General features: G+C 38.8%; 4 protein-coding genes across 6 annotated transcripts; 2 read left to right on the top strand and 2 right to left on the bottom strand.

Annotated features, from left to right (window-relative positions):
- Positions 1-1,564: 1,564 nt before the first annotated feature.
- EMB2745 (Tetratricopeptide repeat (TPR)-like superfamily protein) lies at positions 1,565-8,303 on the bottom strand. The gene is made up of 5 exons (XM_089988059.1): positions 8,257-8,303; positions 8,001-8,165; positions 6,862-6,871; positions 2,447-5,292; positions 1,565-2,364 (listed from the first exon to the last, which is right to left on the bottom strand). The coding sequence occupies exons 1-4, from the start codon at positions 8,301-8,303 to the stop codon at positions 2,752-2,754; spliced, it is 2,763 nt and encodes a 920-aa protein (XP_089844185.1). The 3' UTR covers positions 1,565-2,364; positions 2,447-2,751.
- A 6,848-nt stretch (positions 8,304-15,151) lies between these two features.
- Positions 15,152-30,416, top strand: LOC149816162 (membrane magnesium transporter-like protein). Its single transcript, XM_089987130.1, has 5 exons — positions 15,152-15,353; positions 15,457-15,509; positions 15,602-15,702; positions 29,909-30,028; positions 30,168-30,416. Exons 1-4 carry the CDS (start codon positions 15,281-15,283, stop codon positions 30,000-30,002), a joined length of 321 nt encoding a protein of 106 aa, XP_089843256.1. The 5' UTR covers positions 15,152-15,280; the 3' UTR covers positions 30,003-30,028; positions 30,168-30,416.
- Positions 30,417-33,535: 3,119 nt separating this feature from the next.
- Positions 33,536-42,447, top strand: LOC149816161 (protein DJ-1 homolog C-like). 3 transcript variants are annotated; one of them, XM_089987138.1, is made up of 9 exons: positions 33,536-33,704; positions 33,812-34,012; positions 36,185-36,334; positions 36,665-36,706; positions 37,599-37,676; positions 40,342-40,542; positions 41,406-41,546; positions 41,620-42,011; positions 42,098-42,447. In XM_089987138.1, exons 1-8 carry the CDS (start codon positions 33,561-33,563, stop codon positions 41,839-41,841), a joined length of 1,179 nt encoding a protein of 392 aa, XP_089843264.1. In that variant the 5' UTR covers positions 33,536-33,560; the 3' UTR covers positions 41,842-42,011; positions 42,098-42,447. The 3 variants fall into 3 exon arrangements, with proteins under 3 accessions (XP_089843264.1, XP_089843263.1, XP_089843262.1); XM_089987137.1 differs by having other exon boundaries at positions 36,527-36,706; positions 41,620-41,950; XM_089987136.1 differs by having other exon boundaries at positions 36,527-36,706.
- Positions 42,367-45,758, bottom strand: LOC149816160 (uncharacterized). Its single transcript, XM_089987139.1, has 4 exons — positions 45,060-45,758; positions 44,111-44,480; positions 43,674-43,755; positions 42,367-43,030 (listed from the first exon to the last, which is right to left on the bottom strand). The coding sequence occupies exons 1-4, from the start codon at positions 45,580-45,582 to the stop codon at positions 42,824-42,826; spliced, it is 1,182 nt and encodes a 393-aa protein (XP_089843265.1). The 5' UTR covers positions 45,583-45,758; the 3' UTR covers positions 42,367-42,823.
- Positions 45,759-72,089: the final 26,331 nt, after the last annotated feature.

Below are 72,089 nucleotides of genomic sequence, written 5' to 3'. Positions count from 1 at the left end.
ATAAAAGACAATTACTATAGATATTTAAAGGTTGTAATTGTGCACCCTTTTAGGAGCCATTTGATTCTTGGGACAAATCCATAGCGGGGACACCATGGTCTCTGCGGGGTTGTCCTGCATTTGGACCGTGGGGATAGGGTATGGATTCAAATGTGCCAGATCCGAAACAGCCAAATACATGGAGTCGGATCCTGATGCATCTGAAACAGCCAAAAAGTGCAAAACCTCATCATGGATCCGACCCATTTGCATCCCTAAGATAGGGACACCAGAGGATCAATGCGCACACCCACTGGCGTGTTTTCCATTGAAAGCATGGGGTGTCTGGATCTTGCATTCTAGACAGACACTGGTGCGTTGGGGCGGTGTTTGTCCTGCTAATCAAAGAATGCTCCTATTCTCTGTGTGGCTTGAAAGAATGTAGCCATCATATTGGGTTAATAGGAACCCAAGTGCTTATGATTGCAGACTTCACTAGGGATAGCACTCGGTGTGATTCAAACCCGAGACCCTTTGGTTATGATAGTTCAACCTAACCATCAAGCTATCTCGTTCCACCCTGGAGTAGGGATGTCAGTGGACCAGGGCGGGTTACAAGGTCTCCACCCCCGCCCTGTCTCAAAATCCAGACCTTCATCCCCGCACAGGTTTTGATTTTAACCTCAACCATCCCCGGTCCAAACAGGGCGAGGCGTGGCGGGACTCTGTTTCCACTCAGGTCCATTACCATCCCCAAAGAAGGATTGGGGACGGGACGGAGCGGAGCAAGGCGGGAATCAGTACAGGGACGGGGCGGGTGGGGGAAAACGTAAGTCCATCCCCACCTCCATCCCCGTTTCATGTCCTTCATCCCCGATCCAAATGGAGTGAGGCGGAGCGGGGCCCATTTTTCCCCTATCGACTGCCATCCTTACCCTGGAGAGTTGAGTGCAATTTCTTGTTCTCTACAATCTTGTAAAGGCATACAATTAATAAGCATGAGATAAGGTTCATTTGAAGGTTGGTTCAAGCATTGGCTCATATCAGTCTCCTTCAACAGCATGATGGCCCAGTCAAATTTACAAGTTACACTGTATACAAAGCCTTTCTCATCAACAACCTCAATTCAAGGGAACTTTAAGGGCGCATTTTGCTCCACCCGTAGAAACAGGATTTGCATGAAATAGAAGTCCCATGAAAGTCTCTCTCACAAGAAAGTGATTTCCAAAAGGGGGGGAGGTGTGACGCGAGTTTCGTGTGAAACCCTTTGTTTAGAGTAAAAAATGGTGCATGTTCCACCCACTCTTCCCCGCTTGGCGTTTGTTTTAGGCCAGGCAAAAAAGAGCACCCCTTTCATGGCGTTTGTCCTGGACTGGCCTGCCGCACCCCTGGCACGTCCTGTGCAGATGCGTTGCAAAGCATCACACAGGACACACTGGACGCCATGCACCACACATGTCAAGGATATTTATCAGCAGAACTAACTACTAGTAAATGTGATGCCCATTCACCAGCAGAATTGACACGGAAAATTCTGGGCCCTACGCCGTTACTTGCATGACTGATCAAATAACTAAATCTTACAACATCACTCTAAACATTATCATATCAAGAATTAAATTAAATTGTCACAACATTACTCAACCAAACTTTCGTTTTTTAGTATAAGGTTTCCATGCATGTGTAATGAAAGTCATAATAAGTGCTTGTGCATCACAGTGTTTTACAATTTCTAACATTTTTCACAAAGGAGTGGCTCCTTCCCAAGATTTCTTGTTGGATTCAGCTTTAATCAGGGCTACAAGTTCAAGATAAGGCCGCTCGAGGATGAGCGCGATTGATTCTCAGCAACCAGCATCTGTGATCCAATCACTGAGACTCCCTATTTTTATGTTCTGGCACATCTTGCCCATTATCCTCCAATGTTGACTGCATATTTGCATGCAGGCACATCTCTGCCTCAACCTGCAAAGGAAATTGGCAATACATGCTCCACCTATTATCTGGGCACAAGATCACATATTATACACTTGATAAAAGGGTCTATTCCTCAAGTTCTTGCTTTTGTAATAGCTCCGTAGAACAGGCCTTGCCATTAAACCAGAGGGATTTTTGGTTTCTGGTTGGATGAACAATAGCTACGTCTTGGGATAGTTCAGAAATGTATTTAAACAAAGAAATTGAATTTCAGAATGCTTCAAACTGTTGCATTCACATAAAAAACAATGTTATGCACAAAGAAAAATAGCAGAGAGAGAGAGAGAGGAGCTGCTTAGTGGCTGGTTATTGGCCCAAGTAAGCCATACAAAAAGGTTTTTCTGTCCAAATAATCGGGCAGTTGATGGCATCATGTTTAGCCATTCGCCAGAAGTTCCAGAGCTAAACCTAGATGCAACAAAATTTAGATATTAGTGACTACTAACTTCAGTAAACTCAAAAATGATGCCAAAAATCAGTTATTCGGTACCTTGTCAGGAGTTTAAATGGTATGGATGATGTTCCTCCAGACAGCATTCATAAGATTGATCAGGATGAGAGCAGCATTACAAGAGCATATAGTTGCTCATGGTGCATTTGATGCATTTCAGATCTGAGATCCGAGGATCTCTAGTCCAACCTCCACCACCTCAACCGTCCTGCAGCTAGATTCTTTTCCTTGTAATGAACCTCAAAGGATGCATCTGTCATTTTCTGCAACATCCGTTCTTTATACAGTAACTAAAACCAGCAAGAGGTTGACAGTGCAAATGCCCCCAAGCTAGTTAAACCAAGTCATCTTATTGATTTAAATCTCTCCCCAGTACTTGGAACAAGTCCATCATTCATCATCTCCATGAGTACATTGACAACCGCTTGCATGTTTCCGTCTTTATGGTTTACTTCCACCAGAACTTTAGATATTTCAGCCTCAGGGAGCATAGAACCGATCAATATGTCATGAATGAGCTCACCACATTCTTTGCTCTTTCCCTCGTTGTAAAGGCCCATGATTAGAGCAATAATGCTTCTCGTATCGGGAATAAAACCATCATTTATTAATTCTCTGTATAAATCAAGAGCCTTTTGTATATTGCCTCCTCTGCAGTGACCATGGATCAGCACATTGTACGCAGTTTCAGTAGGCTGCCAATTTTTTTCAAGCATCTTCTTGAAGAGGCTGTCAGCCTCTTCAATTAATCCCTTCATGCAAAATCCTTTGATCAGTGCAACAACATTCTGTAGATCTGCATCAATACAATGACCAATCAATGTATCATATGTAACTTCATTCTGAACGGGGACATCATATAGCATTTTGAACAGGAGCCTCTTTGCCTCCTTTGTCCTGGCTTGCTTGTTAAGCCCATTGATAATTGTGCTGTAAGTAACAACATCAGGCAGTATTCCTTTCTGAAGCATCTCATCATGAAGATGTAGAGCGCGCATTACATCGCCCTCCTTACAGTAGCCATCAATTAACATCGTGAAGGTAACATGATCAGGAAACAGACCTTCACCCAGCATCTTATCAAAAAGATCATGAGCTTCATTCATTCTCAATTGTTCGCACAGACCCTGGATAAGTGCTGAATATGTAATTGCATCAGGCATGATACCCTTCTCTATAATCTCATTATGCAAGTGAAAAGCTTGTTCCAGCTGACCATTTTTGCAGTAACAACCGATGATTGTACCATATGTCACCACATCCGGCTTCAAACCTTTGTTCGGCAAATCCTGAACAACTTGCAGGGCATCATCCATTCTTCCCTGAAGGCAAAGGCCATTGATAAGAGAATTGTAAGCCACAAGAGAATGTGGGAAGCCATTGTCCTCCATTTCCTTGAGAATAATGTAAGCATCCTCCACATAACCTCGCTTGCAGCAACCATGGATCAGTGTTGCATATGTCATCTCATTTGGTTTAAGTCTTCTTTCCCTCATCTTATCAAAGAAATCCATTGCTTTCTCCAAATTTCCCTTTTTACACATATTATTCATAAGTGCAGTATATGTCACAACATTTGGAAACAAGCCTTTTTGAACCATTTCAGCATGCAAGACAAGAGCTTGGTGAGTATTTCCTTGCCTGCAGTAACCATTAATAAGTGTATTATACGTAACACCATCAGGCGTCAGACCCTTTTCTTTAATTTCATCCAACAATCTCCCAACCTCCTGCATTCTACCATCTCTGCACAAGCCATTGATAAGTGCGTTATATGTAATCAAATTTGGCCTCAGTTCAGTTCCCAACATAAACTCTCGCAACTCAAAAGCCTTACCCACCTTGCCCATTTTACAGTAAGCATCTATAAGAGTATTGAAAGTGACGACAGTTGGTGAACATCCTTTTCTCATCATCTGTTCAAACAAACCTAGAGCTTTGTCCAGCTTCCCATTTAGACAAAATCCTTTGATCAAAATGTTGTATGAATAAACATTTAAGGAGACAGAGTTCCTAATCATGTCATTGTAAATCTTCTCAGCCATAAAAGAATCACCAGAGTTAAACAGTGCATTTAGAATATAGTTGTAAGAGAGAGCCCCAGGCATGAAACCACTTGATTCTGCTAAATTGAGCACCGAAACAGCTTTGGATGCCATGTTACAGCACGCATAGGCCTTGACCAACATGTCAAAAACAGCTGAACTGGAACTGCACATGCTGTAAGTTGATTTCAAAGACTCAAAAACATCGAATCTACTACTATCTTCTCCAGATATGAGTCCTCTCATGATTTGTTCAGCCGATTTATATAGTCTCGATCTGCACAGGATATGGATGACCAAAGCTCTGCAATCGATCACCCTATTGAAGAACTCATGGTCGGTCGCCCATTCGAAGAAACTGAGAGTCAAGCGAGAATCGAACTGGGTCTTCATCAGAAGGTCCATAGCAGCTTGGGGAGTAAAGAAATGAGATAATTGGTGAAGTTGGTGCGGAAATCCTCGGTTACTGAGGAGTATCTTGTGAGCCTTATCGACAACCACGTCCTCCGGAAGCGAGTGAAACGACAAAGAGCAATAGTTTGCGAGGGGATGGACGAGTGCCCTCTGGTAAATATGCTTGGTAGACAAATGGGTTATAGCCATGTTGGTGCTGCACCTAAGGCTGATCGGGGAAGTAAAATATCTTTGAGTAATTTGATCGAACAATTGGTGTGCATTAACAATGATTAGACACCGACACCGGAGATCGACAGAATGATAGATTTTCAGTGAATACAACAGACAAATAGATAATAAACAAACAGAAATTAATGACATAGGAAGAAGGAACAGGCAGAAGGCCACCAATAACGCCAACCATGAAACCAGCAAGCATGGCTTCTGCAAAAATCAGCAAAGAGAAAAGGAAGGGAAAAAAATCACTTGGGGGCGGACCGTTTCCCGCTAATTCCAAAAATGAGCGTCATGTTTCTGAATTTCCTGATGTGCGCCACGGGTTTCTTGGAAACTGCTACATAGGGAAGCAGATCAGGTCATGATGAAAATGAGCGTTTTCGCTCATGCTGACATCGTGGCCATCCGATTTGCATTTTAAAAAGCTCAAAAGTCAAAAAATCCACGTGGCATTCATCCAAAATGCAAACAGACGGCCACGATGTCCGCATGAGCAAAAACGCTCATTTTCAGCATGACCTGATCTGCTTAGAAGCTCAGGTATAACTGGGTCAGATTCGGGTCGGTTTCAGTCGGGTATTGTCAAACCCGATTCTAAATCGAGACTAAAAAGTTAGACCCAAACCCAACCCGATCTTATCAAGTTCGGGTCTGGATTCAGGTAACACTGAAAGTTGTAGACCAATGTAAGTTTATCGGTTCAGGTAGATTACATGTCACATAGGTACGCCCAGGAAGCCCCGTACCCGTGTAGACACAGATGGGTACTGCACGCCTCTCCTCTCCACCACTGCTGGCGGCAGTGATACAGAGAAGACAGAAGAAGAAAGAAAGGAGAGAATGAGTGAAGAAAGAGAAGAGAAGGGGGAGAGACTGTGCCCCCAAGCCCCTTCCCTTTTCTTTTTTGTTAAGAGAGAGACTCTAAGACACCCTTTCACCTTTTATGTAAATGATATAGGATTGGGTTTGGATTATAATCCAATCCAAACTCTTATATTATATAAAATATAACATAGGTTTAGATTGGGATAATTCAAACCCAAACCCATGTGCTACATTTTATATAATATATGGGTTTAGATCTTGGTTCAACCGACACTATATATATATATATATATATATATATATATATATATATATATGAAGGGTGACGGTCCAACAAAAAGGTCAAAAATCTGCAACCGATGATAATCGACGGTGTTCATTCTTTAACTATCGAGTTTTTCATTGATCAGATTTTATATATTGGATTTTTATCATTCATTTAGTGAGCGGCATGTTTTGGATTATGATTTTTTTATGTTTATATATGCCTTTTAAAGCGCTAAAATTAACAGCCCACAATACTTATTACTGTAAAGTTTTAAATGTTGGTGTGTGTGGTTGCACGTTGTGCTTATCCATGAGTAGGCCTGCTCATGAATAAGCTAAGTTCATTTTACAAATCAACCTTTTTATTTAAATTTCAAACTTTAGCTTATCAAATACATTGGACTCATCGATATTCTCTCAACTGTCTGCTGAGCCGAGAGAGATAATCTGAATGCTATATAAACACAAGACTCAGCCCCTATGGTGATATGCAATACAGCATACCGTGAAGCCTTCGAAGTAAACCTTCAAGCTTCAAACTATCCTCTGCTCTTTCTTTTCTCTCTTCACTCTCTGTTGCCGCACCTCAACCTCTCAGTTGTCGCCACCAATTGAGGACATTCCGATGTGCCACCTCAACACTAGTATTAGAGCTAAGGTTCGAGGATGCTCATCAATACCTACGGCCTTCAACCTGCAAAGAAGAAACAAATATACAAAAAAAAAGAAGGGAAAGGTAAGAGCTAGTGCTCTTCTTACTGGTCTTTAAGCTTCCTGTTTTTTTTTTCTCTAAAACTAAGACCTCTATTTATTTTTGTCTGCCTCTGAAAACTCTAATCGAAAAAACAGAGACCTTTGTTTATTTTTGCCTGCCTCTGAAAACCTCAACCAGGAAAACAGAGACCTCTGTTTATTTTGCCTGCCTCTGAAAACCCCAACTAGGAAAATAGAGACCTGTTTGTTTTTATATACTCTCCATCTCTGAAAATCAAACTAGAAAACAAAGTCGATACTTACCTGTTCGTCTTTGTACACCAAAAGAAAACAAAAAGGAGGGAAAACAGAGAGACAGACCGGAAAAAAAAAAAAATAATAATATATAGTTTTTGTCGCCGGAAAGACATTGATCGCCTGTCATTCTTTCCGACAACACCAATCTATTAGAGGTAAAAGGCCTCCTGCCTATTTTACTATTGTTCCCTGACTGGAAAAAAAATCACAAACACAGAATCAAAAAAACAGAAAACAGAGAAAGAGAAAAACCCCAAACCACCAGAAAAATCTGTGTCAAGGAAAACAAACCCAAATAGGAAGTCGGCCCATTGCCGCTGGAGAACGGCCAAAAAATTTTCTGGTTGTTTCATCTTCCAAGGAAGCTCCATCATAGAAAGAGGCCTCAGACCTGTGTCAGAGGGAGCTTGCAACGAAAACATCAAACCCAACCATAGAGTCGGGCTATCGCCGTCGGAGATCGGCCGAAAAAATTGGTTTTCCATTTTTCTGAAGCTTCGGCAAAGAAGAGAGAGAGAAAACTCGACGCCCTTTTGAGTCAGTTTCAACATGTTCGGGGCTTAAATAGCTTAAGGGGTAAAAAGACCCCTTTGTCCCTGGATGTTTTACGTATTTTAAAAAGAGGGTTAAAATAAAATATTCTATAACATGTATACATTTTCAAAAGTATTTGCTAAAAAGGGTCTGCGACTTTGAAATTTCTGAAAAATTAACAAAAATAGTTATATTTCTCATCCAAAGTTCACATTCAATTGTTACTCGAACAATACAACTCATATAAGATGAAAGAGAGTGACAGTGTGGTAGATCACGTTAATAGGATGTTGGTCATGGCTAAAGACCTAGCCATTGCTGAAAATATAATTCCAGATAGAATGCAGGCGTCCACCATACTGAATAGCCTCTCATATTCGTGGAAAATGGTGACCACTGCGTTAAGATTAAATTCAAAGAATTTAAACTTGACTGAGTTGCCTCTGCAATTAGCCATAGAACAAGAACACATGGCTAAGGAAAAGAAGTTCGAATTCATGGTGGTTCAAGACACACCATCTCATAGCTAAGTACCTGTTAAGCAAAGTAACTTTAAAAAGAAGGGTAATGGCAAGTTCCATAAAGGACAAAGTGCAGGTTTAAAACCTCAAGGCCACAAAGGCTCACAAGTCAAGTGCTTCAAGTGCTTCAAGTGCTTCAAGTGCGGTAAGATGGGACACATCCAGAAGAACTGCAGGACAAAATTTCCCAATAACAGGAGCAACTGGAATGGTGGAAGATACAACAATAATTCAAGCAAAAAACATGACGGAAAAGAAGTCATCTGTGTTGTATCTGAATGTAACTTTGTAAATGAAGAACTCTCAGAGTGGTGGGTGGACTCTAGGGCTACTCGACATATAACCAAATCCACCGATGGAGCTGTGGATCTCAAAGAGTTAGGACTAGGCGAGCACAAGGTCTACATGGGCAACAACTCTTATAGTGATGTTCTAGGAGTTAGGTCCTACAGACTAAATGTGGGAGGGACTAGTGTGTTACTAAAAGATGTACTTTATGTCCCTTCAATGAGGAGAAACCTGGTGTCTGTACCAGCTTTGACTGTAAAAAGTTTTGAGGTCTAGTTTGTCCCTGAGAAGGTCACTATGGAAAAACATGGTAGAATCCTATTTGATGGTAAATTTGACAAAGAATGTGGAATGTTTAAATTATCAGAAAATAAAGAGAACTTTTCCTTATATATTGATTGTGCCTTAGTGATTGATGTAAATGCATGACATAAAAGACTTGGGCATATAAGCCTAAAGAAAATGAAAAAATCTGGCACAATAAGGACTAATCTCTAACTTCAATGAATCTCACTTTGAAAAATGTGAATCTTGTATTTTTGGAAAGTTGGCAAGAAAATCGTGTCCACATAATGTTATTCGAGCCACTGAGCTATTAGAAATAATCCATACGAACATTTGTGGACCTTTAAGAGTCCAAACTCACGGTGGCATATTATATTTTATAACATTTATTGATGATTTCTCGAGATATGGATACTTGTATCTCATCAAAAATAAATCAGAAGCACTTGAGAAATTCAAAGAATACAAAAATAAAGTTGAAAGACAACTTGGTAGAAACATTAAAATTATGAGATCTGATAGAGGTGGTGAATACACCTCAAATGAGTTCAACAATTATTGCAAAGATATTGGTATTAATAGGAAAAGAACTGTACCAAGGACACCGCAACAAAATGGTGTTGCTGAAAGGTGTAACAGAACTCTCCTGAATATGGTAAGATCCATGTTATCAAGTGCTCATCTACCCAAAGTTTTTTGAGGTGAAGCTCTAAATACAGCTATGTATACATTAAATAAAGTACCTTGTAAGGCTGTCCCAAAGACTCCATATGAAAGATGGACTGGTATGAAACCAGACTTAAATCGTCTAAGGAGATGAAGATCTGTAGCTCATATGAAAACTTAGATCCAACTATGGATAAATTGGATAACAGATCAGCTAGATGTATCTTTATTGGTTATCCAAAAGGGTCAAAAGGCTAGAGATTGTATCACCAGAGTCTGGGACTGATAGATGATAGAGATGTTGAGTTTCTGGAAAATCTCAATAATGAATTCAGTGATCCAACTGAGGATCCCTTTGATTTGCTAGATGATCATGATGATCAAAATGAACAGTTAGGTAATTAACCAACTGTAGAACAGTTAGGTAATGAACCAGCTGTGAAACAGTCAGGCAATGAACCAACTGATTCTGAACCCTCTATCTCTCAAGGACTAAGTGGTCGTAAAAGATCTAGAGCTCCTCCATCTTACTTGGATGACTACTATGTGTATTTATGTGAGGAACTCTGCTATTCTGTAGATCTTGATGAGTTGACCAATAATCTCTCATATGTTGATGCAATTAATTCAAAAGAGGCATTAGAATGGAAAAGAGCTATGGATGAAGAAATTGAATCCATTGAAAAGAACCAAGTCTTAGACTTAACTGATCTTTCTGAGAGAAGAAAACCAGTTGGTTGTAAATGGGTTCTTAAGAAAAAATATAAAGTTGTTGGATCTATAGATAAATTTAAAACAATACTAGTAGCGAAAGATTTTTTTCAAAAGGAGGGAATCGATTATATGGAAACCTATTCATCAGTTGCTAAATTTATGTCCATCAAAATAATATTATCCATAGCTGCTCATCATGACCTGGACATATGGCAAATGAATGCACAGTTTGTCTTCCTAAACGGTGACCTAAAAGAAGACATATATATGACTCAGCCAGAAGTTTATGCGATAAATGATGATAAAGTACATAAGTTAAAAAAATCCTTGTACAGATTAAAGCAATTGTCAAGATAGTGGTATTTGGCTTTTCACAAAGCCATAACAAAGATTGAATATAAACCAAATTAGTTAGACCACTATGTATATGTATGAAAAAGTGAGTTTTTTCTGTATCTTGTCATTATATATTGATGACATTCTGTTGACTGAGAATGATAATGAAAATATAGTCAATACAAAGAAATTGTTATATACCAACTTTGAAATGAAAAGTATGGGTGAAGCTTCCTATATTTTGAGAATTAAAATCGCTCGAAACAGAGATTCAAAGACTCCCTGTTTAAGCCAAAAAAGGTACATTGACTATATTCTTAAGAGATGCATAATGCATGACTCCAAACCTATTGGAACTCCTGTTGCAAAAGGAGTAAACTTAAGCAAAAGCAATTGTCTTAGTGAGGGCCAACCAAATCTTGAAATTCCTTATACTCACCTAATGTATGTGATGCTATGCACAAGACCTGACATAAGTTTCACCGCAGGTCTTGTTAGCAGTTATCAAAGTAATTCAGGATGGCCTCACTAGCAAGCCATAAAGAGAATTTTTTGATACCTTTTCCAAAGGCTTGCAACTGAGCTTTCAAGCTGACAACCTTGATTTGATTGGATACTCAGATCCTGACTTTGCAAGGTGCAAAGATGACAACAAATCTACTTTTGGCTACATCTTCCTCTTTGGAGGAGCTATTGCGTGATCCTATAAGAAACAGGGTTGTATGGCTCAACATACTCAAGAGGCTGAGTATATCGTGTGTAATGCAACCGCAACATTTGCAATATGGATCAATAGGTTCATTAAAGATTTAAAAATAGAAATATTATATAAGCCTGTACAGATATACTGTGATAATCAAGCTGCTATTTTTCTAATGAAAAGTGGAGTTGATAGCTCCAAAAGCAAGCATATAATGGTGAAATACCACTGCATATATGATATGATTGAAAACAATGAAATAACTGTAGACTATCTTCCTACATTGGATATGGTAGTGAATCCCTTAACTAAGGGTATTGCAGAAGACTTGTTTACCAAGCATGTTGCCCAAATGAGATTAATATATATATATGATTACGAAAGAAATCCTTAACGGAAAATCCGTAATCAATTCAAGGAAGCCTACAATAGTGGGAGCAAACTGAGCAGTCTCATGTCCAAGTGGGAGATGTTGGTGCGTGTGGCCATGCACTGCATGTTGTGCTTATCCATGAGTAGGCTTGCTCATGGATAAACTAAGTTCGTTTTACAAATCAACATTTTTATTTAAATTTCAAACTCTAGTTTATCAAATACATTGGACTCACTGATATTCTCTCAACCGTCTGCTGAGCCGAGAGAGTGAATCCAAAGGCTATACAAACACGGGACTTGGCCCCTATGGTGATATGCAATATAGCACATCGTGAAACCTTCAAAGCAAACCTCCAAGCTTCAAACTATCCTCTGCACTTTCTTTTCCCTCTTCACTCTCTACTGCCGCACCTCAACCTCTCTGCTGCCGCCGCTACCTGAGGACCTTCCGCTGCGCCACCTCAACATTAAATGCATTGTAAGATGTTGATTTTTCACATTTTGAAAAACATATCTATATATAGTATAGTCTTTGTGTAAAATATATTTTTTATTAAATAAATTATAAAAAATAAATATATGTGGTCCGATCAATGAGATTCTCAAGCAGTGGAGAAGAGAAGCCGTTTGATGAGCAATGGTTGTAGATTTGTTGGATTATCTCTCTCTCTCTCTCTCTCTATATATATATATATATATATATATAGAGAGAGAGAGAGAGAGAGAGAGAGGGTTGTGCTGCCCTTTTTTCTTCTTAGGACTCTCCAAAAATCATAGATGTGTTTATCATTGCTTATTTTAAGAAGTAAGCTTTGTTTGGAATTGATTTGATGTAAAAATATGAATTGATTTTAAAATAGGAAACCCAGTAGCAAAATAGGTGCGGATTGATTTTGACTTTGAACTGGTTCTAATGGTAGGTTGGATATCAATGGGTTCAGGTTCCGGCCAGCTCAAGTACAAAACAGGTTTTGAATACATAATGGGTCTGAGATTTAATCGAATTGGATACGAGGCATAATTAAGGAACGTGATTTTTTATTTCTGCAGCTCTCCATTGCCGTCTATCTGAACAAGAGAGATGGTCACCTGCAGAAAGGTTGGTAGACGGCAATGGACTGCCAGAGAGATAATCACCTGCATCTCTCCACTACTATTCTCAATCTACAAAATCGTGTTCGAGTTTCTTGCCAGTCATCTAAGGCATGTCATTTCTAAGGTTGTGGGAGAATCTCAAAGAGCCTTTAACCCCCAGCAGGTGAATCCATGATTGTGTGGCCCTTGCTAATGAGAACTGCTTCACAGTTTGTCACGCTTGACTAAACTTTTCTTCATGTTAAAGGTTGATTTCTGCAAAGCTTTTTATTAGGTTTCATGGGGCATTGTTTATTACTCATTGGAATCTACGAGACTCGAGACTAGATGGATAAATTGGATCAAAGAACTGGTTTCTTCGGCCTTTGTTGCGGTCCAAATTATTAATGGTGAAACTGAAGATTTCTTCTCCTTGAATCGTGGATTGGGCTAAGGTTGTTGTTCTTTGTCTCCTTTTCTCTTTGATATAGCCGTTATAATTCTATGAATGAAATGTTTTTGTTCTTCTCTGAAAAAAAGGGATTCAACTTAGGACATGTTTGGAAGAGAGAAAAACTCTCATAAGAAAAGAAAGTTTTGCCTATTAGAGCTTTTGATATGAGAAGTTCTCTAAAAGAAAGTTTTTCCCTTGTTTGTGTAACATGAGAAAACCAGAGTGTGAAAATGTAAAAATATGAGAGATGAGGTGGAGGGTGGTGAGATGGGTGGTGGAGAGTTTTAAAATAAATTTTCCCTTGGTAGGAAACATTCTTCCAAGACCGGTCATGGAGGAATGTTTATTATCAAAAAATGTATTTTTTATAAAAACTCTTTAAGTGAAAAGTCTCTTACATTTAGAAGGGTCAGAAAATCTGTAAGAATTTTTTATTTTGCATCACTTATAATAGGTAAAAAAAAAATATTCTGATGACTGTTTTAAGAAATTCAGAATTTCATAGGCTTATGTCATGAAATTCGAAAATGTTAGGCCTTTTTTGAAATTAGTCCTCAAAGATTTTTTTTTTCATCCCTCGTGTCAAAGATAAGATTCGGAACGAGGAGATACGTAAGAAGGTAGGCGTTGCACCCATTGAAAATAAGATGAGAGAGAATTGTTTACGATGGTTTAGACATATTCGACGAAGGCCTAATGATGCTCCAGTTAGAAGGATGGAGAAACGAGAAAATATATTAGTTAAAAGAGGTCGGGTAGGCCTAGGAAGACATGGATGGAGGTGATAGGAAAGGATATGAATGCTTTGAACCTCACCGAGGACATGGCATTGGATAGAAATGAATGGAGGAGAAGGATTCATGTGAAAGACCCAGAATGATTTTCTTTGTTGGTTCATATCGCCGACCCTAATTGTTTTGGGATGAAGGCGTAGTTGTTGTTTGTTGTTGTTGTATGTCAAAAATGGATCTGCCATGACACAGTGACAACTGAGAATCTTTTTCTACAGTTAAATTCTCAAGATAAATTGAAAACAAAAAAATCAGAAAAAATAAGTTAAAAACAAAACACACTTTTTTTACAAACAATTTTTTTTTGTTAAATAAAAAACAAAAAAAAAATAAATTCTGACATTTTATAACAAAATGACCAATTTCTCATGTTTTTCACGTTTTTTTATCACTAAGGTCAGGCCAGAGGTATTTGAGTTGTCAAATGGGAGGTCGCAAATCAATTTTTGAGACCCGAAGCTCTCAAATGGCCCAAACCAGATGCAAGGACTAAGGAGCAGTCAGGTTACATGAGTCAACCCTAACTGCAAATGGGTAGGATCCAGGATAGAGGCTTTGTAATTTTTGGCCGTTTCAGAATCGATTCTGATCTGAATCCTCATGTATTAAAATGTTTTAGATACGGACTGTTTGAATCCCTAGCCCAATATTAAGGTATGGTCCTAAAAATGATGGACCAAGTATTATTTGGGTAGACCCAAACCCAGACCAAGTAGTATGTGGGTTAGGACCCTATAAATCCTGATCCATGTTTTTTGTATGCATTTTAAAGTAAAATGTACGTTTCGGATGCACTAATTATTTGGTTCGAGTTCTGATACACTTTTATGGATCGGATACCCGGCGCTGTCAACTATGCCACAATGATTCGTAGACGCAGGATTTGGATTCGACTAGAAACTTCGTTTTTTTTTTAATGCAACATGAGGACATGGAATTTTTAATTTTTAATCAATAAAAAACTAGATTTTATCGAAATAAAATTAAAATATAATAAAACATTATTTAAAACGTGTCCACTCGTGTCATGGATGATCAAGCTTTGGAAAGGCAAGGGCCAAACCCCAAAGGGATCTGATCGGTACGGATCCTGGACCCATTTTGTCAAGATCCGGGCCCGCGAGCAGAAAGATCCGAATCGTAACCTACACCGATCCAACCAACCGATTCCGAGTCGAAGTCTTCGGCCTTTTTGGCTTCACAGCCTTTCGAACCCCCAACACGATCGATTCGCTCTGGAGGCCAAGGAGAGAGGATCCATCTTTGGGGATCCCAATCTCCATCCTTCTCTCTCTTCTTCCCGGAAGTATTTCTTCCTCGATTCAGTTTGTGTTTGCAGAAGAAAGAAGAAAAGATGGGCGCAAATTTCGTTGTCGGTGTTATTGGGGGCATTCTTCTTCTTCATGCTGCCTACTCCACAATCCAATGTAATTCCTGCTTATTTATTCGTTTAATTTTTGTTGGTTTGATTAAATTTTTGGGTATGTTGAATCTTTGTCGTTTGATTGTGATTTTTTGTTGTTGGGTCAGATAGAGCAGTTCTGAAGATTATAGAGGAGGAATTTTCTGCACTTCCCATCAATGTAAGTCATGCTTCTTCTTTTTTGTGTTTTTAAGTGTTGATTTGATTTTGGTTTGTGGGTGTTGTTGATTACTGCTTGTATTGTTCACTTAGGTGTTTCTGGAGGTGATGATAGGATTAAGTCTGTGCTTATGGGCGGGTCTTACGGTTCCTGGGAAGTTCCGTTCCATATTGACTGATTCTGAAGAGAACAGGTTGGGTTTTCCCTTTTCTTTTTTCTTTTTGTGGGTTAATGGATTTCACTTCTTAGTCTGTTGGTTGAACTAGTTATTTTGATGCTTCTTCTTTTTGTAAAAAAAAAGTCTTTGGTTTATTCTGCAGTGTGTATAATCATATCTTAAATTTCATAAACTGTAGGTCATGTTTTTTCATTGAATTGTTTGTCCCAATTCATGTTATTTCAGTTGCTTTCTTAGTTTGGGCGAGTCATGTGTAGTCAACCAACTCGGCTAGGGAGTGAGTAGATGCTACGCCTTTGTTTTGGATAATTTCTTTTTTTTCTTCAATAGAGGATTTGTAATCAGGCCGTGGTAGCATCTGATATAGACAAACAATCGACAAAGTCTGATGCTATTTGATCACGGTTGTAGTTAGTTTCTTCATTGTTAGAGAGGAGAGAATGGAGTGTGAATTTTTGGCACACTGTCATTCTCGCTTAAGATGGGAAGGTCATATGTCATGATTTGATTTGATTTAATGGAGACTTCGAGCTTGTTCGATGTCGGATTGCCTTATAGTGTTGAAGAGAAGCATAATTATTGTGGGTTGCCTGTTGACTTTGTATGGGCTCAACAGAATGCCTTTTGGAGCTTTAAGTTGCATAAATCCCAATGAGAAGGAAATCATATTAAAACTTTGCGAGGAGGACCTTTGAACTGTGTGAGCTTTTTCTTTTTTCATCTGAATAGGAACCTCAACTAAATTGACAAGTTATTAATCTCAGCACTAGATGACAAATAGTCAAGTATTTGTGGTCTATTAGTGCAATGCTCTACGTGGATAAATGGTACATTTTATTATACAGAAAAGTGGGAGTTGATACAACTTAAGAATTGCCACTTTGATGATACAGAGATTTTTGGCTTAACTTCTGATAAATTTTGGCCAATTGCCTGAGCTTCTCTCTTGAGGAATTGACTTAACATGTGGAAACGGGGAATTTTAGTTAGTAGCCTTCCAATTGCATGAGACAATCAAGAGATTAGAAAATGTTATAATATGGGGGTCAAGTTGTGTCTATGAGCACAAAAAGAAGCAGACAAAGGACTAGACTGAATTTGAGGAAGTGTCTCTTGTGAAAAGACTTTGTTTCTATACCAGAATGCATGTGAGTGGGGATTATTTCCGCTAGGGTTTGAATTTTGCCTCCTTTTCAGGTTATCGACCTACTGATGGAGGGAAATATTAAAGATGGAATTTTTTGAAAGTTTATAATCTGAGAAGTATTCTTATGTAGTTATTCCCTTGGGGCATGTTTGGAAGCAAGAAAATTTCTCATAGGAAAAGAAAATTTTGCCTATGAGAAGTTTTGATATGATAATTGTTCTAAATGAAAATTTTTCACTTGTTTGTGTAGCATGGAAAATATTAGAAAAATGGATTCGCTCAAAATTGACACAAAACTAACACTAAAAATTTGATTGTCTCCTTCTCAAAAGTGCATAAAAATAAAAGGCTAACCACTTTTCCAGCTTATAGGTATTCCAAATCTTACGAAATAGTTGAAGATGCCAAAGTCCAAGCCTGAAGATAGTCATCACACTCACGAAGAACCATTTCACGATGAAAACTAGCATCTGAAAACCCATTATAAAAACTTCATGGGGAGTTGAACTAATAAAAACTGTGACAAAGATTAATCTGTTTGATATCATCTAATTCATCCAAAATCGCATTTCACTACCAACTTCCATTATAAAAAAAAAAACAGTCAGATAAAAATAAAAACAAGGGAAACGAGTGAAGCCTTCCAAAAACCCAGTTGTCATAAGTTGTTCTGTGATCTTTATTTGCCAATCCTTGTCACTGATTACATATTTGACTGAAACGATACAAAGATAGCAAAACAACTCAATGTAGATGCCTAATGCATTTTTCAATTGGTAATGAACTCAAGAAGATTCCTAAACAAAACCCTTCTCAAGAGTTTACAGAAAAAGTGGAGAAGACTAAAAAAACTTCACACTCAAGGCATCAGAAACAGAAAAAATGAGGACCGAAATGGATTTTTTGTTACCTGATCCATTGAGGGCGAAGAGACGAAGGAAGTGTTAAAATATAAAGTCCATATATATATATATATAGATATAGATATTTTTGTAATACCTGATAAGGGTAAATATGTCATTTCCAGTTTTTACGCATATTCACTTTAAGAATATGATTGTATTTATTTATTTTTTCTTTATTTTTTCCCTTTTTCTTTTTTTTTGTTTTTATTCTTTTTAACCATTGGGGGCCCACACAATAGACGTTGGGCCCCTCCAACGGTCACAATTGTGACCGTTGGAAGGGCTCCAATGTCTATATGTGGAGCCCCTTCCAAGGTCTCCATGTGTATTATAAATAAGGGTTCAACCCCATTGTAATATTCAATGCTTGGAGTTAAAGCTCCTCCATTATTCAATAAAAATTTGTTATTTTTATGCCTTTGTGCATTTGTGTTTGCTTATGTGCCTTTGAGCACATTTATTCAAGTGTTCTTGATTGTGCCTTTGTGCACATCACTCTTTGAGGAGTTTGCACCTTTTGTGCACATCACTCTTTGAAGACATTTTCACATGCTATCAAAGCTTGGTCTCTAGAAGAAGAAGCTCCGGTATTGCGTCATCTTGGTGGTCTCCTCGAAGAATGTGTCCATTCTTCTTTATCATTCTTTTGGCACAAGAAGCTCTTGTAGATCATTTCAAGTAAAGCGCAATACATCAAGTAAGCTCAAAGAAGACCCGTCCTGGTAGGATTTCAACTCTTGAAGACTCTTTCCTTCTCATTAAAGGCACTTTCGTGGGGGAAAAGGATTCTCACTTTTCCTTAGGATTTAAACTCAATGGGTCCAACTATCATGTTTGGGCCGCCAATATGGAAGACCATATTAAGGGAAAAGGTCTTTGGGGCTATGTCAAAGGCACAATTCCCGAACCCAAACAAAAAATCACCATTATTGAAAAAGGTGAAATTAAGGTTCTTGATGAAAAAGAAAGGGAAAAGGTTTTTGAAGAATATAATAAGAAGCATGAAGAGTGGGAAATGAAGAATTATAAAAAAAAATCATGAATTATTTTCACGGTGGAAACAAGAATAAATGCCAATATTTTGAAATTTAAAAAGGCATTTCAAGTTTGAGATTATCTTGAGAGGATGTACACCTCAAGAGATTTATCCCATAAATACTATCTTCAAAAAAAGACATTGACCCTCCAACAAGGGAAAATGTCCGTTAGAGAGTTCTTTGTTAATTATCATCCATTTGGGATGAACTTGTTGTTCAAGAATCCAAATGGAGTGGAGAAGCTATTAAAGTAAGGCATAAGCAATTGGAAGATGATCACTTCTTTATTTTTTTGAATGGGCTTAGACCCGAATTTGAATAAACTAGATCCTCGTTTTTATCTTCTTTTACATCTCTACCTCTAGAAGATGTTCTTACTAAATTGAGTGGAGAAGAGACTAGATCAAAGTGTGTTGGCCGCTCCTTCACAAGATGAAAATGAAGGAGCCTATGCCATTTCTAGACCGGGGAATAATGTGAAAGCATATAAACTCCCTCATTTTAACAAATTCCAAAATCAAAATCAAGGAACAAGAGAGAATGATGGTCAAAATGGGAGAAGAGACTATAGTAAAATTATGTCATTTTTGCAAGGAACCGGGACATATTAAACCGGTGTGTCCTAAGTGGAAGAAGATGATGGCCATGTCAATTACATTTCAACCATATAAGGAGGAGGGTTCGTCTACTTCAAACAATGGAGCATTGTATCTAAGTCAAATCATGGAAGCTCTCTAACCTCTTCTCAAGAGGTCCGTCTCCGGAGCCACTATGTCAACCTTCTTGCCTCCTGGTAAGATTCCTTGGCTTTTAGATTTGGGTGCCTCATTTCATATGACTCCAAATATTTTTATTCATTCCGAATACACAAAAAATCTATCTCCCTCTTTTGTCTCAACCGCGGATGGTGCTTCTCTTGAAATTAAAGGAATTGGAAATTTCGAAAAACAAAGCTTTTTTATTCCTAAAGTTAGATTTATTCCTAAATTAAATTTAAATTTGCTTTCGGTTTCTCAATTATCGGACCATGAGTGTGATATCAAATTTTCATCAAATAAATGTTGGATACATGATCGTCGGTCCGGAAAGTTGATTGAGGAAGGTTCTAGGAAAGAAAATCTATACTACATGGAATTTCTTCAAATTTTAAAACACTTTTTTTGTAACATGGCCCAACATAAAGATATAAATGTTTGGCATAAGCGCATTGGCCATCTCAATATCATCAAGCTTTCTTATTTACATTTTGTCAAAGATCTATATAAAGAGAACTTCACTTGTAATGATTGCATTTTTGGAAAAATGAGAAGCTTACCTTCTGGACAAAGAACCATGTTTACAACTAAACCTTTTGAAATTGTGCATTTGGACGTATGGGGATCAACATCCATTATATCTAAAGAAGGATTTTTTTACTGTCATTTTTGTGGATGATTATTCTAAATTTTGTTGGATATACTTTCTCAAACATAAACATGAGTTTTTTTTAACATTCAAGACATATCACATGATGATAAGAAATCAATTTATGAACAACAACAACTACGCCTTCATCCCAAAACAATTGGTGTCGGCGATATGAACCAAAAAAGAAAATCATTCTGGGTCTTCCACATGAATCCTTCTCCTCCAATGATTTCTATCCAATGCCATGTCCTCGGTGAGGTTCAAAGCATTCATATCCTTTCCTATCACCTCCATCCATGTCTTCCTAGGCCTACCCCGACCTCTTTTAACTAATATATTTTCCCATTTTTCCATCCTTCTAACTGGAGCATCATTAGGCCTTCACTGAATATGTCCAAACCACCGTAAACGATTCTCTCTCATCTTATTTTCAATGGGTGCAACGCGTACCTTCTTACATATCTCCTCATTCTGAATCTTATCTTTTATTGTATTTCCACACATCCATCTCAGCATACGCATCTCAGCTACACTTATTTTTTGAATATGATGTCTCTTGGCAACCCAACATTCCGTACCATGTAGTAAAGCGGGCTTGATAGTCGTCCTATAAAACTTTCCCTTCAACCGCAATGGCATTCTACGATCGCACAACACTCCAGTTGCACTCTTCCATTTCATCCACCCAACCTTTATCCTATGATTTACATATCCATCAATTTCTCCATACTTTTGAATGATAGATCCCAAATATTTGAAACAATCATCCACTGTTTTTTCTTGCTCACCAAGCTTCACTACACTCCCATCACTACTTCGTTGCTTACTAAACCGATATTCCATGTATTTTGTCTTACTCTTACTCAACTTAAAACCTCTTGCTTCCAATATCTGTCTCCATAATTCTAACTTAGCATTAACCCCAGCTCTAGACTCATCAATCAAAACAATATTATCAGCAAACAACATACACCACTGCACATTTTCTTGAATTGATCTCGTAAGCTCATCCATCACTATAGCAAATAGGAAAGGGCTTAAAGCAGATCCTTGATGTAACCCAACCGTTATAGGAAAATTGGTTGTCACCCCTCCACAAGTGCGGACATTGGTTACTACTCCTTCATACATATCTTTAATTATACTAATGTACTTGAGAGAAACACCTTTCCGGAGGAGAATATCTCTCAAATGATTTTAAGAATTATCTTGAAACTAATGGAATTATTCATAAAAAATCATATCCCAAAATACCCCAACAAAATGGCTTAGCCGAAAGAAAACATAAACATATAGTTGAGACCACTGGGACTTTGCTTATCTCTCAAAAGATACCTAAAAGATTTTGGGCCAATGCGGCTCTTGCATCTGTCTATCTTATAAATCGTCTTGCTTTAAAAAAACTTGAATAAAATATCACCTTTTAAAATTTTATATAGAAAAAAACTTGATTATAATAGTCTAAGAATTTTTGGATGCAAATGTTTTGTTCTTACCGATAAAAATGATAAACTATCACCCAAAGCCATTCCTTGTGCATTTCTTGGTTATTCAGAAACTCAAAAGGGATTTAGGTGTTATGATGTTAAAAATGACAAACTATATGTTTATAGAAATGTAACTTTCTTAGAAAATTCAAGTGGTTTTGAATAATATAAACCTAATAAGGATAATGTCGATTATTCCTTCTTGTTTGAATTATTATCTAGAAATGAAGATATTTCTAGTGATGATGAAATGATATATGATGCCCCTAATAGTGATTCTCAAGAAAATGAGAGTTCTCCACTTCTTGAACAAGCTATCGAAGGAGGAATATCTAATGAATCAATCACGTATTCACATAGAGATAGAAACACCTTTAGAAGTGCAATTGAAAAATATAGTGAATGTAATGAACCTTTTTCAATAAATAATTCTCGTAGAACCGAGAGAACTAGGAGAAACCCTTCTAAATTTATATCCTATGAATCCTTCTCACCTAAACATAGAGCATGCCCGAGTGCTATTCATTCTTATATGAAACCTACGAATTTTGAAGAAGCTAAGAAAATGATAGAATGGATGAATGCAATGGATAATGAACTTGAAGCTCTTAGGAAAGACAATAAGATGTAAATGGGTTTTTAAGGTAAAAACCAAGAGTGATTAATCACTTGAAAGATATAAGGTTCGTCTCGTTGCCAAGGGATATAGTCAAGAGTATAGTATAGATTACGATGAAACATTTGCTCATGTTGCAAGAATAATTACTATTAAGTACTTAATTACCATTGCCCCTATTAAAAAATAGAACATATATCAAATGGATGTCAAAAATGCATTCTTAAATGGAGATTGAAAAGAAGAAGTCTATATGGATGCTCCTCCGTGTATGGATGTCCCCAAGGGTAAAGTTCTTCGCCTTCGAAGAGCCCTCTATGATTTAAAATAAGCCCCCAAGGCTTGGTATGATCGATTTAACAACTTAATGATAGAAAATGGTTTTATTTCATGTTATACTGTTTGTCAAGAAATCAGATGCAAGAATTATAATTTTGTTATTGCATGTTGATGACATGTTGATTACAAAATGATACCAAAGGAATCAAGGTTATCAAGTCTGCATTAACAAAAAAAATTGAAATGTCAGAATTAGGTTTTCTGATATATTTTTTAGGCATTGAAATTGCTTATTCTCAGAGGGGTTATTTTTTGTCTCAAACTAAACTTGCTTGTGAGGTCATTGACAGGTTAGGAATTACAGATGATAAAATCTGTGAAACTCCTGAAGTAATAAGAACAAGAATGAAGATTGATGATGGGATTCCTCTGGAAGATCCTATTCCTTACAGGCAACTCATTAGATCTTTGATGTATCTTAGCATTACGAGGCCAAATATCTCTCATGCAATACATTTTGCAAGTCAATTTCAGCATGCCCCTAGATCAGTCCATATGAATGTCATTCTTCGAATTATCAGATACACAAAGGGGACCATAAATAAGAAAGTATTTCTATCTTCATCATTTTATTTAAATTTAATTGCATATATTGACTCTGATTGGGGAGGTGACCCAAATAACCGTCACTCCACTACTAGCTTTTTTTTATCTTTTTAGGTAAATCGTTGGTTTATTGGAGATGAAAGAAACAACAAAAGGTGTTTCTGTCTTCTACTGAGGCTGAGTACCGAGTCATGACAACTATACAACAACAACAACAACAACAACAACTACGCCTTCATCCCAAAACAATTGGGGTCAGCGATATGAACCAAAAAAGAAATTCATTTTGGGTCTTCCACATGAATCCTTTTCCTCCAATCATTTCTATCCAACGCCATGTCCTCGGTGAGGTTCAAAGCATTCATATCCTTTCCTATCATCTCCATCCAAGTCTTCCTAGGCCTACCCCGACCTCTTTTAACTAATATATTTTCCCATTTCTCCAACCTTCTAACTGGAGCATCATTAGGCCTTCGCCGAATATGTCCAAACCACCGTAAACGATTCTCTCGCATCTTATTTTCAATGGGTGCAACACCTACCTTCTTACGTATCTCTTCGTTCCGAATCTTATCTTTTATTGTATTTCCACACATCCATCTAAGCATCCGCATCTCAGCTACACTCATTTTTTGAATATGATGTCTCTTGGCAGCCCAACATTCCGTACCATATAGTAAAGCGGGTCTAATAGTCGTCCTATAAAACTTTCCCTTCAACCGCAATGGCATTCTACGATCGCACAGCACTCCAGTAGCACTTTTCCATTTCATCCACCCAACCTTTATCCTATGATTTACATCTCCATTAATTTCTCCATACTTTTGAATGATGGATCCCAAATATTTGAAATAATCATTCACCGGTATATCTTGCTCACCAAGCTTCACTACACTCCCATCCCTACTTCGTTGCTTACTAAACCGACATTCCATATATTCAGTCTTACTCTTACTCAACTTAAAACCTCTAGCTTCCAATGTCTGTCTCCATAATTCTAACTTAGCATTAACCCCAGCTCTAGACTCATCAATCAAAACAATATCATCAGCAAACAACATACACCACGGTACATTTTCTTGAATTGATCTCGTAAGCTCATCCATCACTATCGCAAATAGGAAAGGGCTTAAGGCAGATCCTTGATGTAACCCAACCGTTATCGGAAAATTGGTTGTCACCCCTCCACAAGTGCGGACATTGGTTACTACTCCTTCATACATATCTTTAATTATACTAATGTACTTGAGAGAAACACCTTTCTTCATCATTGTCCACCAGAGAACGTCCCTAGGTACTCTATCGTATGCCTTCTCTAAATCAATAAAAACCATATGCAAATCTTTGTTCCTCTCTCTATATCTTTCAATAAGTTGTCTAAGAAGATGTATAGCTTCCATAGTTGATCTTCCAGGCATAAAACCAAATTGATTCTCCGATATCATGACAACCTTCCTCAACCTAAACTCAATCACCCTCTCCCAAAGTTTCATAGTATGACTCATGAGTTTTATACCACGATAGTTTGTGCAATCTTGTATATCACCCTTATTCTTATATAAAGGCACCAAAGTACTCTTCCTCCACTCATTAGGCATCTTATTTGTTCGTCAAATCAAGTTAAAAAGATTTGTCAACCATTCTAAACCTTTCTCTCCCAAGCATTTCCAAGCCTCGATAGGTATACCATCTGGGCCAACTGCCCTTCTTGATTTCATTTTCTTCAAAGCCTCTGCAATTTCTTTCTTTTGAATCTTGCGCATGAAGTCACGATTTATCTCATGAAAAGGAATGGAGAAGTCTCCAAGATCTTGAGCATGACTATCATTAAATAGCTTATCAAAATAATCTTTCCATCTCTCCTTAATCTCCTCATCTTTGACTAAAACCCTTTGCGTTTCATCTTTGATACATCTAACCATACCCAAATCCTTCGATTTCCTATCTCTCATCTTTGCAAGCCTATAAATATCTTTCTCGCCTTCTTTGGTATCCAACTTGTCATAAACCTCCTTATATACCTTAGCCCTCGCGTTTCGAACAACTTTTTTAGCTTCCTTCTTTGCTATCATATACTTCTCCAAATTCTCATTATCACGACTCTTACTTAGATTTCTATAACACTCTCTTTTAACCTTAATAGCTAATTTGACATCCTCGTTCCACCATGATGTATCCTTACCTAGTGGTGCACCGCCTTTAGACTCACCCAATACCTCCTTAGCTACTTTTCTCATACCACCCGCTATCTTATTCCACATTGATTCTGAATCCTCCTCGAGACACCAATCAACTTCCTTAACTACCTGCTCTATAAACATTCCTTGTTTAGCTCCTTTCAGTGCCCACCACTTAATTCTAGGATCTATCCTATGTCTATCCCTTTTGCGGCATTGTCTAATTCTAAGATCTAAAATTAAGACTCTATGTTGTGTAGCTACACTTTCTCCTGGTATAACCTTACAATCGATGCAACAACCCCTATCTCTCTTTCTAAGTAGGAAAAAATCTATCTGACTCGTATTAACCCCACTTTTAAATGTTACTAGGTGAGACTCCCTCTTCCTAAACCAAGTGTTTGCTAAGATCATATCATAGGACAAACAAAAATCTAAAATCCTTTCTCCACTTTCATTTCTTTCTCCTATACCATAGCCTCCATGGATATTCTCAAATCCATCCCTACTAATGCCTACATGTCCATTAAGGTCACCGCCGATGAAAAGCTTTTCTCCATAGGATGTCTCTTGTACTACTCCATCTAAATCTTCCCAAAATTGATGCTTAATGGAATCATCTAAACCTACTTGAGGTGCATAAACACTAATAATATTAATAATATCCGTACCTAATACTAATTTAATAAGTAAAATTCTATCACCCTTCCTACGGACCTCAACTACATTATCTATAAACTGACGACTCATAACAATCCCTACTCCATTCCTATTCCTATTTATTCCTGTATACCAAATCTTATATCCCCAAGGTTCTATCACTTTAGCTTTCTCACCTACCCATTTGGTCTCTTGAAGAAATAAAATATCAATCTTTCTCCTACACATAACATCTACTAACTCTACCAACTTACCAGTTAAAGACCCTATGTTCCAAGTGGCTAACCATAATTTTATGGTCTTGGACTAACTTCTTTACCCCCACCCGTCCAACAAAGTGAGGGAACCCTTGCCTATTTGACACCACACCCGGGCGCCGGTGTGACGCGTCGCTTCTGGGCGACGACCTAGCAACCCTTGCACATTTATCACTGCCTCCGAGCCTAGAGAGTACAGCGCGTCGCTCAGTAGGGAACGCCCCAACGAAATTCTCATATTGGTTCATTTTCATAGGATATGACAAAGTTTTTATGCTGGCTGTCACAGGCCTACCGCAACCCTCCTTCTTTATCCGGGCTTGGGACCGGCAGTGTATAACTACACAGGCGGAGTTCGAGTCATGACAACTATAATCATGAAAATTGTTTGGCTTCGGCAGTTGCTGGAAGATATGGCAGTTCATGTTCAAGGGCCTACAAAGTTGTACTGTGACAACAAAAGTGCAATATATATTGTCAAGAATCATACATTTGATGAGCGAACAAAGCATATCGAAATGGACTGCCATTATGTTAGAGAAGAATATCTGAAGAAAGTCATTGATCTCTCCTATATAACATCAGAATATCAACCGGTTGACTTCTTTACTAAGATACTACCCTAGATTCAATTTTCTTCTTGGCAAACTTTCGGTCATCACACCGTAAGTTTGAGGGGATGTTAAAATATAAAGTCCATATATATATATATATATATATAAAATACCTGATAAGGGTAAATATGTTATTTCTAGTTTTTACACATATTCACTTTAAGAATATGATTGTATTTATTTTCTTTTTCTTTCTTTATTTTTTTCCTTTTTCTTTTTTTTTTTATTCTTATTCTTTTTAACCATTGAGGGGGGCACACAATAGACGTTGGGCCCCTCCAACGGTCACAATTGTGACCGTTGGAGGGGCTCCAACGTCTATATGTGGATCCCCTTCCAAGGTCTCAATGTGTTATAAATAGGGGTTCAACCCCATTGTAATCTTCAATGCTTGGAGTTAAAGCTCCTCCATTATTCAATAAAGATTCGTTATTTTTATGCCTTTGTGAATTTGTGTTTGCTTATGTGCCTTTGAGCACATTTATTCAAGTGTTCTTGATTGTGCCTTTGTGCACATCACTCTTTGAGGAGTTTGCACCTTTTGTGCACATTGTCTCTTTGAAGACATTTTCACAGGAAGGAGGTCTCTCTCTCTCTCTCTCTCTCTCTCTCTAGAGAGAGAGAGAGAGAGAGAGAGAGAGAGAGACCTGAAAATGGTGGGTGGTGGGAGGAAGATGAAGATGAGAGAGAGAGAGATCCCCAAATGCAAAATTCTTTTAGAGAAAAATTCTCTCTTGTTTGGAACGGTCAGAAAATCCATACTTTTTTCTCTTCCAAACGTGCCCTTGATGTATGTGAATTGGTATTGATGCGGGGAATAAAGTTAGAGGTGCATACAAATATTATATTGCAGATGATCATAAGATTTGTATGTTGTGACAATATAAATTTTTTCTCTTCCTCCTATTATCCCGTTCTCTTTCCCCTAGTCCATTTCTTTTTTTTCACATCGCTAATCAGACCTTTTGTATGCTTCTTAATAGATCAGTTTTCTTTTCCTGAGACAAAGGACAGTACCCACAGAGGCTGAATATAGGGCCATGGCTATTGTCATGGCTGAATTTTTTTGGATTCATCACCTTTTGGCCTGAAGGCAGCGGATAGATAAATCTCTCATATATTGCGATAATCTAAGTGCAGTGGCAATCTCAACCAATCCTGTCCAGCATGGGAAGATAAAGGTTCAGTTGAACCAACATTTTGTTCGCAAGCGAGTGGAAGATAAGGAAGTTCCGACACTTTTTTATTTCTATAGAAAATCAAGTGGCTAATCTTTTCACCAAACCGTTGCCCTTCTTTCGTCATTGGATACTTAAATACAAACTATCCATGGTCTTGACTCATGCACAGTTTGAGGGGGTGTTAAGAATAGAGGTGGCATCCTGGCTGAGGCTATTTTGGTCATTTGTGCTATGTCAGTCTTATTACCATTCAGATTTTAGGTGACGTCCTGGATGCGGGTATTTTGGTCATTTATTCAGTCCTATTGTTTTTTTTAAATAAAACAGTAATCATTGGCACTAAAATAGAATGAAACATTACATTATCAGTCCTATTGTAATACAGATTATTTATAAGGGTATTTTGTACATATTAATATTATATATTTGGATTCATAGGGGCACCCTCTAAGATTGAAAAAAGAGGAGTGACTCTCTCTCTCTCTTCATTGTACACGATTCCCAATAACCACCTTCACAAAATTTGATGGGAGAACCAGTTTATTGGAGACCTTAGATCTAAAATATTATGGCAAGCTATGTCAGATGGATTCGCCAAATAGGCTGCTGCACCCTCGTCACGTTAATGCGGGTATGGCAAAATTCACGTTTTGCTGCACCAGGTGCAGTCAACCCATACCTAGGGTTATCTTTGTCCAAAATGAACTCAATCAACTTTAACCGAGTCCATTTTGATCCTTTTAAAAAAAAAATTGTGGTGGGTGGGTAAGGGTTCGGGGGGTGTTTAAGGCAGAACCCTTCCCTCCTCTTTTCCCCTCCTCTCCTTCTCTTCCGACGGCGGCGACGGCCTCTCCTCTTTCGACGGTGGTGACGGCCTCTCCTCCTTTTCTGATGGTGACGACGGTAAGTCTCTCTCTCTCTCTCTCCTTCTTCCTTCTCCGCCTCCTCCTCCTCTCTTTCTTCTTTCTCCTTTTCTCTTTCTTCTTCTTCTTCCCTTTTGTTCTCTTCCTCCTCTCTTTCTTCCTCCCTTTTGTCCTCTTCCTCCTCTCTTTCTTCTTTTTCTTCTTCCTTCTTGTCCTCCTCTTCCTCTCTTTCTTCTTTTTCCTTCTCCTCCTCCTCTCTTTCTTCTTTTTCCTTCTGCTCCTCCTCTCTTTCTTCTTCTTCCTTCTCCTCCCTCATCCTTCTCCTCTCTTTCTTCTTCTTCCTTCTCCTCATTTTGTTGGCGCAAGCGCCGAACCCAGGCCTGGGTTCAAAAGAACCCTGCGAACCAAACCCAGGCCTAATGGGTTTGGTTAAAATTTATATATACCCTCCCCGCACCCAAATTTTTTTAAAGTGCCGCATCACCGCACCCGCACATATGTGACATAATTGGCAAGTTCGCTTATTACACATCCGAAAATCTATTAGGAATGTTTCAATTTCCATGAAGCAGGGATGTCAATTTGCTTTCACAATGGATGTCAAGTGGCTTGGAGGAGATCAATTTGGTGGATGAATCGGGCAAAAACCGGCATCCCCTTGGCTTCTGTTATTTCTAAGCAAGGATCCCCAATTCCCCATTATGTTTCTCAGCTTCATCTCTGCATATTTTTTTCTTGGTTTTGTTATCACCAGCTGCTATGACTAGCTTCTTTCTATATCTGTCATGACAATGTTCTATCCATCCATTGAGTATGCGGTGGTTGCAGTTTCAAACATGCTAACGAGCTGTATGTTGGGACTGAAATTGAGATTCTGTTTTTCAGCTAGTGATGATTGTCTGTTGTAAATCTCCATTGTCAGCAATGATATCTTTTTGCTATTGTCAGTTTCTAATGATGAATTTTTTGTTATATCAATATGCAGGTTAGCTTCTCTACCGGAAAATCTGGACTTCATGATTTTTAACCATCGCGGCAAGGTGTTCCCCTCCAAAATGGGCTTGAAACTCAAGTCCTGAGTTCCTAGAATTTATCTAAATCCAGAGTTAGTATTCTCCATTTCCTTCAGGATGATTCTTGGATAGATTTTAATTTTTGTTATATAAGGTTTACTAGTTTTTACATCATTGAACTCCCTTCGCAAACTTGTAGTTTTGATGCCCATTGTGGTCCTCAATATGCAGGTCTGAATGCTGAGCACGTACGGTATGGGCAATCGCCTTGGTGTTGAATGCTATCCATCTTTGACATTGGACATGGCTGGCTTCTTGATTCTTGTTCTTTTTAGTGAAACTCTACAGGATTATTAAAAAAATGAAACTAATCGATGGTTTTGAGACAATGATGATTTGCTTGTTTTAAAAGTTGTTGGGGACTGACATAGTTGACATTTTTATTTCTTTCCTTTAGGTTTATTAAAAGAAAGTTCTTTATCATGGACTCAAGTTGTATTTTTCATGGTGTGCGGCTTTTAGCCATTTCCACTGGCGAATGAAGTAGTTATTGCAAGTTTTAGCTCATTGTCATGATGGCATTTTCTTTTCAATGATTAGTTTGTGAAGCACATGCGCAAACTGCAAGTATTAAAGTACAATTGGAGGTTTTAAATCTTTTAGTCCTTGTTGGCTGTAGCATGTTAATAAGCTTTGTTTTGATGTTGCCTTCCTTTATATTTGCTTGTTGAAAGTTGGAACACTAAGATACTACTGTTTCACCATGAAGAATCCTTATCCTGACATTAATCTTTTGTGATCGGACTACAAATCCGAGGGTTCACATACAAGTGCACACCTTGATAAGCCAACTGCATATAGGTAGTCTTGAAAGACAGTAGTCAAACATCTTCTGCTGGTTAGGTTGAGACAGGTTCTCAAATATCTAGGGAGAAGGGAAGCTAAAGCATCTGTATCTTTTGCTCCCTCTTACATCAGGGTAGATGGAATAAATGAGATTCCACTCTTATAGACACATGGAAAATGGTCTGTCAAACAGATCTTGAAAATGGTCCCTTGCTGCAAGGACGAAGCTGGATGTACTTCCCGGTGGGCAGGGAGGACTTCAAGGGTTTTATTGACTGGAGGCCTGCTAATGTGCGGTCGGTGATGGTGGGTTCTTCCCTTGGCCTACCCAAAAAAAAGAGTGGTAGGTCTTGCATATGCATAGTGGTTGGTTTTGTATGATCAAATGTGACTAATATCGCTTTCATTACTTGATCCTCATTCATGAACATGTTTACCATCAAAACTACTACATCCATAACAAAATTGAGTGGCTTGGTTATTCCATTGTAACAAAAAATGTACTAAGCCGAAGATTGTCTTCTGCTTTTGCATGGATGACCACATCAGGCATTTATTTGAAGACCATAGTTTGAATGGTTGGAGACTTGACCTGAAGTCCCTTGAAATCATAGCATTGACTCATCCTCAACTCCTTTATGACCAAGCCGCTACAAACTAAGCGCCGAAGCATGTACTCATAGAGGTACACTGAACTCAGTTCTAGCTTTTGAAGATTTGGAAATCCTGCAAACGTTGCAGGCCAAAACTCCCACATCACACAATTAGTCAATTCTAAAACATAGAGTATGGCATCTGGAAACAAACAGGCATGTGATACCTCCTACCAATAGAATCCAAGCCTAACTGGTGGATCACTTGGTTCACAAGTAGTCCAATCACTTGTATCACTGTGTTCTCCGAGCTCGTCACAGATCTGAAAACTGAGAGCCTTGCTTTTGCGGTATGTAACACATTTATCAATGGTGTACAACCATTCTCCAAATCTTTCACCTTTGAGCATCATAAGGTCACTACCAAAATCAATGGTGGGGATCCAAGTCCATAAGCTCCTCCATGTCCTTAAGAGAATGGATGTTGTGACAGCTTCTTTGGTGGACAAGAAGGAGAGGATCAAGATAAAAATAGGTTGGGGTAGGTCTGATATCTCTTTGGCTCTTTGCTGCTGCTTAGCTTTGTGGGTAGAAGATCTTGTTGGGGCTTCCATGGATCTCATTTGTAAGTTGCAGCTTGCAAAGGCCTCCCTTTCAATGGAAACATATATATACACGATTTCTTTTCATACTGTAGACCATTGTGGCTCTTGGTTATGGTTTTGTTGTTTATAGGCCCAAATTGATTTTGAAAGTACTCAAATCTTGGGTGCAATTTCTTTACTAACAAAAAAGAAAGAGCGGATCTTTAAAAAAATAAATGTAAAGGGTCTGGTTGTTAGGTGGATAAAGAGGGGTATGTAAATGGGTGGGACTCGGGTTGGATATAATTGGACACAATTTAGACTCGGATGAACAATTTAGCCAAGCCCAATGGTGAGCTGCTCATCTAGTTTCTCAGCCCTAGTGTCAGACGTCCAACCCATTGATTATGATTACTAAGGTTCAGTGAGCCTCTGGGTTGCCTAAATTATTTAATCTAGTTGAAAATCCAATTAAGAACCAAGTATATTTACATGTGAAACACACCAGTTAAAGTAAACTAAAATAATGTCAAACTATACCGGCATCTAGGGCTGGTAAACAAGCTGGACGAATTGAATAGGGCATGTTCAGGCTGGGCTCATTTACCAGTGGACCAAGCTTGTGACTGGGTTCGTGTTCATGTTTAGTCAAGCTAAGTTCAGGCTCGGCTTATCCTTGAACGAGTTGGGTCGAACACAAGCTGACTCATGTAGAAAACATTTCATGTTTTTTACATATGAAATATAGATATATTCTATATATTTTATATAATAAACTTAATAGTTAATATTTTATATGTATGTTTTTCATGCATTCTTCTCTTTATATATATATAGGGAAGGGGGACCATCCAACCAAAAGAAGGTCCAAAATTTACAATCGCTGATAATCGGCAACATTTTTTCTCTAAAGATCAAGTTTTTCATTGATCGGACTTTACATATTATATTTTTATCATTCATTTAGTAAGCTACATATTTTATATTATGAACTTTTGATATTTAGATGCATTTTTTAAAGTGCTAAAAATCAACATCTCATAATACTTTATATAGTTTTCAATGCATTGTAAACCCTCAATTTTTAATGGTTTCAAAAACATGTTGTAAAGTATGTTTCTTACTAAATAAATTATAAAAACAAATATATAAGGTTCAACCGATTAAACACTTCAACATTTGCGAAGGATAGCTTCCCGATCGTCATGGGTGGTAGATTTTGGACTTTTTGGTTGGACTTTGCTCTCTCTCTCTCTCTCTCTCTCTCTCTCTCTATATATATATATATATATATATATATATATATATATATATATATATATATAAGGGTTGGATGGGAGGGGGCACAACGTTCGGGCCATTATGCAGCTCCACCATTGGTCACTAGGACATGGCAAAATGCATAAGAGGCACATTTTTTTAAAATTTTCATTAAGAATAATATATAAGAGGACACGACACGACACAACTGCAAATTTAAGTATTCCTGTGACATTACTTGCGGGAAAAAAATCTCTCTCCCCTTCTGTTATCCCCCCCAAGCGCTTACATCAAAGCCCTCTCTCTATCTCTATCTCTCTCTCTGCGACCGCCTTTGCAGGATGGCGATGGTGGCGCTCCGCCCCTTCTCCGTCCCATCTTCCTCTCTGAGACGGACACCCGCCTCGGTCCGACTGGCGGCAGCATCGTCGGTGGCGGTGAAACCATCGGCACCCTCCTCCCCTCTCACCACTGTCCCTAAGAAGGTCTCTGTGTGTGTGTGCGCGCGTGTGTAATAATTTCTGGGCGTCTTTCGTGCAGAGGTCTCCTGTGTCGCCTCTCACCATGTAAAATTTTAGGGGTTTTGCTCCAGGTTTTGGTCCCAATCGGGCTAGGCACAGAAGAGATGGAAGCGGTGATCTTGGTCGATGTTCTGCGGCGAGCGGGGGCGGAGATTACCCTTGCATCGGTGGAGCCGCAGCTGGAGATCAAGACGTCTTCAGGGGTGAGGCTTGTCGCCGATGCATTCATATCGGCGTGCGAACGGGAGGTTTTCGATCTGGTGGTTCTGCCGGTAAATCTCTTCCCCCCCCCCCCCCCACCACCACACACACACACACTAACCTTAGCAGTTTTTTTTTTCTAAGTTGATGATTCTATGATCGGGTATACCGCCTCTTTGTCAAATTTCTAGTGAATTTATATTGCTTCTATCACCTTCATTTACAGAATTAACAATGTAGAACATGTAGAGAACGTATTGGGAACTCGGTTGGCAATTTGGGGTTGAATAAACAAACAGGGGGAAGGTTGAGGAAAGAACATGATGTCGAATTTATGGGTCTACACAGTAAAAAAAAATGAAAATTTTATGGGTCTACATGATAACCAGGAGAAATGGTTAGTTAATTACTAATGTGGTCTTCTGCGCTAGCACCACCGGCAGCATTGGTGTGTTGATTTTTTAACTGGGGATAAAAGTTATATGGAGAGCAGGAAGGCGGATTTGCGTAATTTGAGGTATCACGAGAAAGTAGCAGAAGACTCATTAAGCCAAAGAAGCTATGTTTTGGTTTATATGGAGGGAAATGATTGCTTTCAAAAGCTAGGTATTAATCTACACGAGTTGCTCCCCGCTTGCTTGAATCAATTAGCAGGACAGTGAGCTTGCACCTTCTCCATTTTTACTGATAACTAACATCTATGAATGATTCAACAACCATCGGCTTTAGAAGATAGCTGTCCCATTGTCCTACGTTACGAAACAGGATCATGTGATCGAGGCGATCACCCTGGTGACCTAAAGAACCAAACTGCGGAAGAGTGTTGGGCCCCACAGCAGACAATCTTCTTAAGAGATAGGTAGTATTTCCGCTGAAGAGTGTTTAGGTTGACGTGTATTCTTGCAAATTTAATTTGAGTTGTATTCAAGGTATACTTTAGGTATACCTTTTATATATTTTAGGATGAATATACTCTAGGTATACCTATTAGTTTAGTAAGTATACTTATGGTATACTTTAGGTTAGATTAGGTTTTTGGTCATTATTAAAATGACTAATTTTTTTTTGTATTTTGTATTTTCTTTTTTGGTAATTTTTTGAATGACCAACTAGCCGGGTTTGTAACGGTCAAACTAGCCATTAAGATTTGCTTTAATGACTAGTTTGAATAGTCAAACTAGCTGTTGAGATTTGCTCTAACAGCTAGTTTGACTAGTCGTCCTTTTGTTGTATAGGTGAGAGAGGATGGATATACACTTGGTGTGTGTTTGAGTGTTTTGTAGTGAGGTTCATTTGTAATTTTTGTTTATTTTGTTATTAATAAAAATTATTTATTTTATTTCTTGGTGTCTTGTGAACATATAAATATGTTATTTCTTTTTTTGGTTAAATAAATTATGTTTATTCTTTAGTTCCTTTTTTGGTTGTGTTTTGGGTTTAGTGCCACTTCGTGACAAATCTTGGGGCACACAAGGATACTTTCCAACTGGATTGGTTGAAAAGGTGATGGGGTGATCAGCCCAGTCACTTGTCCCCTTTCCTACTTTATGTAGGAAGCCTCCACTGGTTCTGGGGTTAGGTCATGACATCCTAAATAGCAACTGACAATGAAAGGTTCTTGCAATAGGATTGGAAATATGATAGATGAACACTTTTTATCTTAAGCACATCAATTATTGGCTTGCCATGGCCATCCCATATGTCTGAAGCTTCTCGTAAATTGGTAAGCAAGACGAAGGCCTACCCAGAAAGGAAAAGGTGCTGGTTCTGGTGGAAAAATCAGGACCCCTATGTGGAAAAATAGAATACAACAGTGATGGGATCTCATTGTCTCGTGTGCTATCCTGAGAAATGGACCATTTATGCTAGCAGTTAGGCCAGTCAAATTCTGCCTCTCTTATGTCTCATATATGGTCAGGTTCTGTTTGAAGCAGTCTTGATTTCGTCCAAGTGTTGATTCATCAAACAACCAGAGTATGACCACACTAAGAATAAGTTAATCTAAGTCTGTCTTTTTTCTGCTCGGCCAAACTTGTCCCATGACCCATCATCTTTGATGGCAAGCAGATCCATATTAATGGTTCCCACTGACTTGGTAAACCTGAAACTTAAGGCAGGAAAAATGAATCATAATCTTGTCCTTAAGAATATGTTTGTGATGGCTGTTTTTAAGGATTTCAAATTTGTGCAATTGTGTAAATTGAAATACCAATTGTAAATTGTGGTTTTCTTATGGAATCCAGGGAGGAATGCCAGGTTCTGCAAGACTGAGGGATTGCCAAATTCTAGAGAAGATTACAAGAAAACATGCTGAAGAGAAGAGGCTGTATGGTGCTATATGTGCTGCTCCTGCTATTGCTCTTGAGCCATGGGGTCTTTTGAAGAAAAAGAAGGTGCTTAATAAGTGCTTGTGTAATTTTCTGCTGTTATATTGGTAGAATGTAAAAGGCTTCAATCTATGGTGGTATTGTGGTGGTTTTATCTCATTTGACGATATGCTCTCTTCCCAATAATGTCTCTTCTCATGTATATTATATTCATTCTGCTATTTAGTATTCACTCGGATATACTCAAACTATTGCTAGATGACTGGCCATCCTGCATTTATGGACCAACTTCCTACATTTTGGGCAGTTAAATCAAATGTCCAAGTGTCTGGTGAGGTTACCACAAGCCGTGGCCCAGGGACTGCCATTGAGTTTGCTTTGTCTTTTGTTGAACAGCTTTTTGGGAAGGACATTGCTGAGGAGGTTGGCGGGCCACTAGTAAGTCTCTCTCTCTCTCTCTCTCTCTCATCTATTGTTGTAGGCAATATGCATTTTCTTGAGTTGTTTTATCATGACTTCTATTCACAATTCAAGCTCCCTTTAGTTGTGGTTTCCCACAGGTATATGTTTTGCATAATCAATTAGAACAATATTAATTGTGTTTGATGTCCACAATATCACGCAAAGTACTGTGAAAGTGATCATATTTTAGCTATCAAACTGTCTGAAGAGTAAACTTGAACAAGGGGAACTATGTAAACTAGTAATTTTATTATTGTAACTGTGATGTCAACTTTTGGACCTTTTGCCTCTCCATATCTATTAATAGAGGCAGCATAACATTTGTTTGTTATTCAGTTTGTTTCACTGCTAAGTTTCTGCCCAAGGTCATTTTTGAAGCTATTCAACTTGTGGCTGTGTTTTTGGTGCTCCTGTAGATTTTCTTGTCATTAACATGATAAAAAAAATGATAAGTAATTATGGTGACCAGGTGATGGATAAGCCTGGAGATTTTCATAAAGTTAAACACCAGCCTGTAATTTCTAACTGAATGTCATCCCTTTGAGAAAATGATAGATTTATGTTTATTGGCCACCAGCAGTTTTTGCCCTCAGCATTCCCTACAAACTAAGCTCCAGAACACTATATCCAGTTGCCTGTTTTTCAGAGGATGTTATTTTCAATTAATTTAAAACATTTCTGGAAAGCTGATGTTACTCGTTTGTCATTTAATTTATTTTTCAGGAACTGCTTCCCTTCACACTAAATGCCTTTCTCCTTTTGTATACAACTGGCTATGATCATTCACTTATCCTTTGTCTATTGGTAAATGCTTATCATTCTCTGAAGTATCTTTTCTCAATCATCTTTTTTCTTTTGTGTAATTTAGGTAGTTCATGGGGATGATTTTCAGCAAAGAAAAGAAGAATACAATTCCATGGAGTGGCCTTTTAACCATATTCCTCGCGTATGCATCATTCCTTTTTTCCCTCCCCTCTTGGCAGCTATAGAAATTAGAACATGATATTGTGACTGCTTGATGATTGTGATGCACACTCTATGGGACTGCCATATCAGCTCTGGCATGATGGCATCTATTTATAGGTCAAGTATTTATGTGAATTTTGCAGTCATTTGAGTTTGTTGACTGGAATGGTTGCTCTAATGTTACAGATTGACTCACTCTGTTGCTCTAATGTTCGGTTGCTCTAATGTTATAGATTGACTCACTCCATTTCTTTTTCATATTCCATGAATAATGTTCATCATGTTTGTCTTTTGGTTCTATTGTCATGGCAATCATTTTTTCTATTAATATTCTGAGACCTAGCAATATATCAGTTTGGTTTTATCTATCTACATGTCCTAGCTTTGTTTTTTATTTTAAAAGTAATTGTCAATAATGTACAACAAATTTGGGACAAAATTAAACAAATGGATTTTTTGGCATAAACTTAGAGTAATTGTCAATGCCGAGGTTTAAAACATGTTTTTGTTCATTTGCTGTAAACTATTTGTATTTGTTTTCTAAATCCAAGTCGCTTCTTGGCAAACACTGGCCGATGGATAGCTTTTTTATCTGACGAGAGACCATTGCCTATTAGCCATTTGTGGTTGGCCTGCTAAATGGACATACCAGATTAATATATTTGTTGGTAGCCTGATCCTGCTCATTGGATAAACAAACTCTTCCCTTTTTTTCATAAGGGATTTCAGTTTAAATTGCTAGTATGGGACACTTCCAGCGACTCTATAGGTCCATCATGAACTATGGAGGCATACAGCTGATGTTAATTTGGCAGAACTTCCCACTTTTTCTTAAACGTGTTTCCTTAAGCTAATGTGTTTAAGATATCAAGATAGTTCTAAGCCAATAAAAGAAAACTTTCTAGGTCAAGGATATCTGGAAAACATCTTTCTTGAAGAAATCTATTCAATTCATTATGTTGGTCAGCCCATCCAGCATTCTTACTTCTCAGCCAGACAGAAATTATTATTGAGCTCTAAATGGTTGACAAGCTTGAGTTTTTACCATAACATACTTTAGTTAAACAAGTACTTCTAGACGAAGATGCTAACTCTAGGCCAAGATCATATTTCCAAGACTCCAGTTTCCAGCTCAATAAAAGTTGAGTTTTTCTCTAAATAGTGATTTATTTCAATGTCTAAAAGATCCATGTTGTTAAAAGATGGATCTGATTTGTGATATGTCCAAGTTAAATATTTTAGATTTGGGATTACCACATCCATCATTAGTATTCCTGCAATTAAATTTTTCCTGTTTTATGGTTGATGTTTTGTCCTTGAGCACCTACGCGACTTGCATTTTTCATTAGCCAGATTTTATGCTTGTTGATGCTGAGCTATGTCACACGGACTCTTCAAAAGGGTTGCCGCACCCGCATCAACACGATGTGACGCGGGTGCGGGTGCGTCTAATACAAAAATATGATGCACCAGGTGTGGTCAACCACACCAGGGTTATATTTGTCAAAAAATGGACTCGGCCAACTTTGTCTGAGTCCATTTTGGTCCATGTCTTAAAAAATGAAGAGAGAGAGAGAGAGAGAGAGAGAGAGAGAGAGAGAGAGAGAGACGGTGGTGGGGTTACAAAGGGGGAGGGATGGGGGCTATGAAGAGAGAAGAGAGGGGCGGTGTGGGTGAGGTTTACGAAAAGAGAGAGGAGAGAGGGAGAGAGGCGGTGGGGTGAGGTAAGGTGAGGGTTACGAAGAGAGAGGGAGAGGGGTGGTGGGTGAGGGTTACAAAGAGAGAGATGTAGGGTGGGGGTTACAAAGAGAAAAAGAAGGGGAGAAGGAGAGAGAGAGGCAGTGGGTGAGGTGGGGTGAGGATTATGAAGAGAGAGGGAGGGGCGGTGGGTGAGGGTTACGAAGAGAGAGAGAGAGGTTTGTGTCCCAACTTTTTATTAAAAAAGGTGAATCTAGACCTAAACTCTCATTCTTTCTTTTTAATGAAAATTTTATTTTATTTTATATTATACCCTCTCTGCACCCCTGCACCCAAGTTTTTTTAAAGTGTTGCATCGCCGCACCCGCATCTGCACCCACACCTATGTGACATAGATGCTGAGTTTTAATAATATCCAGTGTTGTTCTCCTTAAAATATCATGAATCCCAAGCACATCATGGCACATGATTATTTGTAGTACAAGATCAAGCCAGGTCTTAGAACAGGACATGACAAGTAATGTTCAACATATTGAACTCCAGTTATCAACTGATTCTTATCTTTAATTTGAAGTTATTTCTATAATCCTTTTACTTTCCTTAGTGGGTCCAATTGCTATGGCTCACCAGGAATAGATGCTCAGAACTAGAAATGACAAACCAAACAAAATACTGCGAATAAGGTCTTCCTCTCTATGATTGTTTGGTCCAACTGAAATTGAAATATTGTTCATGAAACATTTAGAATTTGTTGTTAGTTCAATGTCTGATTCTAATGTCTTTTCTGGATTTGACATGGTTTGATAATCCATTTGCTGACCGCTCATTTTAACCTTGGTTTTTAGTATGTAAAAGGCCTGAAGTCTGAATCATATCAATTTGCAAATTAAAAAATACTGTATAAATCATATCACCATATTCATTTTGGAGATTGAATTGGTGTGCAGGCTCTTGTTCCAATTGCTAATGGTTCAGAGGAGATGGAAACAGTTGTGGTGGTGGATATTTTGAGGAGAGCTAATGTGGATGTTGTAGTTGCTTCAGTGGAGAAGTCCAGGCAAATTATAGCATCTAGAAACACCAAAATTGTTGCTGACAAGTTTATTGGAGATGCTGCAGAATCAACATATGACGTGATCATTCTTCCTGTGAGTTGATAAGATGATATTTTTTATGTTTTGCTATTTATCTGGTTTTTTTTTACTCAGGTCACTAGTGTTCTTTATCACATAGCAATGGGCACAGGGTATGTGCACAGCATGGACACGCTTAGTATGGTAGGGGAGTTTTGTGGAACTAGAATATGAGGACATGACCACACACACACACACACACACACACACACACACACACACACACACACACACACACCTGTGTTAGATATATCTTGGCAAAGGAAATCTGAGGATGTTACAAGTTTTATGTTAAAAATCTTGGAAAAACCTTGGCATTTTAAAATTAAAAAATATATATAAAAAGGAAATATAAAACCAATTAAAGAATCGGTTTTAGCAATATTTTTCATAAAAATGTAAAGAAAAGGCAGAAAATCTTTTAAAAACTAAAAGTATGAAGAATAAGCAGCAGTCATGTTTAAAATGTAGAAAAAGTGAGAAAAAGGGAAAAGGTTTTGAAAATATAGTAATAGTATCACAATGATATTGATATATTGTTCCTTTTTAATGATTTTTCCGTTATATGGGGAAACATCATAATATTTTCTAAATATTATCCTTATTTTTGTACAGTTATTTACATTCAAATTTATTAATCTGAAGTGATAAGGCAAGAATCTTTGAGACTGTTGAATCGACATCTATTTCAAACTTTCTCCCATTCCAACTGAAAGGTTTTTCTGAAGCTTCTTTCAGAGATGTTCTTTGATATGCAGAAATCATGTTCCTGTTATGATTACTTCAAAGCTTGCATGGGATTTGCATGAACTGCAATATTTTGCTGGCTGTGGAGCATCTTGTTTGTATGTCTAAACAGTGGCTTTTGAATTCATTAGGGAGGTTGTAGTAGAGCAGAGCGGTTGCACAAGTCAAGAATTTTGAAAAAATTGCTCAAAGAACAGCAATCAGCTGGAAGGGTGTATGGGGAAATCTGTTCCTCTGCAGTGACCGTGTTACAGAAGCAAGGCCTACTCAAGGTATTGATGGTTTACTGGCATATATTGTTATTTATCTCTGGTATGGTTTTATTATAGCTTTTCCAGCTAACAGGATAAGAAGGTCACATTGCATCCCAGTATGATGGGCAAGTTCACTGGCCAAGTTGCTGAAGGTGCTGGAGTTGTTATCGATGGGAATGTAATTACAAGTAGTGGCCCTGGAAATGCTATAGATTTTTCGCTGGCAATCGTGGGTAAGCTGTTTGGTCATCCAAGAGCGAGAAGTGTAGCAGAAGGCATTGTTTTCAAATATTCACAATGCCAAGTGCTGTGAGAGAAGGAAAGGGAGTTTAACTACGAAGTGTTGTGAGCATTTCAACTAAAAAGTGAAGTATAGGTGACAGGCAGTGGATGCAGCAATTGCCATGTTTCTGATTTCTGAGGTAGCGAAGCCTATTCTTGGACCTCCAACATATGACAATCCTTCTTTCTATACCATGTTAGGTTAGCTATGGCCCCGATAATTTCTCTTCTTGCACCTTATTATAGGAAGATATGCTTGATTTATGGATGCTTCATTGGGCCTGCAGGTTGGAATTGTAGCTGGAGCGGCTAACAAAGATGATTGCCCGACTGAGTAAAGTGACTTTGATATGGCCATGAGCCAATTTTATAATTATCAAGATGGTGCCTTGATGATGAAGGTTAAAGCAAATTCCACTATATTTGTTAATATGCGCCCACGAACCCAATATATTTATGGGCACTGCCTTCGTAGAATGGACATTAATGATATTACCAATGCTTACTTGCTCATATTCCTTGTTATTGTAATCTGTATATTTGTGAGGATTCATCGTAGCTATGTGTAATCTTCAATTATCAGAGCAAAGAGTAACTGTGAAAGAGAAATTTCATAAATCTAACTAATGCGCTTCCATACATCATTTGCATCTGTTCTAGTCAACAAAGCGACAATGATGTGGATCAAGTTGACTACGATTCTACTTATGTATTCTTCAAGACAAACATGGAATTTGAACGTAAATTCCCTCGTAAATCCCCTCTTGTCCATCAAACTTAACCCATCATGCATCTCTTAATGCCATGTAGGTGATCATCATTTCACTGTACATGCTTTCGATAGGGCCTTGAATCCTTCTAACCAGACTCTCGGAATACCATCTATAGATGACACAGGATGAGGGGTATGAATTACTCAAGGATCCAACAGAGGGGATCAGCATCCGAATTGCAGACCAAGGATCTAATCTAGTAGAGATTACCATCTTCTTTCATGAGACTGCTCGTAAGAGTCAGGAAGCATGGCAAGTGAAGCACCCACTCAAAGAACCCATATGTCCATTGCGACGGAAGCTCGCGGCCTTTGCAGCTGTCTTGGCAACCTGTTGTGCCTGCATTGCTGACACAGAGATCCTCATCTCCTGAGCTTTCCTCTGTGCTGATCTCAACTTATTCATGATCTTATCCATCGACGAGGATCTCATCTTCTCCAGTTTCATCTGCAAAGTTTTGCTGAAAAATGTTAGCAGTGGCTCAGGGAAACGTATTCCAATTTTACTAGAGTAACCAATTTTTCAATACGCAAAATTCAAGTGGAACAAGACATCTGGACTGGTTAGAGTCTCACCATCCTAGCTGAGGGGTCTGGGGTTTCGAATCCCATTAGAAGCTATATTTTGGTTTGGCTATCAATATATAATCAAGACTTAATGATGGCATCCAAGTCTGTTTGATACCAAAGATGGAATCATGGAAATTGGTCTTCCCTCAAAAAAAAATTGGAAATTGACTGTGGGTGTGTGGACCATCCTGGTGCATTTAGACCGTTGAGGCCCTGAATGCCCTGATATGCATCGCAACCAGGGAGCCTTAGAGCAACTACCTTACAAGGCGCTTATTATATGATACTTCATGTTTTCCGAAGCCTACGATGGTTGGGCCCTTGGTGGGACCCGTCATACTGATGTCAGGACCAGTAGCAGGTTCCACCAAGAAAAGGATGTGAATTATGAAGGCAACCACCATCGACTTCTTTTCGGGAAGCTCCCCACGCCACCACAGCTATCTAGGAAGGTAGTCATGGGAGTGGAAAACAGTGATTCCTTTTTCTGAAGGACAACTTGAAGAGTGGCGAGACCCCACCTCGAGTTTCCGTATCTCAGCCTCAGCTTTTGCTTTCTGTAGGTTCTCCCACGCTGTGATCTTTGTTTCCTCTCTTTTAGACCTGTTAAAAGCAAAAAGAGACAGCAAGTCATTATGCATTTTTCGGGGGCAGAGGTCCTAGCCTCGGAGTTTTACCCTGCCGGCACGATGACCGTAGGTATGGCAGGCTGAGGTCTTAGTGCTGGGTGCGGTTTCTTCAGGTTATAAATTTAAAAAAAAAATCATTATGCATTTAAATTTTGAAATTGCAGAACAGCATTATACGAAGTCTCCAAGCCTCTTGTGAGCAGCAAATGGCAAGACAAAACAGTGGCTGCTTTCATATTCAGGCAAAATTACTTGGAAGGAATCGGCGAAACAGAGAGGGTGTGTATGTAAAGTGTGTGACATGAGCAGGCCCGGTAAGTGATGCTTACTTTGAAACGCATTTGGCGGTCTCCGCAACCTCCCATGCCGACGCCCGAGCATCCACGGTTTTCTTCTGCCAATCGCCAACGTCGAGCGAGATGTTGTCCACAAATTTCCTCGACCGCCTGGTCATGGTTATGCGGTCGTCTACCTCCACATCTCTTATCTCCAGCTTGGAGAGATGGCGGATCTGTTGCAGCTCCGTGATGGACAGAACGGGAGGATGTAGGGAAGATGATGATGAGTCCCTCCCTCCAAGAGACGAGAGGGTACTGCTACCTTCTGGACTCATCTGGGTAGCCATATCTCTTCTGGATGCGGCCGGAGAAATCATGGTGGCCGCATCCTTCGTGCTATCCGGCTTTGCCTCCGAGCACACTGAGATAATATGCAAGGAACCACCATTTGTCCGCTTTTAAAAATGATGAAGAAAGAAAGGAAAATCATTACATTTTCCTCCGTTAACAATCTAAAATTTAATACGGATTACAAGCTCAAATCCTACGACCCCAGGGTATGCATGAAATGCGAGCCCGTTTTTTAGATAAACAAAGTTTATGCATGCACGAAACGCGAGCCCACAACAGATTTGGACCGTCATTATCGAGTTGACAGTTAAGATGGTTAATGCAAGCTGCATAACTAAGGTCGTCAAAAACTCTGAAGTTAGGACCTCTGCCCCCAAGGGCCAATGCTGGGCATCAGAGGAGTGACCTGTGTTGGGCATCTTTGCACATAGGATGTGATGCACATGAGAATCGAACCTTGACCGCTGGTCTAGCAGCCAAGGCCCCCCCACCAAAACCGCCGGGGCTCACTGCTTGAACTAAATGATGGACAACAATAGCAATAAACCATAGGCCCACATATTAAATAAGCATGGCTCGCCTTGTCACTCAGTCACTGCATGAACTAAAATATAAAGAAATCAAGAAAGGAAATGAAAATGAACCATACCCTGAGGAGACTCCGGCGACTCGGGGGCTTGTATCACAAGATCCGACCAGCCATGAACGCTAGCCGAGCGAAGCACGCAGGGGTCCGTATCCGAAGACTCCGCTCGACTCGGACTAACCTCCACGATCACATCTTCGCCGGAGAACTGAAACGGCGTCGACAAGACGACCCTTCCTGTGCAAGGGACGGGAACCGCCGGTGAAGACCCAGAACCGATCACGTCAAGGGGCCCGCTCTTGGACTTGGGCCTGCGAGGAGGTAGGGAGGGCCGGTTCTGGACTTCGCCGCTGAGCGGGCTGAAGATCCACTTCTCGGCGTCCTCCCATTTGGAGGGAAGGCTCTTGCCGTAGTAGATCTGGCCGGATAGGACGTTGCCGTAGCCCCTGGTGCAGGTAGAGGGCAAAGGGACGCGCTCGGAGCTCCAGCCCTTGGGCTGGACGAAGCCGGGTCTGAGGGAAGGCGTACCCGGGCTGGCGAAGGTCCCCAGCTTGCGCGACGCGGAGCTCCTCTGCTGTGGCGTCATCGTGCCGAGCCCCGGAGACCCGTAGACATCACCCGCGATGTTCAGATCTAGAGAGGCTGTCCACTTCCTCTCGGGACGCAGGCGTCTCTTCTGGCACTCTTTGTCAAATTTTGGAACCAAGCAGACAAGACAAAAGAACGAGAGAGGCGTGTGAGGAGAAAAAGGAAGAGTAAAAAGAAAGGGATTTTCAGAGAAAAGAGAACCATGAGTGGAATGGATTGTAGAGTGTAGACCAAGTGACCAACGTGACCGAGTTGGCGAAACGCAAAAAGCAAACCGGCTCTTTGGATGGACTCGGGACTTATTGCTTTGCTGGTGACTCGATTGGATCGAGGGAATACAGTCTAAAATTCATCTGCGACCAAAGGAGCCACAGATACTAGAAGGATGTCAATATCTGCACTCTAATATTGGAGTACGGGATTCTGTCCTGTCTAGTTAAACCACCATTTTTTTTGTCCCAATTTTGTACGTTTTTGTAGTTCAAACCCTACAGAGATGATCTACGTGGTTTATTTATTGAGAAACATGTTTTGGATCATGTAAGCGTGATGTGTGGCAGATTTTTCAAGGGCTACAAAAATCAGCAGTACATGATAGAGTCCCTTTTATCCGGTAGGGGCAAGGGTTTTACCAACCGAAGGCCTGCCAAGTGATGGGAGTTTTCCCTTAGCTTAGCCCAAAAATTCCAAACGGACCAAAAGTTTGCGATTCAAAAGATCATGTTTTTATGCAAAAACATAATACAAAGTATGATCCCTGTCGAACAAACCATGCTGAACAGATCATCGAGGTCAGGTTAAGTAGATGAAACTTGCACCTATGATTTCCAACTAGATAGGACAGTCGAGTTGACTTAACCAAATATTTACGTTCTCATAAGTGCTACTTAATGAAAAAAAACAGCGCCCATCGGCTTGTCTAGGAGATGTTAAATCTAGGAACTTGGGTGCATCCAGTCTGGTATCCGGACTCGTTTGACTGGATGGAGGATCCCATGGTTTGGTGGGGTAAGTGATTGGGCTGCCAGTGAGAGACTACGAGTTTGAGTCCTGAGGCAACCACTTCTTGCAAAAGGCAGAAGTCCCTAGTCCACCGCTCTCCAACATTCCAAAATATGGGTATGGCCTTTTTTTAAACGTTGATTGGGTCCACATAGGTTGACCCAGGAAGCCTGAAACAAAACAAGTGTGAGACGAGTCATCTCGGCTATAACCACCGCGGTGGTTACTCATGTGGTCAGCAGGGTCTTGTGTCAAGCTGAAGACCCAAGTTGGGATCCCGCCCGCATATGAGGGCTGCTGTTGCTTTATCACGGTTGGAACACATAAGGCTGGGTGCTCGGGTCTTCAACCCGGAGTTTTACCTAGAAGGCGGGCTCATTAAATGACCCGGTTTTCAGTAAGGGTTTACCTTCGTCATACAAAAAAAGACAAATCGGAGAAAGTAGTAACCAGCAAACCAGTTATCCGAGCCTCCATTCGATTCGAATCCATCGGACTCGTACTTTTCGACTCCTTCGTTTGCCATAAAAAGACGAAACAAGGGATCTCGAGAGGGGATTACCTTTGAGAGCGGTGGAGAACGAATACTTGGTTGGATCTACCTCCTCTACTGAGAAAATTTCAGGGGAAAAGTTAAAATAAAGAAGACAACAAGAAGGGAAATGAAGAATTGATTACTATTATAAAAAATGATGGCATTAAATAGTTTACAAACAAGTAGGGAGAAAAAGAAGGGAGAAGAAACGCCCCCAAACACCACACAATGGTCATGTTTTGGTTGCTAGGTGGCGATACATACCTCTTCTCGGGTCCGCCTTGTTACGGGCATCATCGGGGCTGCTTTTTTGTACTGAATCTCTGTTCAACTCCAGATCTGGAGCACGTGAAGGGTCTCTATAATCACGTCCTGCCAAATGCTGGATCAAAACAAAGGCCTCTCTGATTTTTCGTCTCTATGTGACGCCACAACCAAGAACGAAAAGAAGGAGCTCTCATAAATACAAAACACTGTACAAGGAGCTACAGTGACAAAGATCCTCTCTTTCCCTCGTTTACCCGCTCTCTGTGTCTTTGATTTCTTTCTACTTTACTCCTTTCTCTCCTGCCACATAAATTTTATCTTCGTTGCTTCTTTTCCCTCACGCCCTTCAGTTTCACCCTTGTACTCATTGAGTTTGTTAGTTAATGAAAATACCGTCTCTTTGAGTTCGGTGCACCAATGGTTTTATTGACTCCACTGAGGGAATCGATCGTATTGTACTCGTTGATAAAAGGGAAATGGGAGATAAAAAAGGACGACTTGACCAAGCAAACACGTTTCTGAAGGCATAAATGCTTTGTAAGGACCTCTGTCATAGAGAAGCACTGAGGCACGGTTTTACGGATACACACATCAGAAACATGGAGAAACTTAAGGCATTGTGGTCAAATGAGCAAATTAATGGTGAAAGAATAATCGTGAAATTGACACTAAAAGGAACTATGTAGCATCATCATATTTCTTTTTATTTCTTTTTTTAGGTATTTAATAAAAAAATTATTTTGGCGTAAGAGACTAAAAGTTTTTAGAATAAAAAACACAGAGATTCTCTTCCCGAAAGAAAAGGAAAGGATTTTTCGCTAATACCAGAAAAATACAAAATGAATTTTCTGGGCTTCAAATCCGAATAATCACAAAAAATGAACTATCTTAAGATCTTTTTGCTCTTTTGGACCACATGAACAGAAATTAACCATTTGAGGGAAAAAAGGCTAAATATTTACGTTAAGTAAAAAAAAAAGGTTAATTTTTTTTCTAAAAGAAAAGGAAAATAAGTGAAAAAACGATGAGTCCATTGTGATTTGAAAATGCAATGATATTTGGGATTTTCACCATCTTCTCAAGTAACTAATGTGAGTAAAAGAAAAAAAAACTATTCTTCTCCGAAGACTCCAAAAAAGACGAAAGATTAAAAACAACAGAATCGTTTTTTTTTTTCTGAAAAAGAGCTTTTTTTTGTTTACCGGATGCTAAATAAAAGACGATTCCGATAAACTACTTTAAAGTTCTAGCAAGGAGAAAAGGAAATCACAACTCTTTTCACGAACATTTGCTATTTTGGCCTAGAAAAATGAAGGAAATTTAATATTCAAGAGCAAAATATCACATATGATCCATTTTCCCAGAGAAAAGAATTCTAAACCATAGAAAATTACAGTAATCAACGATTCTGATTCCAAACGTAGAAAAAAATCGCCTCGTTTTCACGTTCTTTAGCTTTCTAGGATACAAAACCGAAGAATCAACGTAATAAAAGCGAGATGTGTCACATGCGCAACATTCCCTCACTGTAATCTCTACTCTTTATGAAGAAACCGAAGAAAATCACTAAAGATCAAAATCCGCATCTCTTCTTTCCGCTACAAATGCAAAACTTGAAGATCCCGCCTTAAAAGCACATTATTCGCACGAAAATCAGGGAAGAAAGCGACAGAGGATCTCGAAATCAGCATTTTAGAAGAAGAAAAAGGGCGAACCGGAAGAATGTACCTTGGAGGTATCTGAAACCGGGGACTCGTGATCCTGACTGTTGGATTCGAAGGATGCGCGGCCCATGCTTGCCGATGCCGACGAGAAGACGCTGAAGCTGGCTCCCTGCGTGATGACCGAGTCGGGGCTATCATCCCGGCACTTCGTATCGGATCCGATCGACGACGAGTCGAGCATCAAGAGGAAGGAATCAAGGGGTTTATACTTTATAGGAAGAAGATGGCACAGGCTGAGGATGAAGGGACACACCTGAGGCTTTATACCCCTATCTTTTCCCAAAATGATAACTATGTTCCAAGAAATTAAAAAATGACGGAAAAGTCGCTGAGAAATAAGGATAATCCCATGGTTTTTAAAAAAAACAATGACATGTATGATGTATGACTCATGAGATTACTTAGTGAAGGTGTTGAGTTGAAGACACGGGATCAAACCCTGCTGGTACACGAGTGTGTCCGTAGCTTTCAGAGGTGGGTTATGTTTTTTTTAGCTTATGCTTTGAACCTCACGGAGGACATGGCATTGGATAGAAATGAATGGAGGAGAAGGATTCATGTGGAAGACCCATAATGATTTTCTTTGTTGGTTCATATCGCCGACCCCAATTGTTTTGGGATGAAGGCGTAGTTGTTGTTGTTGTATGCTCGGGGGGCTCGCTTCTGATTGACTAAGCCTTTGGGCCTGGGGCTTTTTTGTTAATTGAGATCGGCTCTGTAGTCGCCTCTAAGGATACAGGATCTCGAGCAGGGTGAACGTGGAGCCCCCATCCAGGGTATTCCCTTGCTTTGGCAAGAGTTTCTCATCATGAAAAAAAAAAAACTTTGCTAAACTAGGGATGCAAACGGTTCAGATCCTGAACAGTTAAATAGATTGAGGAGTCGGATCCGAAGCAGACAAAATTTGCAAAACCTTACTCCTGGATCTGACCCATTTGCATCCCTAAGTTAAACTCTACACAGGGGAGTCTATGACAGTTCGGTTAGTATCATAAGGATAGGTTCGATCGGGTTCAAGTCCATACAAAGCCTATCAATGCTTGTGAAGGAGCATCTAATGCTAATCGATGGTCAGTTGATCACTAAAAGGCTTATTTGATTAGCAGGACACAACCATTTCCCAAAGTCCTCATCAAACGCAGGACATGGGTGTCCTGACAACTGGGACGGAAAGAGTCTTTTTATATAGATCCCACTTTGGTGGATCGTTTTTGTTGCGTTGGTTTTTTTTTTTTTTTTTGTGAAGGCAAGCTAGGGTTTGGCAGACCCCACCAGTTACACAACATATCATTGGGTTTTGAACTTGCAACGTCCCAACACATGGTGGAGGGAACTAACAGCTCCTACTAAACAAGTAGAGCCCCCGTTGTTACTTTTGTTGCATTGTTGTACCCTTAGAGATGCAACAAAAGTGTCCTGAATGCAATGGCTCAAGACGAGTTGCCTTGCACCGTTGTGTTCAAAGTGGCAAACACATCCTCAGTAGGGATGTTCGTCGAGCCGGATTTTATCCTACTGAATTCAATTCCATTAAATTAGTTGTGTTTGGTAAACCAAAATCATATATGATTATAAATAAATGTGGATATGGTTTTTATTTTTTTGCTATAGAATCTAAAAAATAACTGAATTTGATGGATATTCGAATCTGTTTACATGTAAAAAAGCAGATCTAATAGGAGCATTATTTAACCATCCCAATCAGAATTCAAGTTTAAGTCGTTTAGTCAATATTTGATTAATTTAATATGGATTTAGCCACATCCTATCTCAATCCGAACCATTTATATCCCTAATCCTAAGGCTGGAATTTTATACCCTAGACCACGTATTGAATCTGAAGAAATTATTTTGTCCTTTGCTTTATAATGACATTTATTAGCAAGAAAGATATAGGAAAAGTTATGCAAAATGGGAAATTTTTACGGATTCTTCGATCTAAGTAATTTTTTTTTATAAGAAACATTCTTTTAGGGGGTGGAGGAATGTTTCCTACCAAGAAAAAATGGTGATTTACATTCCCCACCACCACCGTCTCACCATTACCATCACCATCACCATCACCACACCCATCGATTATTCTAACAAAATTTTCTCATGCTACACCATTTAGAAAAGTTATCATATAGGCAAAAAAAAATAAATTCTAAGAGAGTTTCTCTCTCTAACATGCCCTTAGAAACCATGAATAAGTTCTTGCTTGGATGCTTCTGTTATTGGTCAATTTCCACAATTTAAAGGATGGATTTATCATTTTGGAAATCATTGGGAGGTTATTGTACTTTTTGAAAAACAGAAGGACATAAAAAGGATATGGGATGAAAGATATGGAGCAAGGAAGAATGACAGAGAGAGGGAGCAAGAAAGAAATGCTTCTGCTATTGTCTCCGTATAGAAAGGCCAGGTAGTGGGCCCCACTGCATTTGCTATATTTTTTTTTTCCGCAGTTCCAGCTGTGCGAGTTCCTTCGGCTTTTTTTTAAAGGAAAATTTACACAAAGGCGCTCAACTTTTAACCAACTTACAAATCTACGCTCAACCTTTCGAAAATTATGATTGAACACCTAACTTTTGGTATAATTCTCAAATAGCCGCTCCAAATGACCACCATTAAAGTAACCTTCGTTAAACGTGAGTTACTGAGGAAAAAGACCCATTTACCCCTTAAATTACCCACTGTCTCCATTCACTTTTCCCTCTTTTTACTCTCCCTATCAAAATCAGTGGTTGGAGAGAGAGAGATTAACGGACACACAGCGACGACATCTGATCGGGTGGTGGTCGAGGCAAATCTGACGGTCAGCAGAGTGAATGTGACAATGGTAGAGTGGAGAGAAACTGTAGAAATGTATAAAGGTACAGGTCAAAACAGGTGACAAATGGTAAAGTTAAATTGCAAGGGTAAAAAGGTAACTTTATATGTCGACTGTTTTTCCATCGCTCACCGTCGGGTGGAGCGGTTATTCGATAGATATTTTCTTAACTCAGGCCGTCAAATGTAATTTTTGAAAGATTGACGAGCGTTTCTAAATAGATCAAAAGTTGAGCGCCTTTTTGTAAAGTTTTCTTTTTTTAATTACCAAATTCAAAGTAATTTGCACCACCACCCCTTGCTGCCTTTACGGTTTCCAAAAACCCACTTTCAAATGACCTCAAATTAATTAATTAATTAATTAATCTTAGCATCACCACGTACATTAGCTTTCGTTTTCTTCTTCCCTTTTTTTTTTGTGTGCTTAGGACTTAATTAATACTTAATACGAGATGACCATATTTTATTTTGTACTCATCATTGATTGTGGGCTCATATTTATTTTTGCTTATTTGAGAACCATTTTTCAGCAAACCTTGACTATCATTTCACAGTCTTTTTAACCATTCCATCAATGTGTTGGTTCCAAACATATATTTATATCCATTTTATTGATCCCTATTTAGGAAATAGTGACAATGTCGTCTTGCATATCTCCATGATAATTTCCCACTTCTCCCTTCATTCACGAGGTCAATTATGCAGATGCCAACATAAAACAACACTGTTTCTTCAAATATAAAATAACTGATCCTTTTCAAATATAAAATAACTGGTCCTCATAATTTAGGAAGACACACAAGGTCATCTTATGTCACCAACCAACCACAACCAATATTTGATCCATCCTCATTCTACATCACTGACTAAAATCAGGTTTTTGTCAAACCTGGTTAAAACTCAAAACACAACTTTAAAAGCTGTTTGGAAAACCCGGTTTCTGGTCACCCAAAATTTTAAAAATAAGGTCAGCCAGCCATTTTCCGACAAGCCATCTGCCAGGAAATAGCCAACCACCCACCCACCGGCCGGGATGCCATCCCGGCCATTTGTATGGTTGAACCATTTTTTCAAAAAAAAAAAAACTCATTTCCGGCCAGCTACCGGCTCGAAAGTGGTCGAACGATACTAACCTGGTTAGGCAGTATCAGTCCAACCACTTTCCGACCGGAAATGGGTGTGGCTGAAGAAGGGGGTGGTGGACAACGTCCCCGCTAATCTAGGTTTGCAACCAGGGGGCTTCACTTGGCTAGGTTTTAATGAAAACCTAGCTAAGTGAAACCAACTTTTTGACATCCAGACATGCCAAAAACTTGGTTTTTGCATGTTAACTAGGTTTTCACCAAAAACCTGGTTTTGCACGAGTCTCGTGCAAGTGTGCCAACTTGCAACGAGTTTTACTTATGAGAGTTGCAATACATTTCATGGAAAACTTGGATTTTTCCTATTATAACAAGGGTTTCACAAACTTTGATCTTAGGTGTGGTAGTACAACATCCTGTTGGTAAATTGAAAAATTGGTGTTTGGTACTAGCCATTTTAAGGAGTAGGGCCACATACTGGTTCATCTTGTCTTACACCTCATCACCTACAGTTTTTGGCCCTACCCATGTTGGTTTTGTCTCCATAAATAAACAAGGGCCCAGTTGGGATCCAATAAATATCACCATATATCAAGGGCGAATTTAAGCTACGGTGGGCACAAATGCACAGTAAAAAAATTAATAATTTTTATTATAATAAATTATTCTAACAAGTACGAAAAAAATTGAGAAACTAAAAAATATCATATTTATAATTAAGAATCTTGGTTGAAACTAAACATGTTTTTAGTGATAAAAAAATTTATTTAAGAATTACAAAGTATCATAATAACACGTTTGTATACTCCAAAATTTAACTTTGTTTGATATAAAGATCAAATAAAGTATATTAAATAAATAATACAATGTGACTAAGCTTAAGTTTCGATTTTGAAATACATTCAACAACATGTGACAAAGGAATAAAAACATCTCACAAATAAATAGCCAATTAATTAGTTAATCTTTCAAAATTTTTATAAAAGATATCATAAATGATTTATAAATAATTAAAAAAAGTACAAGTAACTCAAAACAAAGAGAAACATCATGCACATTTAATAAATTTTATATCTTTCACTAATTTAATATGTATTTTTATATTAACATAGTTAAATGAAACATATTTATTATTGCTCTAATCAAATCACTAACAAACTAAAGTTTTTTAAATAACTTCTAAAAAAATCATATACTAATGATTACTAACAAGTAATAAATATTTAATAAGTGAATAAGTGTAACACCCCAACTTTTTATAGTGAAAATTTTGGAGTAAATTTTTTTTTTTTGAAATATAGCGGAAGTGCGAAAAATACAAGTCGGGCGCATTACAGGGTAAAACAGAGAAGTACTAAACATACCATTCATTAATTGAAACATCAATGTCATTAATTACATCCCATAACAGAAATGTAAATCTACTAATCAGAGTTCAAACATAAAATATTGAATAAATAAGATCTCTTGGCCTCATCCAAAACGACACCCCGATGCTCCAATTAGTTGCTACCTGAAAAACATTTAAAGCAGAAGGGTCAGACTCCCCTGTCTGCGTAAGAAGCATTATATTTATATGTAGTGCTCAGTGACTTGTGTACAAATATGTGCAAGTACTGCAGATATAACTAGCATGGAAGTTTATAACATTCTAAGAAGATAATTATGATTTCTAATTCATGATACAGTGCAAAAGATGACTGAACTAGGTATATTTATCCACATTAGTACAAGCTATAGATTCCACAAGTTTTACTAAAGTCAACTCAACAGGATATAATTCTTCAGAGATAAGTTTCTAGTCAACTTAAATTATTTAATGTTTATCTTACTCTTACCCTGTGGGTACGCACAAACATAAACCTCGTAGCGGATCGAGACCATACGGGGGTCTATTATTTAATAACCCGTATGACTAGCCGTACGGATATCCAAAGGGGACGGTCAGTGACCGAGAGAGAACTCCCCAGTGGCTAGAACAACAATTAGGATGCACCCTGTACTTCTGCAGAAGACTTGGATCTACCACCTAGGACATACTGGTAGTCCTGGTCCCCTAACTTCGTGGACTGGGGACCGGGTGAGACGCCTAGCTCTCACAAGAACAAGAATGTCCACGAAGCTTGTACCACCTACCCTCTCCAAGGTAGACCATGGGTCCAGTAACATACACCATCTTTCAAGTGTACCCAGAGCCTTGGGAAACCAGTAACATATACCATCTTTCAGGTATACCTAGAATCCCACATATTTAATTTATGTGTATAAATCTTCATTCTTGTTCGTTTGGATCCAGTAACATACATCTTCTTTCAGATGTACCCAGAACCTTAGAAAACCAGTAACATATACCATCTTTCAGGTATACCCAAAATCCCATATTTAGGTTATATGTGTATAAATTTTCATTCTTGTTTGTTTGGATCCAGTAACATACATCTTCTTTCAGATGTACCCAGAACCCTAGGAAGCCAGTAACATATACCATCTTTCAGGTATACCCAGAATCCCATATTTAGGTTATGTGTGCATATTTTTAATTTTATTTATTCTTATATGCAAGTCATTGCACCACAGAGGACTTTCAAAACCCCAATTCATACTTAAGTTGATCTTAGTATATGCACATTACCCATCGAATGCCTCAAAGGCACCGACCACAATTTTTCATAATTCTTGTTCAACTTTGTGTCGAGTACTTAAACATTCGGCATTTTCAGTTTTGTTTATGAGCTCGAGTGTACGTTTCGTACCCCCACTGGTTATGCCGCAACATGACAATATTCAACTTTATCATGTGTGTTTCATGTATTGGACATAATCCTAAAGTCCATAGGTGAATCACATAACTAGTTTACCATCAAAACTATTTTTTTCATAGATATTTCAGTTGCATTTCACTTAAAAAGTCTTTAGAAAACTTTTCTAAAAGAACCCTTCATGAAAATCATTTTAGAAAACTCTTTACTCAAATTTTCATGTTTATTAGTCGACCAATAGGCTCACCGGTCGACCAACCCTTTTGGCTTCAAATCTTCTAAGCAAAACGTTATTTTTTTGTAAAATTAGTCGACCGAAGAATTTATCAGTCGACCGTACAGAATGTTTGTTTTCTGGAAAAGTTTAGCAGCAGTCGACTGAAGGGTTTATCAGTCGACTGATCATAAAATTAGTCGACCGAAAGTTTTATCAGTCGACCGGACAGAATGTTCATTTTCTGGAAACATTTAGCAGTAGTCGACTGAAGGGTTTATCAGTCGACTGAACAGAATATCAATTTTCTGAAATCTTAGCATTAGTCGACTGAAGGTTTTATCAGTCGACTGATCAGAATATCTGTTTTCTGGAAAAAATTTAGCATCAGTCGATTGAAGGTTTTATCAGTCGACTGATCAGAATGCCTGTTTTCTGGACAAATTTTAGCATCAGTCGACTGAAGGTTTTATCAGTCGACTGAACATATTATCAGTCGACTAACTATTGTCTCAGTCGACTAATTTTGTCGTTTTTCTGTAATCTTTAAAAGGGCGTATTTTTTTTTTCAAACATTTTGATCATTCTAAATGGACTGTTTTGCCACCCCTTTCTTCCTCAATGTATGGAATCTTTCAACTATAAATATGAGTGCATTCCACACTCAAAAACATCGAATCCAATCGAATTACCCAATAGGAATAGTATATCTTTATTTTACCATGATGTGAGATAGCAATCACGTATACATAACTCCAGACCTGATTAAAACCATTCAATCTACAAGGTATGAAAGGTGTATTGAACAAGAAAATACAACCAAACAATAATTTCATGAATAATAATCTGAGATACTTAAGGTTCCACGCCATTTACCTACTTTATTTTTGTTTGGATCTTGAATCTGTCATGGCTAACACCCACACCAAAATATATGCATTTTCCTACATAGATTCGAACTGTAGGTTTTGATATGAGTACTACATATCGCCAGGCATACACATAGGAACAAAATGCCCTTACAAAGAACACCACAGTGCCCCAACGTTGGCCAAGGGTGAGAACCATCGGCTGAACCACTACATATTGACCTATTGGCGAGTAGGTGTTTCAACTCATGCCACCTGGGTCTCAAGGCCCTAAACATACCTACATATAGGTGGTGCTTGTCACGTAAACTCCATGTTATTGCAACATAGATGTGCAACAAGGCATCAAGCACTTACATACAAATAGCAATGCTCCTTACCTCTTTGGAGTCTCACAACGACAAGGCTGCAACCCCTTCTCTTCGTTAGAGCGGCACCCCTCGTTGATAATGAATATTCACGCGTTCAGCAAGGGAGGTCCACACCGTCCACCAATGGAGGTCGACCACCACCGCGCGCGCGCGCGCGAGAGAGAGAGAGAGAGAGAGAGAGAGAGAGAGAGAGAGAGAGAGAGAGAGAGAGAGAGACGTCTAATGTAACTCCTTACCAAAAATCTCTCATTTAACTCCTCTATTTAGGGGGAAGTTACCAAATTTCCAAGGCATTAAAACTTCACCCAAATCTTACATTTTTGGTGGGTGATGTATATTTCCAACAATGCCCCCTCCTGTCTTTGGCATGATTTCCTCTAACTTCCCTCACCATTTGCTTTATGGGTACCCCTCTTCCATGTCACCTAGGATTCTCCTCAATCCTTGGTAGAGCTAGATGGAAAAGCCAAAAATTTAGGCTTAACATAATCCTACGCTTTTACCCTTTTCACCAAGGTAGAAAACATCACTTTCTTGTGAAAAAAAATAATTTGTGCACAGGGGGTTTTGAATTGAGGTTGCAACTCTACAACCCTATATGTCCTACCATAACTCCACTTCACCACTTGTTGTTTACTTTTGCGAAAATATTCTTTTTATGTCGTATTGGGACGTTTTTCCTTGTTGCTGGATTTCTTCCATTTTCAAGTGGATTTTTCACCCGTTGGTTTTAAACTTGCACTCACTTACTTTAATTGTGCTTCGGATCTCACGCTATCATCCTGAAATCATCGGGTTTCCTTACTTGGACTCGTGAACTGGGTCGGATCATCGGATCTCGCCAAGATCCGGATCCAAAACCACTTGTGAGAGTTTGTTCTCGGTTTCGTTCTAGAAACCACAAGTCATAAAATTTGTACTGTCTAACTTAAAATCTTACTATTTCACATAACTGATCCCTTTTATTCATTTAAAAATTTCATAAATTTCACGGGTTTTACAATAAGAACTAAAATGATTGAAATAAATACATGCTTTTTAAAACAAAAAAAACAAATACATGCTAGGTGAAAAAAAAAACTAAAATTTTTATTTATGCTAATAGAAATTTGAAACAAAAGAGAGAGAGAGAGAAAGAAAGAAAGGTGGGGTCGGGGGGAGGCCAGGAGGGAATTGAGAGAAAGAGAGAGAGTGTGTGTGGGGCCTTGGCTTGCCATTGTGGCCTGTGGAGTCGCGGGCAGGGGCAGAGCTGCCGAGAGCGAAAGGGGGGAGGGAAACAGGTGGGGTTCTGGGGAGGGCAGAGGCCGGATGGGAATCAAGAGACAGAGAGATGTGGGGTCATGGGGAGGGCGAAAGGGAATATAAAGAGAGTGGGAAAGGGCAGAGCCGTCGGGAGTGATAGAGAGAGAGAGAGGGAGCCACCGGTGGGGTTGCAAGGAGGGCAAAATTCCATAGACGGGGGGGGGGGGGGGGGGGGGGATTGAGTTGGTTAATGAAAAGGGAGGACCGGAGGGAACCGTCACCTGTTGGCCCCCTTTAGGTCAGGCACCAATGCTCACCTTGATCCGATCAATCTAAATGACATTTGCTCGCTGGAATGTAAATTGCTTGAATTTATATCCGATGTGGCCAATACCATATTCAATTAATCTTGGCTACATGTATTGGGATTCAAATGGTGACAAGTGTTGAGAAAAAACTGGCTTTTCCACAAGTGTGAATCGATGGAAGCAATACAACAATGACAGTGGAAGAAAGGTAAACCAACAACGAAAACAAAAACAACATACAAATTTACGTGGTTCCCTCTCAAACTGAGGTACGTCCACGACGACCAATAGGTCAGCATCTTCCACTATTTTCAAATAGAGATTACAAAGTGGCCAAAAGGCATAAGCCTTACAAACACACACGGTGTAACGAAGAATAAACAAAGAGGATATACCTCATTGAAGAACAAAGAACGAATATTCTGAAGATCCAGCCTCACAAAGTTGTCCTAAAAGAAATATAGCAGCACTTCTTGCTTTGTTCTCTTCACACCCTTTCAATGCCCTAAAAGTGTTTCTCACACTTTCTTCCTGCTTTTCAGCTCTCTTTTTCTCTCTCTCGTACATCTCTTAAATAGAGGACGAGACTTGCATTTAATGCGGAAGACTAAACATCTTGCATAACTTACACTGTGCCTGAATCGCCTTATCACAAATCGCTATCTAGCGAGTACTACAAATCGCTATCTAACGAGTACTGAAACAAATCACTATCCAGTGAATACTATAAATCGCCATCCAACGAGTTCTAAAACAAATCACTATCCAACGAATACTGCAAATCGCTATCCAGCGAGTACTGAAATAAATCGCTATGCAGCTTAAAGCACTAATCACAAATCGCTGATCCTCAAAACTCTAAACAGCTGAATCATCATTCAGTTGTGAGAACTTCTACAAATCGCTATCCAGCGAATATTCCAAATCGTCCTCAAGAAGATCAAGCATCGTGCTTGGGAATTCTGTCGTGATAATGAATATGCATCGAACTACTGATGATGCCATAAATGATCAGTTATCAGGCGATCCATTTCCAAGATAGATGGGTCCCATAAGGAGGGAAACCCAACAATTCTCCCCCTTCTCGACTTATGAGGAGGCTTCTACCATTCATGCTAGTAATCGACACTTCTTAAGCTTGTCCTTGGGCAATGCCTTACTCAACATATCTGATGTATTATTATCAGTGTGAACTTTCTCAAGTTACAACAATTTGTTATTCAAGACATCTCAAATCCAGTGATATCGAACATCAATATGTTTTGATCTTGAGTGAAATGAGGATTTCTTACTCAAGTGAATTGCACTCTGGCTATCACAGTGAAGAACATACCTTTCTTGCTTCAAGCCCAACTCTTACAAGAATTTTTTCAACCACAATAATTCCTTGCTTGCTTTTGTAATGACGATGAACTCAGCTTCTGTGGTGGAGAGAGCTACACATTTCTGTAATTTCGACTGTCATGCAATTGCTCCTCCTGCAAAAGTAATCAAATACCCAGAAGTAGATTTTCTACTATCGACATCACCAGCCATATCAGAATCTGTGAACCCATCGAGAATAGGTTCACCATTTCCAAAACACAGACTCATCTTCAAAGTGCCCTAAAGATACCTTAGAATCTATTTCACTGTTGCTCAGTATTTTTTCCCTAGATTTAACAGAAATCGACTAACAACTTCAACAACATGAGCTATGTTTGGTCGAGTACAAACCATAGCATACATCAAAGAACCTATTGTCGAAGCATAGAGAATTTTCTGCATCTCGATTTTTTCTTCATCATTTGCAGGACATTGACATGAGTTAAGTTTGAAATGCCCTGCAAGAGGATAATTAACAGACTTTGCTTTATTCATGTTGAATCTCTTAAGAACCTTTTTTATATGATTCTCTTGAGATAACCAGATCAACCCATGTGATCTGTCACGAATGATTCTCATCCAAAGAATCTGCTTTTCTGGACCTAAATCCTTCATGGCAAAGGTCTCACTCAGCTCCAACTTCAGTTTACTTATCCTACTGATGTCTTGGGCTACAATCAGCATATCATCCACATAAAGCAAGAGAATGGTAAAATTTCTATCTGAAAAATTCTTCATAAAAAACAATGGTCTGTGGAGGTTCTTGAATATCCATGCTCAGTCATAAAAGAATCAAACTTTTTATACCACTGCCTTGGTGTTTGCTTCAATCCATACAAGCTCTTCTTTAGTTTGCAGACAAGGTATTTTTTGCCCTTGTCAATAAAGCCTTCAGGTTGCTCTATATAAATTTCTTCTTCCAAGTTACCATACAGAAATGTAGTTTTTATATCAAGTTGCTCTACTTCTAAGTTGATTATTGCTGCTATACCGAGCACAGTTTGGATGAAGGATATCTTCACAACTGGTGAAAAGATCCCATCAAAGTCAACTCTCTTTTTCTGACCAAAACCTTTCACGATAAGTCGTGCCTTGAATCTAGGTTGAGAGACGTTCTCATCAGTCTTCTGCCTGAAGACCTACTTGTTCTTCAACACCTTCTTCCCTTTAGGTGGTTTTACCATATTAAAGGTGTGATTCTCATACAATGAATTCAATTCCTCTTTCATTGCCTTGAGTCACTCAGTCTTACTTTCATTCTCCAAAACTTCTTGAAAAGTTTTTGGCTCTCCTTGATCTGTAATTATCACATACTCATTTGATGAGTATTTTCTGGATGGTTGTTTCTCTCTAGTGGACCTCCTTACTGGAGTCTGAAGAAGTGACTCTTGGGGTATTAACTCCCCCTTAATTTCTGTCTCAGCACTTTCTCCATCTGCATCATTATGAGGAGGTGGCATCTCCTCCACGAAATCATGAACAGTCGGTGAATCAAGGGGATCTAAGTCAATAAGATCACCTTTACTGGACTCTGATGGCTCAGACTTACCAATGTCTTCAATGGTCTGATCTTCCAAGAAGACAACATCTCGACTTTTAACCACATTCTTATCAACAGGGTCATACAATCTGTAGCCAAATTTTTCATGGTTATAGCCAAGAAATATACAATGTTTGGCCTTTGGATCAAACTTGGACCTCTCTTCCTTTGGAACATGAACAAAAGCTCTGCAGTCGAACACTCTTAAGTGATCATAGGAAGCTTCATTCCCAGTCCAAACTTTCTCTAAAACATCTCCCTTCAAGTGAATAGAAGAAGACAAGTTGATAAGATCAACTGTTGTCCTCATTGCCTCACCCCAGAAAGATCTTGGTAATTTAGAGTGTGACAACAAACATCTGACTCTCTCAAGAATGGTGTGATTCATTCTCTTAGCAACCCCATTCTGTTGAGACGTCATCCTCACAGTCTTTTCATGCTTAATGCAATACTAATCAAATGGCCCAATGTATTCGCCACCATTATCCGAGCAAACATATTTCAAATGTCTGTCAGTTTCTCTTTCAGCCATGGCCTAAAAATGCTTGAATAATACATCTAGAACTTGGTCTTTAGTTCTCAGTGTGTAAGCCCAGACTTTTCTACAGTGATCATCTATGAAAGTCATAAAATATAATGTGTCACCAAGTGTCTTGACCTTCAAAGGTCCATACACATCAGAATGTACAAGATCTAGAACATGAGATTTTCTAGATGCAATGCTTCTATGAAAAGAAATCTTGTTCTGTTTATCATGGAAGCAATGAACACATGGTTCCAAAGATGTACCTTTTGTCCTTACTAGGAGCTCTTTCTTGACCAAGACTTGCAGCCCCTTTTCGCTCATATGCCCAAGCTTTTTATGTTATAACTTTGTGGATGAGCCATTCTCCACAACATTCACAACACTCTTGCAGATTTTTGCTTGCAAAGTGTAGATGGAGCAGGTTTTTGTTCCTCTTGCTACCACCAAGGAGTCTTTGACTAGCTTTCACCTTTCGCCACTGAAGGTGTTATTGTAGCCTTCATCATCCAACTTTTCGACAGAGATCCGATTCAGTCGGATGTCTGGCACATGCCTAACATCTTTGAGCAATAATTTGCAGTCAATGTTTGTTTCCAAGCAAATGTCGCCTATGTCAATAATCTTTGACACGTCTTTATTTTTTATTCGGACATTCCCAAAATCACCTTGCAAATAGAAAGTGAAGAAATCAGCCCGCGAGGTAACATGAAATGAACCTCTAGAATCAATTACCCAATCAGTCTCTTGACCGATCAAATTGATCCTACTACCATCACAGATAACCATGTGCTCTCCATTTGTGACTGCGGCTGTGACACTTTGCTTTTCTTCTAAGTTTTTTTCTTTATTCTGCTCCTTGAACTTGAGCTTCCTACACTATCGTTTCATGTGCCTTTTCTTGTGGTAATAATAACACTTGACGTCTTTCTTTAAACTCGAGTGTGAGTGACCTCTGAATTTGCCACGATAGTGCAGAGTCTTGCTCTTACTCCTCCCTCGATTTTCAATCACAAGTGCTTCAGAGAGCGAAGGACCTGATGATTTTCTCCTAGTTTCTTCATTCAGCAGACTGTTGGTAACTTGGCTCATCGTTACCGTTTCATCTGGTGCGAAGTTACTAACTGTGACCACCAAGGTTTCCCAACTCTCAGAAAGAGAACTAAGGAGCAACAAGGCTTACAACTCATCATCAAAAGTGATTTTCATTGTAGCCAACTGATTTACAATGATTTTGATCTCGTTTAGATGCTCTACAATAGAGTTGCTCTCTTTATATTTGAGGTTCACAAGCTTTCGAAATAGAAAGGTTTTATTCACTGTCGTCTTTCTATCATAAAGACTTTTCAGTTTGGTCCAAAGACCATGCGCAGAAGTTTCTGTGGATACATGATGAAAAACACTATCGTCGATCTATTGCTGGATGAAACCGATGACTTTCCTGTCTAGCTTTTTCCACTCATCATCTTTCATCTCTTCTAGTTTGCCGCTATCACCCTCTATAGGTCCATCCAAATCTTTACAAACTAAAAGGTCTTCAATTTTTGTTTTTCAGGTCATCCAGTTTGTGTCATTCAAACTAATCATATGATCGATGTTGTTCTCCATGACTTCACACACAAATATAACGAATTGTGACTAGAGGAACCTGGCTCTGATACCAGATGTTGGAAAAAAAACTGGCTTTCCCATAAGTGTGAATTGATGGAGGCAATACAACAATGACAGTGGAAGAAAGGTAAACCAACAACGAAAATAAAAACAGCACACAAATTTACGTGGTTCCCTCTCAAACTGAGGTACGTCCACAACGACTAATAGGTCAGCACCTTCCACTATTTTCAAACAGAGATTACAAAGTGGCCAAAAGACATAAGCCTTACAAACGCACACGGTGTAACGAAGAATAAACAAAGAGGATATACCTCACTGAAGAACAAAGAATGAAATTTCTGAAGATCCAGACTCACGAAGTTGTCCTGAAAGAAATGTAAGAGCACTTTTTGCTTTGTTCTCTTTACACCCTTTCGGTGCCCTAAAAGTGATTCTCACACTTTCTTCCTGCTTTTCAACTCTCGCTTTCTCTCTCTCATCTATCCCTTAAATAGAGGACGAGACCCGCATTTAATGCAGAAGACTAAATGTTTTGCACAACTTACAATGTGCCTGAATCACCTTATCACAAATCGTTATCCAACGAGTACTACAAATTGTTATCCAACGAGTACTGAAACAAATCGTTATCCAATGAATACTACAAATTGTCATCCAGCGAGTACTGAAACAAATCGCTATCCAGCGAATACTGCAAATCATTATCCAACGAGTACTGAAAGAAATCATTATGCAACTTAAAGCACTAGCCACAAATCGTCATCGACAAATCGTTGATCCTCAAAACTCTGAACAGTTGAATCGTCATTCAGCTTTGAGGACTTCTACAAATCGCTATCCAATGAATATGATAAATCGTCCTCGAGAAGATCTCGTGCTTGAAAATTCTGCCGCAATAATAAATATGCATCGAATTACTGATGATGCCATAAATGATCAGTTATCAGACGATCCATTTCCAAGATAGATGGGTCCTAAAAGGAGGGAAACCCAACAACAAGTTCATATTAGATCCATTGTTCACATAAAACATATTCAGGTATTTTTTAGATTTGGTAACTAAAAAATCAAAACTATATCTACCACTGATTATAATCGAATATTATTTTTGCTTACCAAATACAACTAAACAAAATAAAATAAGATAAAATCCAATTCATTGACATCCCTATATGTTGGGGATGATGATAACTGCATTTTGATTCAGGTATTGGGTTGGACTGGCATAAGGTTATGAATGAGGTTGCCTAGGGTTGCCCATGGGTTGGATCTGACTCTTGCGGCTTGACTCTATGACTGGTGTAGTCCTAGGGGTGGCCATCCGGCTATGTACTCGATGGGCGGTCGAGTACCTGGCCCATTATTGGTTGGGCGTGGTCTGGAAAATGCAGCTCAAGCCCGATAAAACTTGCTTCAGACCCATTTTGATTAAGTAATTGGGCTTGAGATGGGTCGGGCTCATGTGTGCCCGACAGTTTCGACCTGTTAACTGAGTTGGTCCTAAAGGTACTAGCTCGACTCCAAACCAGGCTCGATTATAACCTGGTCGGGCCTGTCAGACCCTTATCTGGTTGGGCTGGCCCGATGGCTGCCCCTAGTCCACACCCTTATAACCTCATGAGTAGGGGTCAACGGGTTTGGTTTACCTGGATCCGACCCGGACCAAACCGTATATGGTCTGGGTATGATGACAAATAAGAAGACCCGATTAAAACCCGGGTTGGGACCCAAAGGTCTGATTAATAAATGGACCCGTACCAGACCCAGGCCCGACCTGAGTTCCAATTAAGACCCATAATTTTTTAATGTAAAAATAATAATTTTTTTTTATTTTAACAGGTATGGTCCAGGTCTGGTTCATGTAGTTTTTATCAGGTCTGGACCTGATACCATACTAAAAAATCTGGTCCAAGTCTAGTTCCACCTAGATCCGAACCAAACCCGTCCTGTTGACACCCCTACTACTCGTGGGTTTGACAAGCTCATTCGGGTAAGGTGAGCCTGTTAGGATCCAACTCCAACGTGGATCAAAGTTCGTTCTGTTTTATATTAGTCCACATCCACATGGTTCATGATCATTGCCAATATGTCAACAAAACATGTCCTGAGTGACATGAATGAGACACGCTATGACAGGCTGACACACATTATATTAACGTTTTCAATACAATTTATAACGTTTAGTTGTATTTTAATAAAAATTACATATTAAATAATAAAAATAGTTTTTATTGATTAAAAATTAAAAATTAAAATTTATCATTTCCTATTTTTCAAAAAAAAATTATAAACTTGCATTGCAAACTCTTATCACGTGTCGGGTTGTACCCTTATCTTTGTGACGTAGATTTTGGACGTAAACGTAAAGAAAGAACTAGCAAGCTTCAGATGGGTGACACAATATTATATTTATATTTGGACCCGGGTTGAAATTTTAAAAATTGGACCCCAATGTGGATCCAATCTTAATTTAGACGGACCTTATTTGAATTTGGAAACGCCCTACTTATATCCAGGACCCATGTCCACTGCTGTGTCTGGTCCAGGACAAGACCGACCAAATTAGTGACATAGAATTGTCATAAGGTGCAGCCAATGTTGTTAGTGTTGATATTGGACATGAATTTATTTTCAAAACAAAAAATGATCATATTGTACAACAAAAATGATGTATTTTTTTTTTTAAATTCTATACTTTGCAAAACTCCGTTGATGTTTAAAATCACAAATGTTGAGCGTTAAAATGACTATTTTAACTTTTGCCTGTGCTGACCTCCCGAGCATATGCAAAAACTTTACTACTGATTTTTTACCCAGAAATTAAAAGATGAGAAAGCCCTGCATATATTTTGTGTGAGAAACTCTATTTTAAAAGTGAAAATTTTGATGCCGATATTATACTCCAAAAATTTACCCAAAAATGCAAAATAAGCATACTTCTTAAAAAGTACACTTCCGACCAAGGTTGTAAAATGCGATGAGGCGAAGCGAGGCGTTGAGCCTGTTATGAAGCGAGGCGTAAGCCTCGAGGCGTTGAAGCGTAAGCTTCATGATCAAAATAAAAATTCTATATGAACAAATAGCTGCACACCTCCATTGATGAACGTAAGCATAAACATCATCTTTGGGCGATAGAAACAAATAAAATCAGTCTGAATCGGCCGATTTAGATCGAATCGGCCCTCGCCGATTTGAAACAGAACCAGATCCAAACCGGGTTTGATCCGAACCTTCACACGATAAACAAACCTTCTTCCTCCCCTTTATATTAGATCTTTTGGGTTGAGATCAAACCGGGTCCGATCCGAACCTTCACACGGTAAACAAACCCTAAACCCCCGTTTCTTTTTTTTGTTCACTGTTCGCAACTCACCTTCTTCCTCCTCTTTTCTCCTTCTTCCCCTTCTCTTCTCCTTTTCTTTTCCCCATTCGGGCGCCGACCGGAGGCCAGCCAGCCTTGACCTCCGACGCCACTGCTACATCGTCGGCAGTCTCTCTTATCATTCTTCTCTCCCTTCACTTCTTTCTTCTTCCTTCCTTTGTTCGAGCGCCGACCGGAGGCCGACTGCCATTATCTTCCTTCAACGCCAATCGTCGGAGGCCTACGACGAAATGTTGTCACCTGTAGACCCAGCTGAGCCCCATCTTTCACTGTAATCCCTGCTGTATTCTGGATTTTCGTCAAGGCATCTTAAGAGGTAAACTCCTCACCGTTTCGATTAGGTTTGGCCCATTGGCTGGCTTCCTGCCCCGCTTCCTCGGTTGCTTCTCGAGATCCACCCGACAGCTTTCTGCCTCCCGCACCGATGCCTCGAGTTCGGAGTGGTCCGAGTCTCTCCCCGACTTCACCCTGGATGGAAGGACGATCGCAGAGGAGAAAGACAACATTTCGTCTTTAACATTGCCGTTCCTTGACAGCCCAGAGGTCGACCGCTTCTTCTCATCCACTGCAGCTGATGGCACCACCATCGGCTCTAACGAGCCGCCAAAAGCTGAGGTTCCGGCCACCGCGCATCGAAGATGGAAGAGCAACATGATGCGTACGCTTTTGAAGTGAAGCGCGCCTCGACGCGAGGTGTGCGCTTCACCCATGTGAAGCGTGCGCTTCAAGACTCAAACGTCTCACTAAAGCGCCTCGGTACCTTAAGCTTGTGCTTCGCCTCTGAGGCATACGCTTCAGGTACTGAGGCGTACGCCTCTCACAACACTGCTTCCGACCCTTCTTGAGTGCATAATGCAACTGGTAGTTAATGTACCTTACCTTTGTGTTGGGACATTGAAAGTTCGAATCCCAATGGTATAACTGTATGACTGGTTAGGGTCTGCCTAACTCCAGCTTTCTCTGTCAAAAAAAAATGCACCATGCAAATTCTGAAGTCTACTTCAAGGGCCCTGTAGGACATAAGTGGTGCCCTAAAATAGGTCCACACTTCCAAGTGAAAGTGCCATCAACACGTGGATGTGTAGGTAAATATTTGTTTGTACCATTAACGTCTATATATATGTAGGTAAATATCTGGTACTAACGAAAGTTCCAAACTAATAAATAGGAACGTTTTTTTTTGCATTTTTGTTGTGGATTAAGTCAGATAGATATGATCCACATGGTTTGTTTTAGACAAAAACATAATTTACATAATCTGATTGCATTGTTCAAAGAAATCAACTGCCCATGATACATTAGAATTTCATGATGGAAAATAATCATGTTTTTGCATCGTCGTTTCTAGATAAATATGCTGATCACTTCTAGGGTTAAATTCATCGCATTTGTGTGTTTTTTTTTTTTTGAAAGGCAAGATAGAGTAAGGCAGACCCCACCAGTTATTATTCAAAGGACCAGTGGGTTTTGAACATGCAACTACACGTGCACTGACAGCTCCTACCAACCATGCGGAGCCCCATTGGTATGGTGGTACACAATCTTGATTGTATAGTTTTAGCTGCTCAATGGTAAATCTAATCATACAAATGTGTTTAGCATAATTTATTTATTATATGAGAATGTTTTATATATCATGTCTAATGTACCATGAGATTCTATTTTTTAAACAGTGACAATTAATGAGAATAAGGGTGGTTTAAAAATGATATAAAACATCGTATTTGAATCAACTTTAACACGTGAAAATAATATATAGAACATGCCAAACATTATTGAATGGTTAGATTTTGCTTTTGAAGCCTAGATCTATATAAATCAAGGGTACCACCATATATATGGTCTAACTGTTCTGTTTAGTGGGAATCGATGCTTAAATCGCAAGACTCCAATGTATATGCAGGGTCTTCTAAAGATGTATAAAATCAGGGGCCACAAATGCATCAAAATTTTGTGACTGAAAAAAAAAATTAATGGAAAAAGCATGGTCAATCCCTAATAAATCAACTATATATGTTGAACACTTATACAGGGGTTGACTCTGAGTCAAAACATGCAGGACTGTTAATTAATTATAATTATATAGAGGAAAATATATGGTGGTATACATAGGATACAGTGGTACATATTCTTAAATTTAACCATACAAATATATCTACCATGGTTTATTTACTACTTTAGAAGGTTTGATCATTTTTAATACATAGTAAGATGCTATTTTTGAGATATTAAAAATCAACCGCCACCATAAGTTATGGCATAAAAATAAGCATGGTCTAAAAATAGTATAAAACATCATATTTCAGTCAACTTTGATAGAACACGATAAACATGATCCAAAAGTTACATTTTGCATTTAAAGCTTAGATCTACGTAAATCAAGTGTGTGCCACCATAACTTATGGCATATGCTACTATGATAAAAGCACCCATATATATATATATATATATATATATATATATATATATATATATATATATATATATATATATATATATATATATATATATATGAAAAATATTTGCTTGTCTTAATCACATGATTCAAAACTTAATTATTTGTCACAATCACATTGTGGGCCGGCCGTTGATTTTTGGACCCCTTTAAAAACCTAATTACTTGTCGTAATCACATGATTTAAAAAAAACTATGTACATCACATCCATGACATTTGATCTACAAAAAAAAATGAAGAAAAAAGTGATTTCTACTCATTAATCACCAATATTTAACTATATATATAGAGAGAGAGATACTTTACAATTGATAATACCACATTCTCCAGTAGAAAACCATAGACACCATCCATGAATTAGGTTAATAGGGTTGCCAACGAATCCAGCAGCCTGATTCAAAAGATTGGTATGGACCTCACCTACTGGGTTTGACAAGCTTATCCACTTGGTGCGAGCTGGGTAGGGCCCAAGCTCCAAGACAATCTCTGATCAACGCCCCCTTTTCAATGAATCCACAGGGACACATTTTAACATATTGAGAAGCTTTATATGGGCCAACGCCTTCTTAAATGCAAAATAAATCCGGGTCACGATTTTTGTCATTTGGAATCGGATATGGATTAACCAGGTTTCGAATTGAACTACTCGTTTGGCAGCCCTATCATTGTGCAAGTTGGAAATGCATGGCTGAGTGACAACAAAAATCAATGTCCCTGGAACGAACCGTCAATGCTTTGTATCTGTACTGGAGTCCAAACACGTAAGTCAGTACCCTTAGTCGCTTAGTGGGTACGACACGCTTGCTGTTATGGGTCAGGTAAGGTCGAAAGCCCACTTGGACCCAGATCCATTTTGAATGCATTGGACTTCTAATTGGCATCAACCTAAGATCCGACCTTACTTCAGACCAATATAACAATATGATTTGAATTTGAAAAAGAAAAGAGCAATGGGTCGTGGGGCCAGGTCATGCCTACTTAAATCTGGGGTCCATATCTGCTGCTCCGGATCTGGTTAGGGTTAAGTCCCACAATGAACACACACACACACACTCTCTCTCTCTCAAAGTCATGGTCAGCGTGCCTAGACAGTATAGATAGATTAATATGTCTGCTACAACCATAGTTTAAAACCTAGATTAATATATATATATATATATATTAATAAAATTATACATTAAATATATTATAAAAATATCATATAGTGTATATTATATATAATATATTGATAAAATACTATAAAATATAGATAGTATATACATATATTTGTATATTTTATATAACATATAAAGTTAACATGAGACAGCCAAATCACGGGTCACTCAAAGACAAGCCGAGTGGCGAGTCTCTGGGTTTTAAAACCATAGCTACAACCAAATGACTGTGCAGAAAAACATAAGAAAAAAAACTCCTATATTCTATATCAAAAGAAATAGAAAAAACCTTTCCAAAGCAACAAAAAAAAAATCCAACAATTTTGACAACAAATAGTGAAAAATTTTCAACCATGCATTGAAAACGTAGGAAAACATTATCTCAAACCCCAATATAATATTGGCACAAGTTAAGAAAAATCTAGAAAAAAAAAAATAGATTTATAACCACTAAATAAAAAAACCGGTCTCCTATCTTCTATATCAAAAGGCAAGGCTAGAAAAAGGAAAATGGGAAAACCTTCAAAAAAAATTGACAACAAATAGGGAAAAATGTTACAAACCCGAACCACTTTCCTATATTCTATATCAAAAGGCAAAAATGAAAAACAAAAAAATAGAGCAACCTTCCTAACCAAATAAAAACAAAAAACAAAATTTTTGACAACAACAAATAGTGATTTTTTTTTCAAACGCCTAACTGACCATGCATTGAAAACGTAGGGAAACATTATCTCAATCCCCAATGAATTATTGACACCAAATGAGAAAAATCTGGAAAAACAAAAACAGAAAAATCCGGTTTCCTAAAGCAAATAAAAAAACCCTAAAAATTTTGACAACAAATATGGAAAAAAATCCCCAAGTACTAACTAGGGGTGGCAAAATCTGACATGACCCGTCAAACCGACCCGCAAACCCGCTTCTTAGCCGGGTTCGGGTTTGGCTTAAACGGGTTGGTGTTGTAAATGGGTCGACCTCCCTAACCCGTTTATTAAACGGGTCGGGTTCGTGTTAGGGGTATGCCAACCAGTTTGACCCATTTAATAAACGGGTTAGGCAGGCGGATCAACCTGTTTACACGAACCTGCAACCTGTCAACCCGCCTGCCAACCCGTTTACCCGACCCCAACCCGCCCGCCAACCCGTTTATCCAACCCGACCCGTTTATTAAACGGGTTAACCGTGTTGTGTCGGGTTACCCATTTAATAAACGGGTCGGGTTCGTAGGTATGCAGACCCGCCGACCCGACACTATTGCCACCCTTAATTAGAATTAACTGACTA

Source organism: Nuphar pumila, chromosome 14 (genome assembly GCF_984573655.1).
Source record: "Nuphar pumila chromosome 14, dmNupPumi1.hap1.1, whole genome shotgun sequence".
Taxonomy (NCBI): domain Eukaryota; kingdom Viridiplantae; phylum Streptophyta; class Magnoliopsida; order Nymphaeales; family Nymphaeaceae; genus Nuphar; species Nuphar pumila.
This window is presented reverse-complemented; position numbering and strand designations above follow the sequence as displayed.

What these genes read in the sequence shown, in the direction of transcription:
- EMB2745 (XM_089988059.1), bottom strand. Translation starts at nt 8,303, where the DNA reads ATGGAACTTGCCATTACCCTTCTTTTTAAAGTTACTTTGCTTAACAG. An exon ending in AAAGTTACTTTGCTTAACAG is followed by an intron (nt 8,166 to 8,256) that starts GTACTTAGCTAT and finishes GGCTAATTGCAG; the next exon opens with AGGCAACTCAGTCAAGTTTA.
- LOC149816162 (XM_089987130.1), top strand. Translation starts at nt 15,281, where the DNA reads ATGGGCGCAAATTTCGTTGTCGGTGTTATTGGGGGCATTCTTCTTCTT. An exon ending in TGCCTACTCCACAATCCAAT is followed by an intron (nt 15,354 to 15,456) that starts GTAATTCCTGCT and finishes TTGTTGGGTCAG; the next exon opens with ATAGAGCAGTTCTGAAGATT. An exon ending in ACTGATTCTGAAGAGAACAG is followed by an intron (nt 15,703 to 29,908) that starts GTTGGGTTTTCC and finishes ATCAATATGCAG; the next exon opens with GTTAGCTTCTCTACCGGAAA.
- LOC149816161 (XM_089987137.1), top strand. Translation starts at nt 33,561, where the DNA reads ATGGCGATGGTGGCGCTCCGCCCCTTCTCCGTCCCATCTTCCTCTCTG. An exon ending in TCACCACTGTCCCTAAGAAG is followed by an intron (nt 33,705 to 33,811) that starts GTCTCTGTGTGT and finishes GTTTTGCTCCAG; the next exon opens with GTTTTGGTCCCAATCGGGCT. An exon ending in ATGACGTGATCATTCTTCCT is followed by an intron (nt 40,543 to 41,405) that starts GTGAGTTGATAA and finishes TGAATTCATTAG; the next exon opens with GGAGGTTGTAGTAGAGCAGA.
- LOC149816160 (XM_089987139.1), bottom strand. Translation starts at nt 45,582, where the DNA reads ATGACGCCACAGCAGAGGAGCTCCGCGTCGCGCAAGCTGGGGACCTTC. An exon ending in GTCGCCGGAGTCTCCTCAGG is followed by an intron (nt 44,481 to 45,059) that starts GTATGGTTCATT and finishes ATATTATCTCAG; the next exon opens with TGTGCTCGGAGGCAAAGCCG. An exon ending in ACCGCCAAATGCGTTTCAAA is followed by an intron (nt 43,756 to 44,110) that starts GTAAGCATCACT and finishes TGCTTTTAACAG; the next exon opens with GTCTAAAAGAGAGGAAACAA.